At 36.8% G+C, this 72,089-nt stretch overlaps 2 protein-coding genes, 1 long non-coding RNA gene and 1 other non-coding gene across 4 annotated transcripts; all 4 read right to left on the bottom strand.

Annotated features, from left to right (window-relative positions):
* Window positions 1–8,621: 8,621 nt before the first annotated feature.
* Window positions 8,622–8,701, bottom strand: TRNAL-UAG (transfer RNA leucine (anticodon UAG)). Its single transcript has one exon. It is a non-coding gene; the product is annotated as a tRNA-Leu (tRNA).
* Window positions 8,702–30,106: 21,405 nt separating this feature from the next.
* LOC142164260 (uncharacterized) lies at window positions 30,107–35,477 on the bottom strand. The gene is made up of 4 exons (XR_012694969.1): window positions 35,389–35,477; window positions 32,161–33,215; window positions 31,728–31,815; window positions 30,107–30,483 (listed from the first exon to the last, which is right to left on the bottom strand). It is a non-coding gene; the product is annotated as an uncharacterized LOC142164260 (long non-coding RNA).
* Window positions 35,478–36,249: 772 nt separating this feature from the next.
* LOC107811189 (succinate dehydrogenase subunit 6, mitochondrial-like) lies at window positions 36,250–39,807 on the bottom strand. The gene is made up of 3 exons (XM_016636074.2): window positions 39,566–39,807; window positions 37,863–37,965; window positions 36,250–36,716 (listed from the first exon to the last, which is right to left on the bottom strand). The coding sequence occupies exons 1-3, from the start codon at window positions 39,746–39,748 to the stop codon at window positions 36,562–36,564; spliced, it is 441 nt and encodes a 146-aa protein (XP_016491560.1). The 5' UTR covers window positions 39,749–39,807; the 3' UTR covers window positions 36,250–36,561.
* A 7,571-nt stretch (window positions 39,808–47,378) lies between these two features.
* LOC107811188 (protein STRICTOSIDINE SYNTHASE-LIKE 3-like) lies at window positions 47,379–54,462 on the bottom strand. Its single transcript, XM_016636073.2, has 4 exons — window positions 53,851–54,462; window positions 49,654–49,929; window positions 48,928–49,095; window positions 47,379–48,031 (listed from the first exon to the last, which is right to left on the bottom strand). The coding sequence occupies exons 1-4, from the start codon at window positions 54,177–54,179 to the stop codon at window positions 47,629–47,631; spliced, it is 1,176 nt and encodes a 391-aa protein (XP_016491559.1). The 5' UTR covers window positions 54,180–54,462; the 3' UTR covers window positions 47,379–47,628.
* Window positions 54,463–72,089: the final 17,627 nt, after the last annotated feature.

The raw sequence follows: 72,089 nt of genomic DNA, 5'->3' as shown, positions 1-72,089 counted from the left end.
GACATGTTACTTGCCACCTAACCAAAGATAACTAATAGTCATGTTCTCAAGAAGTGGCTTGCTGCCATTTTTTTTTTTTGAGGGGGGGGGGAGGGGAGGTGTTTTAATCTTTATCTTATAATTTATTAATTAACTAAGTAATGTCCCGTTACCCGATAATTAACTAATTACCCGCATAATTAAGAATTATCTCACATTACTTAAAGTTTTACTCATTTTTAATATACCTTATACATCATACTATCACGGTCACTTGGTACCTTGTATGGTACTAGTCCATAAATATCGAGTATTATAGCTCGGATCGTATTTTATCCCCAAATCGGCAACCTTTAACGAAACTCGTTTTCTTTAATTCGTGTCTCCTTTACCCTTCATGGCACTTACGTATCGCTTGTTATAAATAGCATAAATACGTTAACATCAAGATAATCTCATCCCCGAGTCTACGTCGATTAACTGAAGGCGAAACTTTAACATACGAAAATGCGAGATGTAACATTATCTAAAATTGATATTGTGGGATCGGGTTGCACGCCGCAACATATTGATTAAAATAATATTTGTTTGTGACTGTTAGATTGGCCTCGGTAATCTAGAAGAGCTTATATGACTGGTTATTCTGGACTCTCTGTTAGTTGGATTTGAGTTTGTTGTTATGGATTAACTGCTTATTATTATTATTATTATTATTATTATTATTATTATTATTATTATTATTATTATTATTATTATTATTATTATTATTATTATTATTATTATTGTTGTTGTTGTTGTTGTTGTTGTTGTTGTTGTTGTTGTTGTTGTTGTTGTTGTTGTTGTTGTTGTTGTTGTTGTTGTCGAGGTTAGGCTCGACACTTACAAAGTACATGGGAGTCGGTTGTACTCATACTACACTCTTCACTTCTTGTAAAGATACCAGAGTTGGTCCCAGCGGCGTACAGTAGACTTGCTCGGATCCAGCTATTTAGAGGAGACTTGAGGTATACCTGCACGGCGTCCGCGACCCTAAAATCCCCCTTCTACTTCTTTTAGCTGTTTATTTTGATTCAGACAGTTATGTTTAATTTAGACTATTATCTGTAGTATATTAGACCGATTTGATCACGCCCAACTATGCCTTATAAAAAGGACTAAGCGGTCGTTGCAAATATAATCCAGTTTACAAGTCCGGAGTCGAATCCCACAGAGAACTAAGACTTAGCTACAACTGTTCAATATTGCTAAGAAATACAAGTCCAAATAATTTTTTAATTATAGAGATTATGATATTTATTTATAACTAATTAACTAACACTATTATAAATCAGTAAAATTATCAACTAACAAGGATGAAATTTGAGACAAGACTAAGGAGGTCTAGAGTTATGATTTCCTCAATTGTCGGAATCCTTCCCGCTATGCCTTCTATAATTTCGCCTAAGTTTTCTCTACCGATCATGAGCGCTCTGAGTGTCGTAACTCTCTCTCGAGTAATTACCACAATTTACTAGATATATTCTCCCGAATTACGCTAGCTGGCATTAAGTACGACTCACTCGGATCGCACCAAGGTTTCGTTATCCCTAATCCCACCTTTAAACCCTCTGTATTGATCCCTCATATACGTTAGGAGTGATGTTGTTCAACAACTACCTAAATATGAACTCTCTCCCGAGTAATACATACTAAATAGGCACAGTCGATTGAGAGCTCTTCAACCAACCACAATATAAACGTAGTTGAACAAATAGAGAAATCCAACGGCTCAATTATATAAAACCATAACAAGAATTTATCCTACAAAAGGTTCTATTAAAATTCTAGATAACAAATTAGCTATTCATAATAGTATGCATAACTACAATACTAGAATTCATAACCAATAATGTAAATACGAAGAAGGAAGTGAAAACCTCGTAGAAGAATTCTCCGCCTTGCTCCTAGTGTATTCTTGTCTCCTTAGGTCGAATCTCCGGTCTAATGTCGATCTAAAAAATGGTGTTTAATGACTATTTATATGTGTAGGGAAAAGTTCTAGACGAAATAACCCAGTCCAAAACCAAAAAGGAGACAAAATAGGCTTTAAAATCCGAAACACATCTCGCCTAGTGAGCTCAAACGCGAGCTCCACCTCGATTTATCCCTGGCGTCGCGAGCTCTAACGCGAGGAGATAATCTCGCGTCGCCTGCTTCTCTGCTTCAATTCAAATTATGATTTCTTCTGCCTAACTTTCCAATTCTCATTCTTGTTTTCTTCTTTTTCCTTTGCAATTATTTCTTTGTCTCTCTAATCATTGTCTACTTATGTCAGTATAATATTTCCAATCAATAAATGATCATGAACTATTCTTGTAGAGTATAAAATATACATAAACTTATTAGTTCGCTCCCAATTTTATTTTTAAAGTATCTACACATAAAATAAATCCAATTAAACACAAATACAATATAGTTTAGCATTAAAGCACAAAATTTGTCACGACCCAAAATCCCAACCTATCGTGATAGTGCCTATCTCGATACTAGGCAAGCCGATAATCTCGATAAACTACAATTTCTCTTAAGTTTGAAAATACAATAATGTAATACAATACAAAATCTCACAAATACTGACATGAACACTCCCCAAAACATGGTGTCACTGAGTACATGAGCATCTAATATGAATACAAGTTTGGAAAATATGGTCTATAATAGTCTGAGACCAAATACAATAAATAAGGAGATAGAGAAGGAGAGATAAGGTCTGTGAAACACGGCAACTACCTCAAAATCTCCCGAAAATCAAATGCGCAAAATAATCAGCACCCGCTATATCCGGGAACACCTGAATCTGCACACGAAATGAAGGGTGTAGTATGAGTACAACCAAATTAGCAAGTAACAATAATAACTAAGGAACTGAAGATAATGACGAGCTACACAGTTATAGTTCTCTTTCAGTAATTCCAGCAAAGAATAGACATGCTTTCAAATCCGGCAGTTTAAGTCAAATCAATTTTTATACAGTTTAAATTTATGTAATCCGGATATAAAATCTTTCAGAGATTTCACAACAATGACAGATAACAACCAAGTGCAATAACAAATGCAAAGCAAGTACAACCTCTCAGGCAACATTCACTCAACTCATCACCACAACTCTACCACTCGGCTCGCATCCCTCAGCACTCACACTCAATGGGTACCCGTGCTCACTGGGGGTGTACAGACTCCGGAGGGGCTCCTACAGCCCAAGCGCCATAATCCGCACGGACAACTCACGTGCTGCATGGACAACTCACGTGCTATAATATCCTGACCTCACCGACAGGCCTTACTCAGTCTTCAACCTCTCTAGTCTCTCCGGCTCTCAGAAATCACAAAGATCAGCCCAAACAAAGATAACATAGTGTATCAACAAATATCAAGAAAGACTGAGGTATAATACACAAGAAAAATCATGACTGAGTACAAGACAGCAATTAGCAAATAATTCAACAAGTACATGACCTCTGCGGGTCCCAACAGTACTATAACATAGCCTAAGCATGATTTCTAACATGATTTAGAGTCAAATTTCTTCAACACATAGAGAGCATATAGCTAACAATAAATTATTTAACTATACAGTTTTCACGGGACGGACCAAGTCACAATCCCCTCAGTGCATGCCCACACGCCCGTCACCTAGCATGTGCGTCACCTCCAAAATAATCATATGACACAAAATTCCGGGGTTTCATACCCTCAGGACCAGATTTATAACTGTTACTTACCTCAAGCCGTGAAATTCTTATTCTGCAATGTCCTTTCCTCGTGAATTGGCCTCCAAACGCCTCGAATCTAGCCATAAATAATTCGTTTCAGTCAATAAAATTCATTGGATTTACACCTCAACTTAACCCTCAAATCTACAAATTTTATTTTCAAATTTCTAAGTTCCAATATCCGATTTACACCTCAAAATCATGTAATCTAGTCGAATTATTCAATGATAATTCAATATTATGGAGTAGAAATGATCACAAGGGACTTACCTCAAGTTTTCCTTGAAAATCTATCAAACATTGCCTCTCCTCAAGCTCCAATTCGTCAAACATGGCGAATGGGACGAAGTCCCTATTTTATAATTATGCCCAGACAGCCTTGGTTTTGCCTCGATCTTGGCCTTCGATCGAGGTACTCGATCCTGGGTCTCGATTCTGGGCCTCGATCCTGTCCCTCGATCCTGGCCCTCGATCATGTCTTCAATCCTGATCTTCGACCCTGTCTTCGATCGTGGCCCTCGACCCTGGCCCTCGATCATGTCTTCGACCCTGCCTTCGATCGTGGCTCTCGACCCTGGGCTCGATCGTGGCTTGATTCTGGGTTCGATTTTTGGGCTCGAATCTGGGCTCGATTTCTGGGCTTGAATCTGGCAGAAGAAATTTCCAACGGAAGGAAATTACAGCAGCTATTGTAGTTCAATTTTTGATCCGTTAACCATCCGAAACTCACCCGAGGCCCTCGGGACCTCAACCAAATATATAAACAAGTCCTAAAATATCATACAAACTTAGTCGAATCCTCAAATCACCTCAAACAACACTAAAACCATGAATTACGCCCCAATTCAAGCCTATTGAACTTTGAAACTTTTTATTTCTACAAATAACGCCGAAACCTATCAAATCACGTCTGATTGACCTTAAATTTTGCACACAAGTCATAAATGATATAACAGACCTATTAAAATTTTCAGAATCGGATTTCGACCCCGATATCAAAAAGTCAACCCTCCGGTCAAACTTCCCAAAAATTCAACTTTCGGCATTTCAAGCCTAATTCCTCTACGGACCTCCAAAAAAATTTTCGGACACGCTCCTAAGTCCAAAATCACCATACGGAACTATTGAAATTATTAAAATTCAAATCCGAGGTCGTTTACATATAGGTCCATATCCGGTCCACTTTTCTAACTTAATTTTTCAATTATGAGACTAAGAATCTCATTTCACTCTGAATTCCTTCCGGACCCGAACCAACTAGCCCGATAAGTCATAAATCAATTGCAAGGAATAAATTCAGCAGTAAATGGGGGAACGATGTTATAATATTCAAAACGACCGGCCGGGTCCTTACAAAAATATAAGGTAAGTAATGCACTAAAAATATATAATTATAGCCAAACATCACTCATGTATTCGTGACACCAGTTCCGGAATTTGTATTAGAATTTCATCACTTATTAGCTTATTTACTTATTGCAGACTATTCGGTTTCATTCTTGTCATTTAATTGAAAATTATTAAAAATGGTTAATAGATATAGCTAACGTTGGCTTGCCTGGCAAGTAAAATATTATGCGCCATCACAGTCCCGAATGTGGGAATTCCGGATCGTAACAATTAATCGGAACAAAACTTACCAAAACTTAGGATTAGATATATCTCATATAATAGGTGAGACTATAATCCCACGGGATAATATTGTCTATCCCGGTATTGAACCAAGCGACTCCTAAGGGGTCGTTTGGTTTAGTTCCAGGATACCCCCATAAGACTATAATTTTGGGATATCACATGATATTATCTATATCATCTACTATATGGGATATCTAATACACTATTTTGGTATAAAATTTATATTGGTATTAGCTAATACTCATAATCGAATATGGGAGAACTATAATTTTTAATTTTATAACAAAATTAATATCCTTATCTTGGTAAACAAACGATCCCTAAGGGTATAATTGATTCCAAGTATTAAAGTAAATAACTCATGTATAGAAATAGGTACTGGGTTATACAAAGTTTGATTGTTATTTTAAATTTGGAAAAACTAATACTAGTATATTTTTATACACCAATTGATACATTATATTTTATCACACCACCAACATGAAACAACTTATTCAAATTTGGTATAACTAATAATTAATATATTTTTTTATAATAATATATCAGTCTAAGCATGTAATATGATGCATGCTTTCTCAATAAACAAGCCCAATGTATGTGAAAGTGTATCCAAAACATATATCTAATGATATGCATCAATTGGCATTTATATGGAATGCACAAAAGTCAACAAATGCATATGCATGATACTTTATCATACCACTAATATGGAATAACTTATTCCTTTTAACTTAGAAAGGAATAAAGCATCCACAATGAAAAATAAACCTTTTGTGCTTTACGTAGAAGCCTACAAAGATCAAGCAATCAAAGGTATAATTGCAAACTCATTATTTTTTTAAGTTTAAAAATTGATAAATAATTTAAACGATATCTTATATATTCAATTTTAGTGCAATAAATCAAACATCCAATAAAAATAATCTTTACGTTACTAATCCATCATTGCATTATGATTCCAGTATAACTTGTCTTTGAACCAAATATCAGCTAAGAGTTTTAGGACAAGGAAAGTAAGATTAAATATATGGGTTGCAAGTTTAGCTAGGAAGAATAATACAGTGACGAGATTAAGACGAAATTCTTATGCCAACATAAAAACAATTCAGATATCTAGGATGGATTTCAAGAAAATTGTACAATGATGAACAGTTAGACCTAAATTTTCAATAGGATGCTTGGAAGGAGAAACATGCTATCATAAACGGCTCAACGGATCTTATGGCATAATGTGACACCATATTGAGAGACCCTTATATTTTATACAATTTGTACAAGGTGAAAATTATTTTGATACCCCAACTTTGCCTTAAAAATTAAGCTCCTCCTTCAATATTAAATAATAGACATTTTGCTCCTCTTATTATGTGCATTGTTTATTTTACCCTTGATATTTTCAATTCATCCTCGATGCATTTTTTTAATATATTATATAAGATATATTTTATCTTTAGTTAAGCATTTTACCAATTTAATTATCTTACTATAAATTTTATAATTAAAGCTCAGTAAAGTATAACTAGAATAGTACTTCTATGAATTTGTAACAAAATTTATTCTTACTCTTTTTTATTATTAATTTAAATATTAATATATATATATATATATATATATATATATATATATATATATATATATCATTAAATTTTTTTTTATATTACTGCACTAACTTTTATTTGATTGATATTAATAAGATATTTTATTCTTATATATTTAATTTTACCCATTTCTTTCAGTATTCAATTTCAATAAATTATATATGATTGATTATCACTTTTCACTTTTTTTCTTAATTTGTTTTTAAAAAAATACTTTCACTATAGATAAATACATAACATAGATTAAAAATTATATTTGACACGCTGATAAGATCGATATGTATTTTAAAAATATAATTAAATTTGAAGGAGCAGATTGTCTATTGCTTAATGTTGGACGAGGAGTTTGATTTTTAAGTTGAATGGTTTTCACCCAATTTGTATACTAACAAAGAGATTTGCTTTCTAAGCAGCAAATTAATCATTTAAGACAAAAATAGCCAATTTAAAAAGAAAAATACAGAAGAAGAGCACAAAGAGTAAAGTGGTGAATTATCGGATGTTGAGGTCCGGAACACAAAGTAAAAATTTTAATTTGGCTATCATCATAACAAGTGAATGTACATAACATAATAGCTTAAGAGTTTTCATGAGCATTGACAGTGTCAAAAATATTTACACCTTCTGATCAATTTAAACGATAATTTTAGTTCATCTGCTAAGCAACACTCATTGATGAATATTTAAAATAAATTATAAATAACCTAATATAATACGTTGAATTACACTAAAAGGAAACTGGTAGCATGTGCATTAATGTTTTTGCGTTCATTCAGTTTCAGAAGAAATTCATTATATTGTCGACAGATATAACTTAATATAAAAGGAATAAAATTAAAATTGAAGAGTGAAACAAATATACTAATTAATGAGTGAAGACAATTATCATGATTTATGAACTTATTGGTATAAAATAACCTCAATCAACTACTGTAGCACTTTTATTTATGATAATTATTTACATAAATTATATTGTATATAATAGTAATAATAAGTAAATTTGGGGCCTTCAAATTTTAGGGGCCTAAGGCAACCGCCTCACTGGCCTAGCCTTAGAGTCGCCCCTGTATGCATGATAGAAGGATACCTACCAAAGTGAAAGACAAGTTCTATAGAACAGTTATAAAGCCGACAATATTATATGTGTGTGCTGGCCTTATAACGTCCAACATATCCATATGACGGGTGTAATAGAGATGTGAATGCTAAAATAGATGTACATTCATACAATATTAGACCAAAATAAAAATACCATATTTGAAGGTGCTTGTAGTACACATAAAAGATAAAATGAGAGAATGACGCTTAAGATGGTTTGGACATGTCCTACGTCGACCTCTAAGTGTATCGATCCAAAGGTGTGCAACCATGGTGAATGTAATTGTCATTCAAGAAAAAAGACAAAATAGACCTAAAATCACATGAAAAAAAATGTCCTGCTAATCAATAAAGACATTGTTAAAGCAGAGTAGAATGAAAGAAAATACAATCTACGTAGTACGATTCACTTTAAGATCAACTTTTGGTACTGAGTCTTTTATTATTAAAAATAGAGAACCTCTGCCGCTAAGAAATATAATAATAATAATAATAATAATTTGTACCTCTAAATTAGAAATTCACAAGCTTTCTTGCAAACTGGAGGAAAAACTCAATTTGACGGCTGTGGGATTTGAACCCACGCCCTTTCGGACCAGAGCCTAAATCTGGCGCCTTAGACCACTCGGCCAAACCGTCGAATTGTTAGTTGTGTGCTGCTTTTTTTCTAAGGTACGAAGGTGTCATTAGTATTAAGAAATCACAAAGAAACATCAAGTAAGTATATTATACCTTGTCCGATATTGCACAAGGTTGATAAAGTCGAAATAATTTGGTGTGAATTATTCTCCAAGTGGTTTATGTCAATAAAATGTACTCCAGACTCAAAGTACGAAAAGATATCTACAACTTCTGCCATAAGACAGAACCCCAACTTAAAGTAGCTAGATAGGCAACTTTGAAGCATAACGAACCTACATGATAGGTCTCATTCTATCATTCCTAGTGAATTGTATTTGTCACGACCCAAAATTCAAAAAAAAGTTGTGATGGTTTCGGACAACACTGTCAGACAAGCCAACTATAATCAATTAACTTAATTACCCATTTTAGTATTTTTGAAATAAAAATTTCTTTAATAAAATTATAGAGATAAAACTCATAGAGTAAATGATAAATATTTTTGCAGCTAAATTTCTAAATAATTCACAACCATTCTCAAAACCCGGTGTCATAAGTGCATGAGTATTTACTAGGGAATTAAAATAAAATACAGCATCTATCGAGAATACAAATTAGACAGAAAAATATAATAACTCTCAAGGGGATTCCGTTAGCTGCGAATCGTAATATAGAATGCAGCTCACCTATGTCCCCACAATTATTAACCATACCTCTGCGCCCACAAGGCCGCTATACATATATGTACCTGCACAATAAAATGTGCTGCAAATGCAATATAAGTACGAAAATAACGTGTACCCAGTAAGTACCAAGCCTAATCCCGAAGAGGTAGAGACGAGATGGCCGACTATGACACTCACTATGGGTCAATAATATTAAATAATCATGAAAATAGAAATATTTATATCAACGTGATTCACATAATTAACAATAATTTATTGAACCAGCAGAAGTAATTAAATTCCTTCAATTCCAATAATTCTCAATATATTAATTAAATTCCTTCCATTCAAATAATTTCTAATCTATTAATTAAATCCTTCAATTTTAATAAAAATTCCAGTTTATCAAATAGCTTTACAAGCTGTAATAAACTGTCCAAGTATCGTGTAATTATTATTATTATTATTAAGCACGATTTCTGTTGAGGTCGTACGGCCCGATCTAGAGTTTCGTGTACACTGCCGAGGGACGTGCGGCACGATCCATAGATGCATCTATCCTGCCGAGGCGTTCGGCCCGCTCCACAAGAAAGGAGTACATTTTCTTATGTGCCTCCGAAAGGAGAGTATATTTATTATAAGATGTATTCGAGAGGAAGAAAAAAAAATTTAACAAATAATTAATTTAAACAGAAAATCAAGCATATGAGGTTTCCATCCTTTGATATCGTTATCTGAAAATTTACAATATATATATATACATATGAAAATTTTATATTTTTCTACTTTTCATAACAATTCACAATATATACATCAATTATTTTAATTAATAAAGAATACAATTCACACAAGTAATTCATGTTTTGAGTCTTAAACTACCCGGACTTTAGCATTAATAGTAGCTACGCACGGACTCTCGTCACCTCGTGCGTACGTAGCCCTCGCAATTAGCAATAATTATTTAATTTAATCATCTATGGGGTAAATTTCTCCTTCACAAGATTAGACAAGAGACTTACCTCGTCTTGCTCCAATTTAATCCACTATAAGGCCTTTTCCACGATTATCCAACTCTGTCTCGCTCGAATCTAGCCAAAATAATTTAATACAATCATTAAAAATTATAGGAATTAATTCTATAAGAAAATACTATATTTTTAATAAAAATCCCGAAATTAATTATAAATTCGTCTGTGGGGCCAACATCTCGGAATCCAGCGAAAGTTATGAAATCCGATAACCCATTCAATTATGAGTCCAACCATACTAGTTTCACTCAAATCCGACTATGAATCGATACCGAAATCTAAAAAATTTGTTTCTATGAGATTTCTAAAATTTTCCAAATCTCAATCTCAAAACCCTAATTAAATGGTGAAAACAATGATATATTTATGTTTATAGATTAAATCCAAGTTAGAATCACTTACTCCAATGTCTTTTCCTTTAAAATCTATCAAAAATTGCCTCTGCTCAAACTCCAATTTGTTAAAAATGACGAATGGGACGAATGCTCTCTTTTATAATTCTGCCCAGGCAGCCCTCGATCCACAGCCTCGATCCTCAGCCTCGATCCACAGCCTCGATCTTCACCCTCGATCCTCAGCCTCGATCTTGGAAGCTCGATTTTGGGCCTCGATTTTGGGCCAGACTTTCCACCAGAAAGGAAAAAAAATTACAGCAGCTGTTTTAAGTCCAGCTTTTGATCCGTTAACCATCCGAAACTCACCCGAGGCCCTCGGGACCTCAACCAAATATACCAATAAGTTCTAAAATATCATACGAACTTATTTGAAACCTCAAATCACATAAAACAACGCTAAAATCACGAATTATGCCCCAATTCAAGCTTAATGAAACTAAGAATTTTTAACTTCTACATTCGATGTCGAAACCTATCAAATCAACTCCGATTAACCTCAAATTTTACACACAAGTCATAAATAACATAACGGAGCTATAAAAATTTTCGGAATTGGATTCCGACTTCGGTAGTAAAAAGTCAACTCCTCGGTCAAACTTCCAAACTTAAATTCTTGTTTTTAGCCATTTCAAGCCTAATTTAACTACGGACTTCCAAATAAAATTTCGAACATGCTCCTAAATCCAAAATCACCATACAGAATTGTTGGAATCATCAAAATTCTATTCTGGGGTCATTTTCACATAATTAGACATTCGGTCACTATTTAAACTTAAACATTTTAATTTTTCATCAAAATTTCATATCTCGGGCTAGGGATCTCGGAATTTGATTTCGGGCATACGCCAAAGTCCTAAATCATGATACGGACCCACTGAAACTATCAAAATACTGATCCGAGTCTGTTTGCTCAAAGTGTTGACCAAAGTTAAACTTGGCCTTTTAAAGCTAACTTAAGGAACCAAGTGTTCCGATTTCAACCCAAACACTTCCAAATCCCGAACCAACCATCTCCACAAGTCATAAATCATTTAAAGCACATACGTAAAGTTTTATTTAGGGTAACGGGATTCTAAAAGTCAAAACGACCGATTGGGTCGTTACAGTATTGACCCATGATAGGTCTCATTCTTCTATAATCTTCCATAATTTAACAGCTATATATAGTTATTACTTTGACGATAAAGAATATTTCGAATTAGTACTTTATTTACATCCTAAGTGGTTGACGATAATAAATAGCTATATTACTTTGATGATAAAGAATATTTCGAGTTAGTGCTTTATTTACACCCTAAGTGGTCCTAATGCAACATCAAAATTCAAAAGGTTATTAATGTTTCTATAACCGTATACTTTTGTTTGCAAATACTACATCCATATATTCACTTTAATATGTCATCAACAAACCAACCTTATCTCAAATTCTATTTCTAACCATGCTTAGCCATGCTTTTAGTTCGTACTAGTTTTCATGAACGTGATTTGCACGTTATCAATTGTACGTACATATTCGGTCTAGAAAAGTCTTGCATTAGTTATTCGTGTAGAAAAATAAATTAAATTTATGAAAATATTGTTTATATAAATGTAACAATTAATGTGGAAGAAAATACAATAATGAAAAAATGTTATTACATTCAAATATATATACTTGAAATCAAAATGACGTGACATCGTATGAACCTATAAATATTATTAAGTTATGTTAGATATTATATGTACTTATTCGTCTCTTTATTACCTAATAAGTACTTCTTTGTAAATAAATTTTTTCGTGTATGTTCCCTTATGACGCTTGATTGTTCCATTATGACGAAACACTTATGTCAGTTGTAGGAGATGGTGTACCAGATATTAGCATTCATAGAGAAGAAACACACAAGAAAATATAATGAAGTAATTTGGTAATGAAATACGAATATAAAATTAGGTAAGAATTTATTTTATTGAATATTTACACCAAACAAATAAATACATGACTCGTAAAAGGATTATAATTAAATAGAAAAAGGAAAGAAATTGTGTATTTTAAATTCCACCACAAAAAGTTTACTTTAGAGCTTAGTAGTTTTAGTTACTCGTTGCTTAAGTTAGCCCCTACAAAAATAAAATTTGACTTCTGAACTTTAAGTTTTAATTAGAGGTTACATAACGGAAGGAAATCAGTCCCAACAGAAATATTGCTTTGAAACTTTAAGTGTTACTATTTTTGGTTACTTAAGTTAAAGAATTGAGTCCCATCTTGAATGGGTTTTCTTTGGAACTCCCAAAATTGATTGTAATTACAATGTTATTCAAAAGAAAAAAATCTTCATTTAATAGTAACAGGTGGTAAAATCAAATACGTATATTTCGACTTCATCCGAGTTACTATTATTAAAAAATTGATACGTTTAATTGAAAGTTGAACCCAACAATTGATCTCGAATCAATCGTGATCTCCCGCATCAAAATATCAATTGCACAAATCGTGATAAAACAACTAGTGAACGATGATATCAAGTTTTAAGTATATGCATTTTTAATTGTGTGAAAGTCTTTTGGTAGAAGTCTTGTAAACCTACAATTCAGAAACCTAAAATATTTACGGCATGAGATTACTATAGTGATAGTTCAATATTAAAAGGTCATGAATAAAATATAATCGCATTTATTATTATTTTTGAGTACATTTTGTCGCTCAATATTTTGCTTCTGACTATGATTGCTATACCAGCACAAGTTGTCTATTGTTATGGATGAACGTTAAGTTTGGTATCTAAATCTGCCGCACAAGTTCTCCATTGAACTTACAATCAAATTAAATTAAATTGACTATTCATATATTCTCTCTCTTGAAAAAAAATAACAAGGCTAATACCCTAGGTATTTTATCTTCATCAAAATTACAATTAAATATTATAAAAACTTTAATTTATTTCCTCTGTCATGTCTTCTCTCCCTCGAAAGTGAATAGGACGGCTAATATCCTAGGTTTTTTATCTTCTTGAAATTAAATTAGACATTATTAGAACGTTAATAAAATTCCTCTGTTCTACATTTTCTCCCTTGTCCGCTTATATAGTCGGTATTTTATACCCTTTGTATGGACGATTCAAACACTACATAAACTAAAAGATGAAAAAGTTAATTTGGAATCATAAACTAATTTGAATAGAATTCCTAGCTACGCTCTTTCTCCTAAACCAAACTAAATACAAAACAAAAAGGAAAATAACAATATTACTATTATATCCAATAGTATAGATATATTTTAGGGCTATTTTGGTCTTCCAATATTGTATTTATGTCTGAACCGCCCCTATCTTCTTTGGATCCACCTTAATCCCCTCACTGGACACCACGTGCCCCAAGAACGCTACTGAACTAAGTCAAAACTCACACTTGGAGAACTTGGCATAAAGCTTTTTCTCCCTCAACCTCTGCAGTACAACCCTCAAGTGATGTGCATGCTCCTCCTGGCTACGTGAGTACACCAGGATATCATCAATGAATACTATGGCAAATGAATAAAGATATGGCTGAAATACACAGTTCATCAGATGCATGAATGTTGATGGGGCGTTGGTCAGCCCAAAAGACATCACAAGAAACTAATAGTGACCATATCGGGTCCTGAATGACGTCTTTAGAATATCCGAGTCCCGGAGGAGAATCCGAGAAAGAGATAAAAAGAAAAGGACTGACATAGAAAATTTTATATACAAGGTATTGCATTTTCTTCAATTTCACCCTAGCTTTTGTTTTGATTTGAAAAAAATATTGTATCCATCTCGAATTTTTCCATCGATTTTTGTCAAAGTATGCGTTGTACGTTAATAATGACGCGTGATGATTTAAATATTTATGAAGGAACAATAAAATTTAATTAATGAAAGAAATATTATGTATAACAATCATCTAAATGCCGAAAAATATTATTATATTAACATAATACATGAATTTAAAATAAAAGGACATCATCAAAACTTATACAAATGATCAATTTTGCCATGTTAGTTAGATAATTATGTATTATAGTTTAAAAGTATTTAATGTGATGGTATCTTAACGGATATTTCTTTGTGGACAATATTTTTTGTGTATGTTTCCTCCTAATGCTTTGATTGCTTTGCCTTAACCAGAACTCTTGTTGTCGATCTTGATATTCCTCTTGAAGGTGCAACACACACTTGTTCGGACAAAAAAATATATTGCGGTAAATATAGTCCAATATTTAGGATGTTTGTCCTTGTGCTTTATTTATTATATTTGCAAAGCATAAACATACTAAAAATTATTTTCACACAAATTTAAAAGGATATTCCTTAGTTTCGGAACACGAAAGTTGAATTCAATCACAAAAATTATTTTCAATAAAATTATGAAGCAATTGACATTAACACTATTTAGGATGTTGAAAATTAGTGCAAATACATTATTCATAAAATGATTGCATGTCGCTTGAACCGACACAGTTGATCAATTTAATGTCACGACCCCAAATCCACTAGTCGTGATAGCACCTAACCCAACCCGCTAGGTAAGCCAACTAGTAACTATCCAATTTAAATGATATTAACAAGACAAATAAACGATAGTAATTTACTGAATTTTATACATTTTCCAAGGACTGGTAATACAAATCATGAGCTTCTAAGAATAGAATTTACAAAGCTGAAATAAAATAAATACATCGTCTGTTTGAAAAGTACATAAACAGAGTTTTATAGATCTAAAGCTACTACGAACTAGGGGCAGCTACAACCGGGACGCAGGTACATCTTCAATCCAACTCCCATCGAATACAGCAACATCAGCGACCAACATCTACACGCAAGGTGCAGAAGTATTGTATGAGTACAACCGATCACATGTACTCAGTAAGTAACAAACCTAACCTTAGGTTGAAAGTAGTGACGAGCTAACATAAGGTCGGGTCCAATACCAATATCCCACAACAGTTCATAACAACATAATACAAGTAATAAGATATGTATCTCAGAAGTAAAATGCTAAGCTCGTTCACAGTTTCAAAAAATAGTCATGCTTTTCAAGTATCTTAGTGAAAACCCAAATCTTTTACCGAAAATGCCAAAAATACGAGTAAGTTTGAAAACTGTAATTTTTTCAAATATCCTTTCCACAATAAATAAAATATTTCATTTTTTTTCCAGATAGAAAGTGTGAAATACCTCTCTATGCCCACATATCAATGTGTATAAATGGTCATGAATGACGTGATACCGTACAGCATGAGGAAAAATGCATCTCTATGCCTGTATGTCATGTGTGCATGCCAATGCCATGTATGTCAGAGATGAATCATGTACTCACACTCTCAAAGTACTCAATCTTATTGTCTCACACTTTTTACTCATCATGCTCAACCACTCGGTACTGTATATGGCCCAGGGGGCCCAGGAAAGATCCATCCCGAAATATATACATCACTGACCATAAGTCACTCAGTACCGAGGATGGCCAATCTGGCCCCATGGAGAAGATCCATCTCTAGGTATATAAATGCTTCGGTCAAGATCCATGTCCAGGGAAGATCCATCCCTCAATATAATCAACCACGCTCACTGGGCGTGCTGCACGGACAGCTCACGTTCCATAATATCAATATCTGGATCTGCATGGACAACTCACATGCTGCACGGACAACTCACGTGCTATAGTATCAATATCCTCACAAACAGGCCCCCGGCCTCACTCAGTCATCAATCTCTCCAGTCTCACTCACGGGCTCACAATGTCATGAAACTAGCCCGACAACAATGATATGATGTATCAATAAATAACAATTGAGACTGAGATATGATATGAATGCATGAATATGACTGAGTACGACATATCAATGAAATCATTGAAATGACAGCAGGAAACGACCACTATGGGTACCAATAGTATCGGCATAATGCCTAAACATGATATCTAGCATGATTGACAGCTCATTTACTTTATCGCATGGTGAAAACACGAATATTAACAAATAGAACTACTATATAGTGCCATGAAAACAACAGAGTCCCAATTCACTTGGTGCACGCCCACACACCCGTTACCTAGCATGTGCGTCACCTCAATACCAATCATATAACACATATTTCGGGGTTTCATACCTTCAGCACTAAGTTTAGAAGAGTTACTTACCTCGAACAAGCCAATACCAATGCCGAGCAAGCCAAGCGATGCTCCAAAAATGTCATCCCACGCGTTCCGACCTCCGAACGGCTCGAAACTAACCAAAAACAACCCAAATACATCAAATAAAGCCCAAGGAAACAATTCCAAATGAAAAAGGTCGAATCTTTAATCAAAAGCTCAAAATCGGCCAAAACGTCCAACCTGGGCCCGCACCTCAGAACCCAACAAAACTCACAAAATCTGACAACCCATTTAATTACGAGTCCAGCCATACTAGTTTCACTCAAATCTGACTTCGAATTGATGATCAAAACTCAAAATTCACATTATAAAACTTTAGGCCAAAACCCCAAATTACCTCTTTGAAAATCACAATCCAATTACCAAAAACGAAGATAGATTCATAAAATATAACCAAACCCGAGTAGAGAACACTTACCCCAATTCATATGGTGAAAATTGTATCAAGAATCGCCTCAATCCAAGCTCCATAGCTCCCAAAGTGTAAAAATGGCCGAAACCCTCGAAATAGAGTACTTTATACTTCTGCCCAGGCATCCTCTTACGTGAACGCGGTAGAAGCCTCGCATTCGCAAAGCACAAAACCACACTGCCTCACTTTGCACTACACATTCGCGGCAAAACCCTTATGAATGCGATGAAACACACTATCAGACTTCCGCGATCGCGGACAACTCATTGCGAACGCGATGAAGAATCCATATAGACTGACCAACTCCCGCTCAACACTACGCGAACACATAGCCATGGACGCGGACGCAAATACTACAATCTTCAATCCAGTGCGAATGCGACCTCAGAAGCGCGAACGTGAAGAACAAATAGCTCCACTGACCAAACACCTTTCGCGATCGTGGCCAAGCCTTCGTGATCGCGAAGAACGTCAGAAGCAATAGGTAACAACAGAAAAATCAGCAATGCAAACAAACCATTTGAAATGATCTGAGCTACGTCGGAATATTCCAACAAGCTTTATAACACGATACGAACCTACTCAAGGCCTCAAAACACACATAACAATATCAAAACGACGAATCACACCTCAAATCGAAATCTATGAACTTTGAAACTTCAAACTTCCACAACTGATGCTTAAACCTATCAAATCACGTCCGATTGACCTCAAATTTTTCACACAAGTCACATTTGACATTACAGACCTGCTCCAACTTCCGGAATCGGAATCCGACCCCGATATCAAAAAGTCCACTCCCGGTCAACCTTTCCAAAATTTCAACTTTCGCCATTTCGAGCCAAATTCAACCACGGACCTCCAAATCACAATCCGGACGTGCTCCTAAGTCCAAAATCACCCAGCAGAGCTAATAGAACCATTAAAATTCCAAATCCGAGGTCAAATACTAAAAGTCAAACTTAGTCAACTCTTTCAAATTTAAAGCTCCCTAGTTGAGAATCATTCTTCCAAATCGGTCCCGAATAACCTGAAAACCCAACCGACGATTCACACAAGTCAAAATACATCATATGTGGCTACTCATGCCCGTAAACTACCGAGCAAAGTACAAATGCTCAAAACGACCGATCGGGTCGTTACATCCTCCCCCACTTAAACATATATTCGTCCTCGAACGTGTCCAGAGTTGCTCTCAAAGCCATCAAACCGCCGTATAACCTTGCCATACATATACCCGAGGGCGATCTCATGTCACCCTATCCCATATAGGCCCGACAACACAACATAACTGTAGTTCTTAATTCAACCTAGCCCATAAACCTTAGAATCCAATTTCCAACATCCACAATTCTATAAGATCAGAATCTTGCATGTACACACTGTATAAGTCTGAACAAGCTGTATCAAGCCATATCTATAACCCAAGATGTAATCACATGATGTACCATATAATTCAAATACTCATAGCGAAAATTTCAAAGCACAATAGCTGCTCAAAACAACCCAATACCGGTAATAGACCTCATATCAAACAAAGCCTCGCTCTAAAACCTTTGTACACTGCCGATGATGAAAGAAACATGCAGAATTCATAACCATTCGTCAGATCAACAGGTCATGGATCTCTCCCTCCTTCTACAAGAACTATAGCCAATTTCTAAGCCGACTTCCGATATTATCCTTCCAAATATACCACAATCAAATCTGAAAGCATCCATTCTAGGTCCAATGACCTTATCTCATCCAACACGACCACTCTAGTGACATGACACATCAATACAATCTAAAGCCACAACCAAATACTGGTCCATATGAAATATCTCAGCCACCATGCTCAAAATCAATAACCACGCGCTATCCGACATCAAGTACTCAAAGTGCATTGCCATAACCGCGGAGAAGCCAATAACACAGTGCCACCCAAAACTCGAAAGGACATAACCAATACACAATCAATCATGCAATACCTAACTACTCATCTCACTCAAATTCTGCTATAAGACCACAACAGAACCGCAGCACATGTGCCTGAACCCAACGAATCACAACCCCCTTGTAGCATAGAAAAGTAACTCACTGAACATATCGGAACATGAATAATCTCAACAACAACCGAATGGCACATCCCTCAATAATAGCAGTATGGAGCCAACCACTCCGACTCGGTGTAGAATACACACCCTAATTGGGCCTACCAATGGACCCCCAAATCAACTCCGGGAACCCACACAAAGATAAATAACCCTCCAAAAATCCATAATGACTTAATCATAACACATACTATCATCTGGCTAGCTTCGGCCACAACCTCACAGTCCACAACCATGAAACAATCTGCTCCTGAGAACTCCCAGCCTCCAAATCCATAAAACACACTAATCACCATATCTGATTCCATCTCCACCACCAGAATGTGTAACACATCTCTCATACATGATCACCCCACGAGAAATACTTCTAAAATTCTTTCGTGCCACATAGCAAAATTTGAATATCACCAATCGATCAACCAGAAGAGTGTCGCAGTACCAGTGAAGTATCCATACATCAAAACACATTGCCCCTCCTGAAATATATACTCTCATCAAGCCATACCAAATAGTAATATCATTTACTTAGTCATATGAAACCGTCCATGCTTCCAAACAGAACTTTGATCCCTGCTCACATAAATCTCAATCCCACACAACACACCGCATATACCATGCCATCGTATGAAAAATACGAGAACTTTATAGTCCGCTCTGAGTCACAAGCAACTACATACTCAATTAGCCAAGGACCTTCCATTTGATTTCATCCAGGAGAAATTCATTATACACCACATGCTCCTCACGCCAGCAAGAAATATACCTCTCGAACCTTAGTAAAAAACAATTGAGAACTCTTTGAGACCCATTTGCACATAACCAAGCTATCTGAACTGAATCTCTCTAACTCAACCCAGCCACGCAGGTTGCCAAGACCCAAGAGCATTGCCACGAAACACCTGTAGAGACTAGCCACGTCATAAGTACCCAAAGAACAGATCATACCCAATACTGTGCTTACCCAACCTACTACCACGCTGTCCTATTTCTCCAAGTCCCTTCCAAATTGCCTTCAAATTGATACTTCTCCTTACTGGAGCACCACGATCCTTAACCAAAATTCACCACACAAGAGGCCTTAGTATAAAACCACCACGCCCTAAGGCCCATAAGCCCCTAACTTCCCTCTTAAGAACCCCAAAGCATCACGACCGAGATACCCACTCTAAAGAGACCTTATGTAAACCTAAAACCGTTTCATTCACCTTCTTGATACTGAAATGCATAATCCACAATGATATAAAAATGTCACAAGTCTCGACACCATCCCATGCAAATATCAGATCCTAGCCATATACCAATCTGAAATCCTCAATTTTTACTTATAGTTCTTGAATCCATTAGAACCATTCTCGAGAGTCATCCACTCTACTCAAATCTTAATTGAGCCGACCAAACGGACCGAAAGACCTGTGTCCCATTAGTACACTAACACCCAAGGGAGTAGTCCACACTCCTAAGCAATCGAGCAAATTCCTACTCCAAGTACCCTACATCCTTCGCGAATAACCACTCAATTATTTTATGATTCCCATATACCCATAGAGCGTAATACAACATGTATCCAGAAATTCCTTTACCCGAGTCATCCTCGATCTCGACCTCTGCAAGTCATAACTGATTCACCAGTATATGCCGAACCGAAACCAGTACGACACATAACCGTACAAATAACTCATCGATAGCAGACTCTCACACTTGGCTCAAAGACATAGAACAAAATAGTCGATAACATCACGATACCCATACTCTATTACTGCCAGAATCCTGCACTGAAATTCAACTAAATCCTTCGCAAGCCATATAATACCTCAAATTGTCTGCAAATCTCGCATTCACCCTTGTAATAGTAAAGCCAACTTCCACAAGCGATCCAAACTCAAATTGCAATGGTAAAAGAGAACTCTCTACAAAACATCATAAGGACCACACAACCTCAGGACACCTCGTAGGAGATAACCCGCCTGCTCTGCCTCAAACCGACATCTCTCTATACCCTTCCACAGTCACGACTACTACGCAATCACTTAATCTTCTTGATTCTGAACTCATCAACAAGACATGAGAATTTACTTCACTCCACAACTAAACAACATGAGAGATCCCTCAACACACCCATAACTTGAGACCATACGCCAAATCAAGACAGAAATCAAATACCCCATAGTCCTTGCTACATCTCAAATAAACTCTTCTCGTCACATTCGAACAATTTGAACATATTTCGCAGTCTCATCATACTCACCCCATAGTCATCCAATCATAAATTCCTCTAACAGAGACACCACCGGATATATAAGTCCCAAAAACACGTGCTCACACAATTGAAACCTCCGTGCTCAAGCCACTATCAAAACCTGGCCTCAAGTCCTCCATACTGGCCCATCATCAGCATGCCAAAATCACATCTCGTACCTCAACCATGGAATCATAAGCCGTCGGTGCACAACCGATACTAAACGTCGCTCACATGCGCATACGAATGCGTTGAAGGAATTCAAAGAGTTACGCTTCAAGCTGAATCAATGCCGCACGATAAGGAAAGAAAGATAGGAACTATATCCTAAATGTCTTGTAGCCTCTCGAAGATAGGTACAGACGTCATCATACCGATTCGCAAGACTCTACTAGACACTTACTCATGACTTGTAGAACCTATAAACCTAGAGCTCTGATACCAACTTGTCATGACCCAAAATCCGACTAGTCGTGATGGCACCTAACCCAAACCGCTAGGTAAGCCAATTATCAAATATCCAATTTCAATAACAATTATTAAAGCAATTTAAGTAAAGAAAAATATTAATCTTATACATTCCCCAAGAACTAGTAGTACAAATCATGAGCTTCTAAGAATAAAGTTTACAAAGCGGAAATGAAATAAATACATAGTCTATTTGAATAGTACATAAATAGAGTTTTACAGATCTAAAGCTACCATGAACAAGAGGCAGCTATAGCCGGAACGCAGGTACATCCTCAATTCAGCTCCCATCGAGCACATCAACATCAGCAGCCAACATCTGCACGTAAGGTGCATATGTGTAGTATGAGTACAACCGACCCCATATACTCAATAAGTAACAAACATAACCTTAGGTTGAGAGTAGTGACGAGCTAACACGAAGGTCGGGTCTAACACTAATATTCCACAATAGTTCATAACAGCATAGTACAAGTAATAAAAGAGGTATCTCAGAAATAAAATACTCAGTTCGTTCACAGTTCCAGAAAAATAGATATTTCTTTTCAAGTATCTTAGTGAAAACCCAAATCTTTTACCGATAATACTAAAATACGAGTAAGTTTGAAAACTGTGATTTTTTCCCAAAACTTCTTTCAATAATAAGTAAGATGTTTCATTTTCAGATAGCATGAGGAAAGTACGTCTCTATGCCTACATGTCAAGATACAGGTAAAATCATAAATGTCACCAACATCGGGTAGCAGAAGAAAATGCATCTCTATGTATGTATCTCAAGTACGCATGTCAAATGCAATGCATCTAAATGATGAGCTCATGTACTCACACTCTCAGAGTTTTCAATCTCACCGTCTCGCATTCTCTCTCACTATGCTAAATGCTCAGCACACTCAATCACTCGGCGTTGTACAATGCTTGTTGTGGCGTGCAGCCCGATCCAATAATATATATATATATATATATATATATATATATATATATATATATATATATGTATATGTATATAGCCCGAAGGCTCGTTGCGGCGTGCAACCCGATCCATATAAAATATAATCAATATAATATGCTGCGGCGTGCAGTCCGATCCCAAAATATCACTCTCACTCAGGCCCTCGACCTCACTCAGTCATCAATCTCGCTAGTCTCACTCACGGGCTCACAATGTCATGAAACTAACCCGACAATAATGATATGATGTATCAATAAATTATATCTGAGACTGAAATATAGTATGAATGTATGAATATGACTGAGTACGAAATATCAATGGAATCAGTGAGATGACAGAAAGAAACGGCCACTATGGGTCCAAACAATATCGGCATAAAGCCTAAACATGATATCTAGCATGATTGACAGCTCAATTACTTTATCACATGGTGAAAACACGGATATCAACAAAATAGGGCCATTATTCAGTGCCATGGAAACAACAGAGTCCCAATTCACATGGTTCACACCCACACGCCCGTCACCTAGCATGTGCGTCACCTCAACACAAATTACATAACACGTATTTCGGGGTTTCATACCCTTAGCACTAAGATTAGAAGAGTTACTTACCTCGAACAAGCCAATTCCAACACCGAGCAAGCCAAGCGATGCTCCAAAATGCCATCCCGCACGTTCCGACCTCCGAACGGTTCAAAAACTAACCAAAAACAACTCAAATACATCAAACAATGCTAAAGGAACCAATCCCAATCGAAAAGATCAAATCTTGAATCAATAGCCCAAAATCGGCCAAAAGCCCATCCCGGGCCCACACCTCGGAACCAGACAAAGTTTACAAAATCCAACAACCCATATACTCACGAGTCTAACCATACCAAATTTATCAAAATCCGACACCATTTGGTCATCCAAATCTCCAAAATCCGCTCTCCAATTCTTAAGCCCTAAACCCCCAAATTTTACTTCAAAATCTCACTAATTAGGTGGGGAAGTCAGTGGGGAAACGAGTTTTATGATCCAAAACGAGTACAAGAAGCTTACCTCAATAATCACCTCGAAAATATTCTCCAAAATCGCCTTAAGTCCTAGTCCAAAATGTTGAAATAAGACTAAAATCGCGAACCCTTGCTTATAAACCTTCTGCCCAGACTTTTTGCATCTGCGGGCCTATTGTCGCACCTACGACGCCTCATCTGTGGTGAAAATGCCACTTCTGCGGAAGTCACTTTCACCTCCAGGGCCCGCACCTGCACTCCAGGTTCCGCACCTGCTAACACGCATCTGCGGCCCTGGACTCGCTTCTGCGGAGTCAATCTCTCCTAGCTACCCCCGCACCTGCGTCCACCAGTCAGCATCTGCGCTACCGCAGGTGCAGGAATTTCTTCGCACCTGCGACCCCTGTCCTCCATGGCCTGCTATGCTTCTGCGGCCAATTGTCCGCATCTGTGGACTCGCATCTGCGCACACTCTTCCGTAGATGCGAAAACACCAAAACCAGAAATCTTAGCAAAAATCCAAAAATGCTATGAGATAATCTGAACCTCGTCTGAAACTCACCCGAGCCTCTCAGGACCCCGTCTGAATATACCAACAAGTTCCATAACACGATACGGACCTACTCGAGGCCTCAAAAGACACATAACAACATCAAAACGATGAATCACACCTCAAATCAAAATTTATGAACTTTGAAACTTCAAACTTCCACAACCGATGACGAAACCTATCAAATTACGTCCGATTGACCTCAAAGTTTGCACACAAGTCACATTTGACATTACGGACCTGCTCCAACTTTCGGAATTGGAATCCGACCCCGATATCAAAATGTCCACTCCCGGTCAACCTTTCCAAAATTTCAACTTTCGCCATTTCGAGCCAAATTCAACCACGGACCTCCAAATCACAATCCGAACGCGCTCCTAAGTCCAAAATCACCCAACGGAGCTAACGGAACCATCAAAATTCCAAATCCGAGGTCAAATACTAAAAGTCAAACTTGGTCAACTCTTTCAAATTTAAAGCTCCCTAGTTGAGAGTCATTCTTCCAAATTAGTCCCGAATAACCTGAAAACCTAACCGTCGATTCACACAAGTCAAAATACATCATACGGGGCTACTCATGCCCGTAAACTACCGAGCGAAGTGCAAATGCTCAAAAATGACCGGTTGGGTCGTTACAACGCGAACGTATAGCCATGGACGCAGATGCGAAGACTACAATCTTTAATACAGTGCGAACGCGACCTCAGAAGCGCGAATGCAAACAACAAATAGCTCCACTGACCAAACACCTTTCGCGATCGCTGCCAAGCCTTCGCGATCGCGAAGAATGTCAAAAGCAACAGGTAACAGCAGAAAAACCAGCAATGCAAAAAACCATTTGAAATGATTTGAACTACGTCCCAAACTCACCCGAGCCCCTCAAGACCCCGTCCAAATGTACCAACAAGTCCCATCACATAATACAGACCTACTCGAGGCCTCAAATCACACATAACAACATCAAAACGATGAATCGCACCTCAAATCAAAATCTATGAACTTTGAAACTTCAAGCTTCAACAACCGATGCCAAAACCTATCAAATCACGTCCGACTGACCTCAAATTTTGCACATAAGTCATATTTGACATTACGGACCTGCTCCAACTTCCGGAATCGGCACCCGACCCTGATATCAAAAATTCCACTCCCGGACAAACTTTCTAAAATTTCAACTTTCGCTATTTCGAGCCAAATTCAACCACGGACCTCCAAATCACAATCCGGACGCGCTCCTAAGTCCGAAATCACCCAATAGAGCTAACAGATCCATCAAAATTCCAATCTGGGGTCAAATGCTAAAAAGTCAAACTTGGTCAACTCTTTCAAATTTAAAGCTCCCTTGTTGAGAATCATTCTTCCAAATCAGTCCCGAATAACCTGAAAATCAAAACCGACGATTCACATAAGTCATAGTACATCATACGGAGCTACTCATGCCCGTAAACTACCGAACAAAGTGCAAATGCTCAAAATGACCGGTTGGGTCGTTACATTCTCCCCTACTTAAATATACGTTCGTCCTCGAACGTGCTAAGAGTTGTTTCCAAAACCATCAAGCTATCGTGTAACCTTGCCATGCACATACTCGGGGGTGATCGCACGTCACCCTGTCCCATATAGGTCTGATAACACAACATAACCGAGATTTCCTTAATTCAACCTAGCCCATAAGACTTAGAATCCAATTTCCAACATCTGAAATTTCTATAAGATCAAAATCTCGCATCTACATACTGTATAAGTTTGAACAAGCTGTATCAAGCCATATCCATAACCCCAGATGTAATCACATGATATACCGCATAACTCAAATACTCATAGCAATAATTTCTAATCACATCAGTTGCCCAAAACAACCCAATTCCGGTAATAAACCTCATGTCAAACCAAACCTTGTCCTAAAATCTTTGTACACTGCCGATTATGAAAGAAACACGCAGAACTCATAACCATTCATCGGATCAACCAGTCATGAAACTCCCTCTCCTTCGACAAGAACTATAGCAAATTTCTAAACCGACTTTCGCTATTATCCTTCCAACCATGCTGTAATCAATTCCAATAGTGTCCATTCTAGGTCCAATGACCTCATCTCATCCAAAACGACCACTCTAGTGACATGATACATCAATACAATCTAAAGCCACAACCCGTGCAATCCGTGCACCGATAAGCAACAATCCAAATGTACTCAATCACGAAAATGATTCAAATAAGAGAACCGTCCCGCAAGCTCAACGGGTACCACCACAACGCAATGCTAAGAACCTATCACACACCGTAGAACCAAAACATATGAATCTAACACAAGGGACCATATCTCAACATAACTCTGCTGCAATGCGTGACCCCATCCAAAACACGGATCCATATGAAATACCTCAGCCATCATGCTCAAAATCAATAACCACGCGCAATCCGACATCAAGTATTCAAAGTGCATTACCATAACCACGGAGAGGCAGATGACACAATGCCACACAAAACCCGAAAGAACATAACTCATACGCCATCAACCATGCAATACCCAATTACTCATCTCGCTCAAATTCCGCTATAAAACCCAAATAGAACCGCACCAAGTGTGCTTATAACAAACGAATCACAACTCCTCGTAGCATAGAAGAGTAACTCACAGATCATTTCAGAACACGAATAAGCTCAACAACAACCGAATGGCACATCCCTCAATAATAGCAGTATGGAGCCAACCAATCCGGCTCGGTGTAGAATACACATCCTAATTTAGCCTACCAATGGACCCCCAAATCAACTACGGGCACCCACGAATAGACAAATAACCCTCCGAAAGCCCACAATGAATGAATCATAACACATACTATCACCTGGCTAGCTTCGGCCATGACTTCATAGTCCACAACCATGAAACAATCTGCTCTTGAGAACTCCCAGTCTCCAAATCCATAGAACACACGAATCACCATATCTGATCCCAACTCTACCGCCAGAATATCTAACACATCTCTCACACACGAGCATCCCATGAGGAATACTTCTAAAATTCCTCCGTGCCACATAGCAAAATTTGAATATTAGCAGTCGATCAACCAGGAGAGTGTCGCGGTACCAGTGAAGTATCCATAAATCAAAACACATTGCCCTTTCTGAAATGTATACTCTCATAAAGCCATACCAAATAGTAATATCATTTACCTAGTCATTTGAAATCGTCCATGCTGCCTAAGAATTTTATGACCTTCCCTTCCAAAACAGAACTGTTATCCCGTTCACGTAAATCTCAATCCCACACAACACACCGCATATACCATGCCATCCTAAGAAAAGTACGAGAACTTCATGGTCCACTCCGAGTCACAAGAATAATACATACTCGTTCAGTCAGAAACCTTCCATTTGATCTCACCCAGGAGAAAATCACTATACACCACATGCTCCTCACGCCAGTAGGAAATATACCCCTCGAACCTTGGTAAAAACCATTGAGAACTCTTCGAACCTATTTGCACATAACCAAGCTATCAGAACCGAATCTCTCTAACTCAACCCAGCCATGCATGTTGCCAAAACCCAAGAGCATTGCCACGAAACACCTGTAGAGACTAGCCACGTCATAAGATCCAAATGACTGATCATACCCATTACTGTGCTGATCCCACATACTACTAAGTTGTCCTATTTCTCCAAGTCCTTTTTAAATTGACTTCAAATTGATACTTCTCCTTGCTAGGACACCACGATCCTTAACCAAAATTTACCACACAAGAGACTCTAGTATAAAACCACAACGCCCTAAGGCCCATAAGCCGCTGACTTCCCTCTTAAACACCCCAAAGCACCACAACCGAGACACCCACTCTAAAGAGACCTTATGTGAACCTAAAACTGTTTTCTTCACCTTCTTGATACTGAAATGCATAATCCCCAACGATATAAAAATGCCACAAGTCTCGACACCGTCCAATGCAACTCTTAGTTTCTAGCTGTATACCAATCTTAAAAATTCCAAATCGCTACATTTAAATCTTAAATCCATTAGAACCATTCTCAAGAGTCATCCACTCTTCTCAAATATCAATTAAACTGACCAAACAGACCGAACGACCTGTGCCCCATTAGCACACCAACACCCAAGGGAGTAACCCACACTCCTAATCATCCGAGAAAATTCCTACTCCATGTACACTACATCCTTCGCGATTAACCACTCAATCATTACATGATTCCCATATACCCATAGAGTGTAGTACAACCCGTATCCAGAAATTCCCTTACTCGAGTCATCCTCAATCTCAACCCCTGCAGCCATAACTGATTCACTAGTATATCTCAAACCGAAACCAATACAACGTATAATCATGCAATCAACTCGTCGATAGCAAACTCCACCACTTGGCTCATAACCATAGGATAAAACACTCGATAACATCACGATACCCATACTCTATTACTGCCAGAATCCCGCACTAAAATTCAACTAAATCCTTCGTAAGCTCATGTAACACAAACCATATAATACCTTAAATCATCTGCAAATCTCGCATTCATCCTCGTAATAGTCAGGTCAACTGTTACAACCGATCCAAACTCAAATCGCATAAATATACCCCATTGATAGAAAAGAAAGCCCCCACACAACGTTATAAAAACCACACATCCGTAGATTACCTCGCAGGTTATAACCCACATGCTTAGCCTCAAACTGACATCTCTCTATACCTTTTCACAGCCACAACTACTAAGCAATCACTTAATCTCCCTGAGTCCGATCCCGACAATAAGACATGAGAACCTATTTCGTTCCAGCATTAAGCAACAGAAAGAATCCTTCAATGCACTCATACTCGAGACTGTACGTCACATCAAAACGAAAATCAAGCACCCAATGGCCCCTCCTTTACATTTCAAGGAAATATCTCGTTGGATTCAAATCATCTTAACACATCCTGCAGTCACATCATATTCATCATAAAGCCATCCAATCACATTTTCCACTAATAGGGACACCAACGGACATATAAGTCCCAAAAATACATGCTCACACAATTGAAATCTCCGTGCTCAGGCTACCGTCAAAACCCGGCCTCAAGTCCTCCAGACTGGCCCATCATCAGCATGCCAAAATCACATCTCGCACCTCAACCATGGAATCACAAGCCGTCGATGCACAGCTGATACCGAGCGCGCATGTGCGCATATGAATGCGTGGAAGGAATTCAAAGAGTTACGCTTCAAACGGAATCAATGCCGCATGATAAGGAAAGAAAGATGGGAAGTATATCCTGAATGCCCTATAACCTCTCGAAGATAGGTATGGACGTTATCATACCGATCCACAAGACTCTATTAGACACTTGCTCATAACTTGTAGAACCTATGAACTTAGAGCTCTGATACCAACTTGTCACGACCCCAAAACCACTAGTCGTGATGGCACATAACCCAACGCGCTAGGCAAGCCAACTAGTAACTATCCAATTTAAATTATATTAACAAGACAAATAAACGATAGTAATTTACTGAATTTTATACATTTTCCAAGGACTGGTAGTACAAATCATGAGCTTCTAAGAATAGAATTTACAAAGTTGAAATGAAATAAATACATCATCTGTTTGAAAAGTACATAAACAAAGTTTTATAGATCTAAAGCTACCACGAACAAGGGGAAGCTACAACCGGGACACAGGTACATCTTCAATCTAGCTCCCATCGAACACAGTAACATCAACAACCAACATATGCACGCAAGGTGCAGAAGTGTAGTATGAGTATAACCGATCCTATATACTCAGTAAGTAACAAACCTAACCTTAGGTTGAAAGTAGTGACGAGCTAACACAAGGTCGGGTCCAATACCAATATCCTACAGCAGTTCATAACAGCATAATACAAGTAATAAGAGATGTATCTCAGAAGTAAAATGCTCAGCTCGTTCACAGTTTCAGAAAATAGTCATGCTTTTCAAGTATCTTGGTGAAAACCCAAATCTTTTACCGAAAATGCCAAAAATACGAGTAAGTTTGAAAACTGTAATTTTTTCAAATATCCTTTCCACAATAAATAAGATGTTTCATTTTCTTTCCAGATAGCAAGGGTGAAATACCTCTCTATGCCCACATATCAATATGTGTAAAAGGTCATGAATGACGTGATACCATACAGCATGAGAAAAAATGCATCTTTATGCATGTATGTCATGGGTGCATGCCAATGCCATGTATGTCAGAGATGAATCATGTACTCACACTCTCAAAGTACTCAATCTTATTGTCTCACACTTTTCACTCATCATGCTCAATTACTCGGTACTGTATATGGCCCCCGCGGCCCAGGGAAGATCTATCCCGGAATATATACATCACTGACCATCAGTCACTCAGTACCGAGGAAGGCCAATCCGGCCCCATGGAGAAAATCCATCTCCAGGTATATAAATGCTTCGGACAAGATCCATGTCTAGGGAAGATCAATCCCTCAATATAATCAACCACGCTCACTGGGATGTACAGACTCCGGAGGGGCTCCTACATCCCAAGCGTTATAATTAGCACGGACAACTCACGTGCTATAATATCAATATCTGGATTCGCACGGACAACTCACGTGCTGCACGGACAACTCACGTGCTATAGTATCAATATCCTCACAAACATGCCCTCGGCCTCACTCAGTCATCAATCTCTCCAGTCTTACTCACGAGCTTACAATGTCATGAAACTAGCCCGACAACACGGATATGATGTATCAATAAATAATAGCTGAGACTGAGATATGATATGAATGCATGAATATGACTGAGTATGAAATATCAATATAATCAGTGAAATGACAGCAAGAAACGACCACTATGGGTCCCAATAATATCGGCGTAATGCCTAAACATTATATCTAGCATGAAGGACAGCTCATTTACTTTATCGCATGGTGAAAAAATGAATATTAACAAATAGGACTTCTATACAGTGCCATGAAAACAACAGAGTCCCAATTCACTTGGTGCACGCCCACACGCCCGTCACCTAGCATGTGTGTCACCTCAATACTAATCACATAACACGTATTTCGGGGTTTCATACCCTCAGCACTAAGTTTAGAAGAGTTACTTACCTCAAACAAGCCAATACCAATGGCGAGCAAGCCAAGCGATGCTCCAAAAATGTCATCCCACGTGTTCCGACCTCCGAACGGCTCGAAACTAACCAAAAACAACCCAAGTACATCAAATAAAGCCCAAGGAAACAATTCCAAATGAAAAAGATCGAATCTTTAATCAAAAGCCTAAAGTCGGCCAAAACGTCCAATCCGGGCCCGCACCTCGGAACCCGACAAAACTCACAAAATCCGATAACTCATTAAATTACGAGTCCAACCATACTAGTTTCACTCAAATCCGACTTCGAATCGATATTCAAAACTCAAAATTCATATTATGAAACTTTAGGCCAAAACCCCTAATTACCTCTTTGAAAATCACAATCCAATTACCAAAAACGAAGATAGATTCATGAAATATAACCAAGTGCGAGTAGAGAACACTTACCCCAATTCATATGGTGAAAATTGCTTCAAGAATCGTCTCAATCCGAGTTCCAAAGCTCCCAAAATGTAAAAATGGTCGAAACCCTCGAAATAGAGTACTTTATACTTCTGCCCAGGCATCCTCTTATGCGAATGCGGTAGAAGCCTCGCGTTCGCGAAGCAGAAACCCACACTGCCTCATTTTTCACTATGCGTTCGCGGCAAAACTCTTGCGAACGCGATGAAACACACTATCAGACTTCCGCGATCGCGGACAACTCACTGCGAACGCGATGAAGAATCCATATAAACTGACCAACCCCCGCTCAACATTACGCAAACGCATAGCCATGGACGCGGACACGAAGACTACAATCTTGAATCCATTGCGAACGTGACTTCAGAAGCACGAACGCGAAGAACAAATAGCTTCACTTACCAAACACCTTTCGCAATCGCGGCCAAGCCTTCGCGATCACGAAGAACGTCAGAAGCAACAGGTAACAGCAGAAAAATCAGCAATGCAAAAAAACCATTTGAAATGATCCGAACTACGTCCGAAACTCACCCAAGCCCCTCGGGACCCCGTCCAAATGTACGAACAAGTCTCATAATATAATACGGACCTACTCGAGGTCTCCAATCACACATAACAACATCAAAACGATGAATCGCACCTCAAATCAAAATCTATGAACTTTGAAACTTCAAACTTCCACAACCGATGTCGAAACCTATCAAATCATATCCGATCGACCTCAAATTTTGCACACAAGTCATATTTGACATTACAGACCTGTTCCAACTTCTGGAATCAAAATCTGATCCTGATATCAAAAGTTCACTCCCGGACAAACTTTTCAAAATTTTAACTTTCGCCATTTCGATCCAAATTCAACCACGGACCTCCAAATCACAATCTGGACGCGCTCCTAAGGCTAAAATTATACAACGGAGCTAACAGAACCATCAAAATTTCAATCCGAGGTCAAATGCTAAAAAGTCAAACTTGGTCAACTCTTTCAAATTTAAAGGTCCCTAGTTGAGAATCATTCTTCCAAATCAGTCCCGAAGAACCTGAAAACCAAAAACGATGATTCACATAAGTCATAATATATCATACGGAGCTACTCATACCCGTAAACTACCGAGCGAAGTGCAAATACTCAAAACGACCGATTGAGTCGTTACATTTAATTCAGTTAGTTAGATTTTATTTTGGGTAATTCTGGCTTTAGTTCAAACACGTATTAGAAAAGTATTACAATTTTATCAGACAGAATTTATTGAACAAATAATCAGGAATTGATATAGCTCTCGATCTTCAAGCTTTCTATTTGCAAGTTGCTCTGTGCTTCATATTAAACAAATTCATCTCAATTATCAAAATCAATGTTCACATAGCATTGTCCTTACAAAGCAGGCTATCTAGCATGGTCAAATAACGTTTGTGGCGGCGGTGATTTACTAAAATCCAATAGAAAAAAAATTTAGTTGATATAAAGTCTCAATTATTAGGTTAAGCCCTAATATGCACCATGATATAGGAAACTATATTACTAATCATAATTGATGAAAGATATAAAAATCATCTTTTATGTATGCAAGATATAAGGTGACATAACAAATTTTCATGAACCACTTCTTCTACCTCTACCGTGCAACCATGTAGCTAATTACAAGAAATATGTATGCTGAGTAATTTTATTTACCATAATAATTACTAATCAAGTATATCATTAAAAGAAAAAAATTCACTAAAAAGTAAAGCCAAAACAAACATAACTGAAATTTTTTAGCATTAAGAAATACAAGAATAAAGAAAAGGCAAAATCAAACCATGTTAGGAAAATTATCATTAGTTGTCAAATAAAAAAACGTTATTGGGATGCACCTTTACGAGAAGAAGCTTTGGACATGCTTATAGCATAGTAATAGGAATGCATTCAAATATGAAGTTTACTATATCGGCTTTACGTGATCTGAAGAGATACGCGGCAAATAGGCATGCTATAACCCTTTTTATATTGGTAAAAAGGTATTTTTATATATGTGGGATTGGTATAGCTTTAGAACTTCAATAATGAGTAGGACACTTAATTCGTATAAGAATTCCATGTGAATTCGTATTAGGATAAGTAATTTGGTGTGACAGTTTTATCCAAAACCCAATTATCTTTTCCAAAATATATTTTAACTTTTAAAGGGTATAAAATTAATATTTCAGGGATATATTTGTCGCTCAACATTTTGCGTAGAACATTCGTATTTTTATAATAAATCTATGTACGTGCTTTGCATGTAGATTTTAAGTCCATTATTTATACGAAGGAAGAAAAAAAGTTAAATTAATAAATGGTCATTAATTTTCTTTATTTTTTATTTGATTTTTCAACTCAATAAGTTTTTTGGACGTAAATCCATCCATAGGTTGAAAAGAAAAACAATTCATAGTAAGATTGATATATTCTGTAGATATGAATTTGAGCATAAATAAAGGGAAAAGTTTGCAACAAAAATTATAAATAAAATCGCTGAGCGAAATTTACTTGAATAAAAAATTTAGTACTAAGAACATATTATTCATCTGTTACGGCCTTATAATACTTTTTTTCTTCGATGACAGAACATATTTATGCATATGATGATATATAATCTCTTGTCGCTTCTCACACAGCAATTAAGCCGAACTTATACCCTTGTGCATAATTTAGTCTAGTTTCTTTCTCTTTATACCCTTCTCTCCAACTTGCATATCTCTTGTCGTTTCTCACACAGCAATTAAGCCGAACTTAAAGATGTAAACCATACTATAAATTAATAATGTATAACAGTAGTTAGAATGATTTTCTAAGATAAATTACTTTGAATAGAAGAAAATGACCTATAAAGATTTTCGATGACTTCTTGTGTTATATGTTAATGATATTGAGTGAGAAGGTTTTATACTACTAAAGTCACATTTATAATAGGTCATAATACGCATTTTCACAAAATACATGTGAAAACTGTAACATGAAGACTAAACCTTAGACATAAATGTAAATTCAGTCTGCCAATCACTAAAAGAGTAACTTATCTCCAATAACACATAGGAAAAATCATAAACTTAGCTAACACTTTGTCAAGCAATTACTTGCAAAAAAAAAATGCTATCTTTACGTGAAAGATGTAACTTTTATTTTCCATTGAAGAATTCCTTGAAAAAAGAAAAAAAATCAAGACAATAAAATCCTATATAATGTATTACCTATTTGGTTTTCGGTTGATCTTCATAACTGCATTCAACTCCGGTAAGACTTTCCCATATTGCAAACCATCCATGAATGTAATTTCCACCTTATCATAAAAAAAAAATCAACATCAGTCCAAGCGACTCAATTATGCACAGGGAATTTTCAAAATTATCAAAGTTATATTTCAAAGTTGAGAGTTGCAACTATATACGAGAAAACATATATATAATACAAAGAAACTATAATATTGGTATCCATTGGCCTCGTGATGATGAACGTACTAAAGTTTAATTTTCACAATCTCTGTATAGCAATGACAATAAAAAATAATAATCCAATTGTCACAAACTAAAAAGAAACATCCATTCAAATCTAGTTCTCATATAGCAAAATTTACATCCTTGTGAAGAATGGACGTTTGGTAGATAATATGATTTATGTTTGTTTTCAAATAGATACTCCAATCCAATTACATGTCTTTTTAACATAAAGGACTCCTAAATTTACTTGACTTCTAAGATAAATCTATTTAAAGCAGTAAACTAAAATAAAGGACGTATTTGACTTGGATTCAACAACTAATGGAATACTTTTACGTTTTTGTACATTAATATTATAAAGATATCTAATTAAGAAAGGGTATATATTTTGGTCTACCAACATTTAGCATGAAACATTCGTGCTTTTATAATAACTAGTATCTATAAACGTGCGTTGCACGTTGATAATGGCTATAATACTACAACAATCATCTAAATACCAAAAAATATTGTTGCATTAGCATATTACATGAATTCAAAATGAAAGACACAACATTAGGAATCATGAGGTTTGAATATTCAGATCTCAAGTGAACCACATTATACAGTTCAGTAAGAACTAAAAATTCAACTATTCACCATATCATCAACTATTTTTAAAACAACGCCAAACTGCAAACTTATTGAAGAGCTGGTGATTTCCCACCTTTTATCTTAAGGAAAACTGCCAGAAATTGCACTACCATCATAGCCACTCAGTAGGTAAACAAACAGCCAAGCTCATGGTCAAAAACCACCCGAAAATTCTAAGTCGGCAGGATATAATTTGGACACAGCCGCAGATTTTTATTGCTGATAACAAATGTTCGATGGCACTAACAGCAAAGCAAAACTTGTATTTCGTCAATCTTTTAATTGAAGCCAAAATTAAGACTGTCCTTCAAACTTGTTCTGCCACCATTCCATGAATTTAACCTGTGAAGCCATGGTATCGAGCCTGTATAGCTGCAGCCAGTGGTTGGCAACTTCCTGTCCAAATGTCCAGCCAAAGACAGCACCGGCTCCAAAAGACAATGCAGTACCTAACAAATGCAACGACATTAAGCAACCAAAATCAACTACCTCAACGTTCAAGGCTCCTGCCAAATTCTTGGTTCAAGGCAAAAATTTAACATGCTATACCCCTTTCTCTTTGCCATTCTCAAATTAGATTGGGGAAAAATAACAGGACAGACATCTTCATACATGATTAATTGAGATACCACTGAATCTGGTTTTTGTATTCTGAACAAGAATGTAGTTGAACAAGGCATTGGACCAGAACCTAAATTAGCTTAGGGAGCCAGACTATACAAGACAATGCAGGAGTGAAGCATTTTAAGGAGTTCCGCTCTAACCAAAAGATCTATTGACTGCTGAAAAGGGAAAATGGGAGGTCATCCAATACTGAAGCACTTCATACTTAGTTTAGCTATATGACCATAGGCACCAAATAACTAACTAGACAAAGGATGAAACTTCTGCGCACATAGAATTCTATGAACGAGAAGGAGTGAATAATTCTTGTTCGTAACAGGAGATAATTTCATGTCTCTTAGAAGCAAGGAGGATTTTCTATTTCAGATTAAGAAAGAGAAGCGTGAAAATGAATATGTAAGATAATTTATAGAAATACACATCTGTAAGGAGGTGCAACTATTGATCATTAAGGTCAGTTTGGAGTATAATATAAGACTGCTTGTAAGTATTAAAATTGATGCATACTGTAGATAGGTCTGCTAACATGTGGATATCTGACTTTCCAAAGATTTGATGTTGTCCAGGTTATAACCACCCCCCCCCTTCCATTTGTATCACATAATATGACTTTAACAAGCAAATACGGCAGTCATTAAAATTGATCAAAATACAACATTTATATCCTAAAGAATGAACTATTTAACAGTCAGTCAATTTAAGATCTGCTGATATACTTTCAATTCTGATCCTGTGGCACAAATATGTGTATATAAACAATAACGGACGTCCAATCTTTCAGAGTCCAAATAATCCGAGCATGGAAATAGATGAGACAAAATCAGTTAACAAAGTAAGTGGATGTTTCAACAGTGTATTCAGCTGTAGTGTTCTCAAGGTGTAAATTGGAAAAGTGCAGCAGTACCCCTTTTTTCTTGGGGAGGGGAGGAGAGGAGTGGAAGGAGAGGACCATCGTCAAAAACCTAACATACCATGCAGACTCCTTGAGTACTTCCAAGCAACGCCTGCAGTTGAAACAGCTCCAATTAGGCCTCCTACAGCACCAAATTTTGCTGCTTCCCTAGCAGTCTTCAGCTGGAAAGTATTAAAATCTCATCAGCTCCACATCACAAAAAGGAAAAATTAGGGGAACATTATGGTTTTAGGGTAAAACTGAAAGGAAAATAAAGCACCGGTGGAATTTCTTAGCATTTGAAGTAACTCCTTCAAGCAATCAATAAAACAATTATGCAAGTCCTCGTGTGCAATCAAGCGAACAGACAAAATAGATGCTCAGCATGCTCAAATAGAGTTAGCAACCAAAATAGTTAAATTTTCATTCTAGAATTTAGCAAAACAAGTAGATGGCAGAATGAAAACAATGCACCATTAACTATGAAAAGAAATCTTAGCTTGGAAGGAACAAGGATGACACACATAAGCTGATGTTTTGGATAAATGTTATTGTTTTCCTTTGGCTGGAGGCAGGGTATAAGTAAAACTTGAGGGAATCCTCATAAATATGGTGACAGCCATCACGAAACATCCTTTCTTCTATCTACTTAGTTATTTTGATAGAGCAAAAGGGACATCTTTCTTCGAAGTGGTAATTGGCCTTCTATTTTATTAATTATTTTGATAAAGCAAAAGAAAACAAAGTTTGCATAGTGAATTTTCGGAGATTGAGAATGTAGCAGAGCCAAGTTAATCTCCAAGGAAACTACTCGATTCTAGAACAGTCATGAAAACATTACTTCATCACAGGAAAAATACATTTCAAAGGTTCAAGAAATACGCATTAAGTACAAATTTCCAAATAATGAACAAAAAACAATTCCAGAGAATGGAAAAGAAATACTTCTGCTACTGAAGTAATTAAGCGAAAATTCAAGTAAACACCAAAGACCCAACCTAACAGAATCCAATAACTAAGCACCCAACGAAGCAGCTAACAGTAACAGAGGCACCTATGCAAGAGAGCATCCAAACACGATTTTCACTTTTTCAAAATGACATTACAGCCCTCAGTTTCTCTCCTAAAATTTAGCTAAACAGACAAACAGTTCAAAGGATCAATGACCACAGAACTCCATTTTCACCAAAACTTACCTCCTCTCCCCAAAAAAAGATATTAATAACAATAGCAGACAGACAGAAATAGAGAATCATATTGCCATATACCCAATAGTCGTACACAAAGAATGGATTCACATCCAAAATCTGTTGGGATAAGTCAGCCCAAAGATACTCTTAAAATGTTGGGCTAAGTCAGCCTAAACATACTCTTAAAATGGTGTGTTGTTGTCTGTTTTGAGCCGTGGCTACACGATTTTCCCAAAAGGTTCTTCCCAACACCTTATATGTAACTTCATTTTCTTTTTAGCTAACAATGTGGTAAAAAAAATGTGGGACTTTGTTCATATACCCAACAGAATCAAACAGCATCTACCAATCAAGACCAACCAAATATAACCCAAATCAAAAATCCACACACATACACACACACACACAAAAAGCTAAAAAGCCGTAAAGAAACGTATAGATCCACATACACACAGAGCTAAAAATGCGTAAAATAACGTATAGATCAAATAAATGAAAACCCAGATAAAGAAAATGCCGAAATAACTGCGGATGCACATATAAGTACCGAAAAATCAACGGGCAACTGGGAAAAGAAGAGGGGAATACATACAGTGGGTCCATGAAGAGGGTCAGAAGCAATGAATTCGTCGACATCAGCTGGAGACCAAGAAGGAAGTGGCTTGTCGCGCTTGATGAAGGGCGAGTAGTTGTCCAAGAAGGAGAACCTCTCTCCCCAGAACTCCTTGTATCCTTCCCAGTGTCTCCTCACGAATGACGATTCTTCTTCAGCCATTGATTGTTTGTTCGAATTTGCCTAAATTGGGGAGTTTATAGTGATTGTTTGTGTTAGAGCCCGTTTGGCCTAGGCGATAAAAAAATATTTTTAACTGCTGAAATTAATTTTAAAAATAAGTTATTATGCGTTTAGATAAAAAGTGTTGAAACTAATTATAAATACCTTAATTATTTGGCAAAAAATACTGATAAATATGTTTTTTTGTTAAAATGACTTAAATGCTCTTAAAATTATTTTTATTAATAAAAACATGACTTATACGAGTTTTTTGGATACCAAATTGATTCAAGTACAAAATAATTTATTTATCTTTTTATTTAATACAAATTTGATTAGATAAGACTATTTTTTATAAATTTAGATTAGTTTATGATAAGCTATAATACACTCATAACTTATAAGCTATAATATAAAAACTAATAATTTGACTACTACATTATATATGGCACTTTGCTAAAAATGTATACATCAAGCACATAAGTTCTTTTCTAAAAACGTGTATATCCACCACGTTCGTCTTTCATAACACAGTGCACACAAATTTTATAAAGTAAAGAAGATGGACGAATTAAGAGTTTCTAGACAACAAAGTGATATTCTAATACAGGGATTAGAGAAATCCGAGGTTCGAATATAGTCTCTAGGAGCTGAAATAGAGACAGCTCGAAGGTCGACTCTGGTGAAGAAGAACAGAGAAAGAGAGAAGAGAGAAGAGAGGAAAAAGAAGATTGTTATTGAAAGAACTGTAATTGTTATTCATACAAAGAATGTGATACAATCCTTATATGTAATAGTTGAGCTGTAATGAGATTCTCTTAACTTCTCAACTAACTCAACTAACTTCTAACTAACTTTTGGCTTCTACTAACTAACTTCCGGAACTAACCCCTAACCACCCTAACTGTCACATTCTTTATTAAAATCAGTCCACTTATACTAATTGTATCACTAATTACAATTTGTATAATAGTACATCCCCCCAAAAGAGATCCTTGTCCTCAAGGATCAAAGTGAGGAAATCGAATTTTAAGCTCAGTGTAGTATTCCCCACGTAGCATCATCAGCTGGTATTCCTTGCCATTTAACAAGCACTTGAGCCACTGCCTTATTTCCCCTTTTCACCATTCTTCTTTGCAAGACCAACTCTGGTTCTGGGCATTGAGGGTCAGCAATGTCGACTACTGGTGGATAAGAAATATGATCAGGAATAACATGATATTTTTTCAACAAGGAGACATGGACTGTTGGATGAATTTTGACTGATGCTGGAAGCAAGAGTGTGTAGGCTACAGAACATATCCTCTTGGTCACTTGAAAAGGTCCATAGAACTTAGAAGCTAGCTTGTGATATGGCTGAGAAGATATGTTTGTCTGTTTATAAGGCTGCACTTTCAAATACACCCAATCTCCAACTTGGAAGGATCTGTCACTCCTGTGTTTGTCAGCCTGATTCTTCCTCCTTAGCTGGGCTCTAGACAAATGATGCTTGAGAAGTTGAAGTTTGAATTCTCTAGTAGTGAGAATGTTATCCACTTCACTTGTAGCGGATTCACCAGGAATGTATGGTAGGTAAATAAGAGGATGTCTGCCATATAAAGCTTCAAATGGAGTGGTATGGATGGCTGAATGATAATTGGTATTGTACCAATACTCAGCCATAGGAAGACAAGCTAACCAACCAGTAGGATCTTCTGCACAAAAGCATCTAAGATAAGTTTCAAGACATTTGTTCACCACTTCTGTTTGGCCATCAGATTGTGGGTGGTAAGCTGAGGATATATTGAGTTGCACTCCTTGTAGAGCAAAGATCTCATGCCAAAAATTGCTCAAGAATACAGTATCTCTGTCATTGGTTATAGCCTCAGGAAAATCATGTAACTTCACAATATTTTCTAAGAAAGCTTGTGCCATTGTTTGTGTAGTATAAGGGTGTTTAAGAGCAAGGAAGTGGGCATACTTGCTCAATCTATCTACCACCACCATGGTAACTTCATACCCTTTAACCTTTGGTAATCCATCAATAAAATCCATGATAATTTGAGACCGAACAGTGTAAGGTATAGGTAATAGTGATAATAGACCAGGAGAAGCTGCTAGATCAGCCTTGTTCTTCTGACACACATCACAGCCTAGTACATAAGCTTTGACATCATTTCTGAGGTCCTTCCAATAAAATAGTGTCTACAGTCTATTGAGAGTAGCTTCCACTCCTGAGTGACCTTCATGTAAGGTGTTGTGCCAGTAGGAAATGATGGTCTGTCTAATGGATCCTTTGCCTACCACAAGTTTACCTTTCCTTCTTAGCTGCATATGAGACCAAGTTTACTGAGGATGTTTGTTGGAGTCTGCCTGCAATTCCTCAATTAGCTTCTTCACCTCTGGATCATGATTCCAGCTATCAATAATGGACTCAACATTTCAGAAGTTTGAGGAAAGACTACCATGGCTAATAGTTCAACACCAGTGATTCTAGAAAGTGCATCAGCCACCTTGTTTTCATCTCCTTTCTTGTATTCTATGATGTAATCAAAAGGCATGAGTTTAGTTAGCCACCTCAATTGAGTATTAGTGTGAATTTTCTACTCCATCAGAAACTTCAAGGCTCTTTTATTAGTCCTAATAATGAATCTTTGGCCCAATAAGTATTGAGACTACTTCATTACTGCATGCCCAATGGCAAGGAGTTCTCTATCATAGACAGACATAAGACTTTTCTTGTGAGATAAAGCCTTGCTAATGAAAGCAAGGGGATGACCCTGCTGCATCAGTACTGCTCCAATGCCATACCCCTAGCATCAGTCTCAGCCACAAAAGTTTTAGTGAAGTCAGGTAGAGCTAAAATAGGAGCTTGAGTTAATGCTTTCTTAAGCTCATTAAAAGCTTCAGTAGCTTCTGGTGACCATTTGAAGCCTTCTTTCTTTAGGAGATCAGTCAGTGGTCGGCTGATGATGCCAAAACTCTTAATGAACCTTCTGTAATAGCCCGCTAATCCCAAAAACCCTCTCAACTGTTTAAGGGTAGTTGGAATGGGCCAATTCTGTATAGCTATGATCTTCTGAGGGTCTGTAGAGACACCCTCAGCAGTAATGAAATGCTCCAGGTATTCAATCCTTTGAACTCCAAAAGAACACTTGCTTCTCTTAGAAAATAACTGATGCCTCCTCATTTCTTCAAATACCAACTGTAAATGTTGTAGATGATCTTGTATGCATTTCCTGTATATCACGATATCATCAAAAAAAACCAGAACAAACTTCCTCAAGAACTGATGGAATACAGAGTTCATAAGACCTTGGAAGGTAGTTAGTGCATTAGACAAGCCAAAGGGCATAACAAGGTACTCATAATGCCCTGAATGAGTCCTAAAAGCTGTTTTAGAAATTTCATCAACAACCATTCTTAGCTGATGATAACCTGATCTGAGATCTATTTTAGAAAAAACCACTGAACCTCCCAATTCATCCAACAAATCTTCCACAATAGGAATTGAAAATTTGTTCTTGATAGTGTGCTTGTTGAGATCCCTGTAGTCTACACACAACCTCAAAGTACCATCCTTCTTGCCTACCAAAACTACAGGAGAAGCAAATGGACTGCTACTAGGCTGAATTATGCCTTGGTCCAACATTTGTTTCACCAGACCTTCAATAATATCCTTTTTTACTGCAGGATATCTGTAAGGGAACGATCTCTCAGATGTAAATCTCAGCCAACCGCTTCTGTTCCATTTTGAAGGATAATTTGGTGATCAAATATCCCTCTAGATGGTGGTAATGCAGTAGGTTCATCAAACAAATCCTTATACTTTTCTAACAATGCTGTCAGATTAGGAATACTACTACTATTTTCACTACTAGTCTCCAAAGAATACCACTGCATACTCCTATATTCTACATATAGAATAACCTAAATCATTGCAAGTTGAGGTTGATTACCTCACAACTTAGCTATCTTCCCAGCATTGGCTGATTTGATTTGATTTCCAGCACCTATGAGCACATGTTTTCTTCCCTTGTAGAAGAATTCCATAGTAATCTTCTTGAAATTTATCTCGATATCTCCAAGAGTAACTAGATATTCCACATCTAATACCACATCATAGTTTGCCAGAGGTAATAGCATAAAATTGGCTTCAAACTCAGCATCCTGCAATAGCCAAGACAATCTGCAAGCCTTATCCACCTTCATGCCAGTACCATTTGCAGCAGCCACTACCTGAGAGCAGGTAGTTGTCACAGGACACCTTAGCTGTTGCACCAATTCAGAATTGATGAAGTCATGCCGGTACCATGTTTTCTATGAGAATTTGCATAGGTTTCTTGGTATTATAGCCAGTAACCCTCAAGCATTTGAACCTCATAGACCCATTCAATGCATGAACTGAAATCTCCATATGTTCTGTTTGTTCAGCCAATTCCACTATCTGTTCTGAATCCTCATAACTCTCAGCGTCTTCAGAGTTTTTAGTACTTGGCAGTTTATCAACTTCTAATGCATAAACCTGCTTAAGATTCTTGCATTTGTGGCCGAGTACATATTTCTCATTGCAGAAATAACACAATCATTTGGCCCTTTTTTCATTGGACTCCTCAACACTTAGCCTTCTTCTGTTAAATCCCCCACTAGAGTTTGGGGGTGGATCCTTCTTGGGAGCAGGTAAGGCCAGTAATGGCTTTTTCTGGAATCTTTGATCCACATTCCTTTTAAAATTAGTAGTTTGAGCTGGAGGTAATGATATCCTTTGCACGATCTCCTTCGATTGAGCATCTATGTAGGCTTCTTGCATCCTAGCTGCCTTGAATGCTTGAGCAAGTCATCTGGGATTAGTCATTTTCACAGCTATGTTAAGCTGCTCCTTCAGCCCTCCTATGAAACAACTGATTGCATTTTCCTGTGACAAGTTCACCCTTGTAAGACACCTTTTAAAAGCTGTATGATAATCCCTCACATTACCAGACTGGACAATCTTTTTCAATTCCTCCATAGGATCATTATATTTCTCTCCAAACTTTTCAGTCAAAGCCATGGCATACTCACTCCACTTAGGTGGCTGAGTGTAACTCCTATACTTCATAAAAGCTTGATGCCACTCCATAGCTTCACCTTCTAAGTGCAAAGAAGCTACCATCACTCTTTCTTCAGCTGGTACTCGATCGATTTGGAAAAACTGCTCTGCCTTGAACAACCATGATCTCAAATCATTTCCAAAAAATCTAGGAAATGAAATCTGAGTATATTTGGAATACTACCTACCATCTGTTTGATTTTCTTCCTCCTCAACATGATACTTATCAGAGGAATCCTTGCTGTTAGATCTAGATTTAGATCCACTAGGGTCAATTGCTTCATCTTCATTCCTTTTCGCGGAGTTCAACATTTGTTCTTTTAATTCACCTACTACCTGATCCAAGCCTTTCATGTGAGCAACTTCCCCAGCTAAAAAGCCTACTGTCGAAATCAATTGCCGCATCAATGCTCTGATATCACAAAGTTCGGCCACTGAATTTTTAACAGATTTATCCCCTTTCGTCATTTTTTGATATCCAAGAATCAACTGCTTTGATACCAATGATATTCTAATGCATGGATTAGATAAATCTGAGGTTCGAATATAGTCTCTAAGAGTTGAAACAGAGACAGCTCGAAGGTCGACTATGATGAAGAAGAACAGAGAAAGAGAGAAGAGAGAAGAGAGGAAGAAGAAGATTGTTATTGAAAGAACTGTAATTGTTATTCATACAAAGAATGTGATACAATCCTTATATGTAATAGTTTAGCTGTAATGAGATTCTCTTAACAACTTCTCAACTAACTTCTAACTAACTTTTGGCTCCTACTAACTAACTTCTGGAACTAACCCCTAACCACCATAACTGTCACATTCTTTATTAAAATCAGTCCACTTATACTAATTTTATCACTAATTATAATTTGTATAACACAAAGCTTTCACATGCTTCAGAACTTGATTGTTTCATGAGGATGGCCACAGAACTGTTGGTTTTGGAGAAAAGTCGTGAAAAAAGGGGAAAGAATGAAGGTAGGGAGAGGGTTAGGGTTTTATTTTAACAAAAATTACGAAATAATATTAGGGATATGATAGTAAAAACTTTGGTCAAATCTAAAATGCTTATAAGGTAAAAAATGATAAGTTGGAAGTGATGACTTATGACTTATCGCTTATTTTAGCTTATAAGCACTTTTAATTTTCCCAAACACGTAGATAAGCCGAAAATGGCTTATAAGCTGGTAAGCTTAGCCAAACACCCTCTTAGTCGCACCCACACCTCTTATAGCCTGTTTGCCCAAGTTTCTCCAAGTTCAAAAGCACTTTTTTTTTTTAAATACTTCTTCTTCTTTTTTTCAAATTTGAAGTGTTTGGCCAAGCTTTTAGGAGAAAAAAAGGTGCTTCTAAGGAGAAGCAGAAGCAGTTTTGGAGAAGCAGACACTTTTGAGAAAAATACACTTAGAAGCACTTATTAAAAACTTAGCCAAACACTAATTGCTGCTTAGAAGTACTTTTTAAATTAATTAGCCAAATACAAACTGATTCTCACCAAAAGTACTTTTGAAAAAAAAAACCTTCTCAAAAGCTGATTTTTCCAGCTTAGCCAAACGAGCTATAGTCATTGGACTAGTCTGCTGCAAGGGCCAAAATGGTACTAAGTACAATGTTTGATAGGAGGAATTAAAAGATTATACTTTGGATAACTAATATGCAAGTTAAGGAAGCTAAACTATATATGTACAATACAATTGCTATTTATTGATACAGGTCAAGGACATAAAAGTAATTTTGTATCAAGCAATTTTTTTGTAACTCTAATTTCAACTTGGATTATATAGGTCAGCTCCTGGCCATTACACATGTTGCATAGCGAAGACATGATTATCTGAAACCCGACTAAGAAGAGGGCAAACTTATATATCCCCTTTCCTCCTTGGACACCCATATTATGCGTTGAATGAAATTTATGAACTGAAGAGACATATAACAGGAGGGAAATGAGCCTTCATGCTATTTACAAGGTTGAAATTAAGACAGTTTTTGTGGTCCATTATAGTAGTTCTTTTTAGTTTTATGCCTAATCTTAGAGACTCTTATGATTACATCTGAGATATTTGAAAATAATACACGATATATTTACAGAGTTACTTTATTATATTCAAAAGACAAAAGGTTATGTTGAAGTTGAACAATGTCCTCAATTCTTTATTAACCAATCCATTATTTTTTTTTCCTTTTTTCTCCAAATTGACTAGTCCATTTCAAGAAGGCTCACTTTTCACAATGCATATACTGAAGTTTGGTAGAAAAATATACCATTTTGGGAATTTTCTCAGTTACAACTTCCCTTCTTTCCATAAGCCAATTGCACTAATAATCACCCAACATTTCTAAAAAGAAATAATTTACAACTATTTAAGTATTTGTTTTCAAATAACGAGTTTATCCACCTTAAGTTTCAGTAAATTGTTCAAGTTAAACTGCTAAGGTAGATAAGAAGTGCAATTATTTATACTTGAAAGTAATCAATAATTTGCTGCTTAGGAGTGAACTCAAAATACATTAACGTGAGATGAAGCAGCTTGCAATTAGAACGTTTTAATTTTTAAAATCTAAGAATTATGCAAAATGATTTGGCTTGATTTAAGAAAGCCTCCTCTAAGAATATTTCTCATAAAACAAGGGGTTACATGTATGTTCCTCAGATAGAGTTGCTTATAATAATGCTTATTTAAATAGAGTTCACACCTCTATTTACATACAACTCTAAGTAAAAATGAGTCTTTTGCAGTATTAGTCTTCTGGCAAACTAAATGAGAAGTGATTGATAATGAAAGTATGAAAGAAAGCAAAGCAAAAGCTCCTGAGTTCATTCTAGTTGGTAAACTGAGATGAAAGACATCAGAACACTCCCCATCCAAAGCTTCCCTTCCCTCTCCTCTACCTCGCTGACAGCTTTAACGACTTTTCCTTGTCGATCTTCCAATATCTGTAAAAGCTTGCCTTCTGGGCTGTACTTCACAACGACTGCATGGAGCCGGCCACCAATGTGCATGAGGTATTGGAGCTTTGCAGAGACGGGAAGCTTCAGCAAGAATTGACGGAGTGGTGGGTATATGGCATTTAAGTAACTATAAATGGTGCGCCGACAGTGGATTGCTACCCAGAACTCATTTCTTTCATTTGCTCTCACATTGTCAGGATACCCTGGGAGGATTGCTATTACTTCTGTGGTTCCGGCTTTCTCACCTTTCAGCCAGTATTTTCGTAATCTACAAAGAAATAAAATACTAATCAGCCACAGGCTTATTCCCCTCCAATAGTTCTTCTTACAGGTGGGAATACCAGCAAGTAATGATGCCATCGGAACTATCTATTGAATGTCAACGCCAATCATTTTAAGGGAGTTCCACATAATGGAGATGCCTCAATAAAAGGAATAGAGAAATAAAGTCAGATATGTCAGAATATGGATTATAAAAGCTGAAACTCCACACCACTTCTATGTCTATCACTGTCCATACAATGCATAGTATCTTTGTATGTATGTCTGATGCATATTGTAAATGCATAAGAGAGGGGTATCAAAGAATGAAAGGAATATCTTTGACCTGTCTCTTGTTCCCTGTAGGTCTATAGCATGCTAGGCTAGCTACAAAAGGTACTCTATCTTTCTCTTTTTGTAGTTCAGCTCGATAGAGTTGTTTAGAATCCTCTCATACATACACAACTAACAGCTTTTGAGGTGAACCATCACCGCTTTATCTCAAGAAAAACCCCCAAATAGGTGCGGAAAGCATATAACTAACAACTTTTGAGGTGAAGCATCAGCCTTTCACCCCAAGAATTTCCTCAAAATAGGTGGGAAAAGATATAGAAAAGTGGCATGTTTTTTACGAAGCAGTAAAAAAGTCAATCGCTTGAGAATATGGAAGCATTTCCATGGTGCATAATTGCTCTATACATAACATAAATATGTTCTGCATGTGTGAAATTTTTTACTAATCATATCAATAGAGAAACAACAATCACAGACAGGAAAAGGTAATCCAAGGAATTTCCCCCTATAGATCTCAAAAAGACAATCTTCTCACAATGTGTTAAATAATATGTAAAGTGCAAATATTAACACTGTAAACATCTTGATTGCAAAAGGCAAGAACCTCACCTGCCCTTGGAACCTTCACAAAATATAAAGAAGGAACCATCCTTGCTAAGTGAAAGACCATTTGGAAATTGAAGGTTGTGGATAAGAACAGTGGTTTCCTTTGTCCTAGGATTGTATTTGAGAACCCTCCCACTATCTTCTGCTGAGAAAACCAGCTGCATAAAGTTCCTGGAAAAGAAAAGGTGGGAGTTGTAAAATTTTAACCAAATGAAGCACAAATTCTTCATTTAACCAAGATCATATATAATCATGGTATATGGGTGAAACAGACATGCTTTGGAGCCAGGGAAAGAGCAGGAGGATTGTCAGTGATGTGGAATAGCTGGGCTCTACCTTTTCTGGTGGATATGCTGCTATGCTCTAACACAATCAGTGTCATGTAGATCATCGTGATCTAATATTTTGAGTCGACATTTCTAGAAAACTTTTAACACTCAATTCATTCATGTAGACATGTAGAGAGGAGAGAAAAAAGTGGCTGGGACCATGGGTAATTGTCGGAAGTTTTAATTTGAATTGACTCATCTCAGCGTAAAAATGACAATGTTAAAAGTTAGTCAATTCTAGGAAGTATTTTGCATATATTTTGTGTCCTTATTGTGTTACAAGATCACCACTTTGAATGCTACGGCCTCAAAATTCAGTTTATAAAAGCACATCAGGTTCGAAACGCATTCTAGTTAAGAAATCTTTGGCACTAAAAGAAAGGGCACATTCAAAATATACCTGCGTTGGTACGTCGTGCTGCTATCTGTAAAATAAACATTCCCTTCATCATCAACATCCAAGTCATTTGTGAATCCTAGACGCACTCCTTCAGCCTCGGTTGTCAAAGATTCTGCTAATCCACCTTCAGGGCCTACCTTCATTAACCCAAAATATGCATCTGCGATATATAAGTCACCTGTTCTTTTGTCAAACCGTAACCCCAAAGGCCTACCACAGATGTGCTCGTTCTTCAAATAGCTCATAGGAGATGGTTTTGGGTCACATAAGCCTGACCTGAAAATTCAGAAGTGAATATTCACATAGTCGACCCCAACATGTTTGGGACTGAGGCGTAGTTGTTGTTGTATGCAAAGCAAGTTGAAATTTGTACTGTACAGATTTGATTGTATAACGTATGAAATAATTTTACAAAAGAATATAGTTAACAAAAGATTGAGTAAAAAAAATCGAGGTTAAGGAAAATTTTAAGTATTCAATTGGGAAAAGGCACAAGTAACCCCAACCTATGACCGAAGTTCCAACTACACACCTTTCCTTTTCAGGGTTCCTATTAGCTCCTGAACTATTTCAAAACGGAATAAATTCACCCTTGGTTGATGACATGGAAGAGAGTGTGTGCTCACTCTCTTGAGGGAGTGTGAGATGCCAAAACTAAGTTAAAAATTGATTAATCTAAATACGTGTCCTCTTTTAATTGGCCATCTTACGATTAATTAAACTAATTCATTATCATTATAGCTTGAACCTTTATTCTTTTCTTTCTTTCTTTTCTCAAAAAAAGGGGAGCCTTGGCGTATCTGGTAAAGTTGCTGTCATGTGACCAGGAGGTCACGGGTTCGAGCCGTGGAAACAGCCTCTAGCACAAAACAGGGTAAGGTTGTGTACAATAAACCATTGTGGTCCGGACCTTCCCCGCACCTCGCATAGCGGGAGCTTAGTGCACCGGGCTGCTCTTTTTTCTTTCTTTTCTCAAAAATTCCATCAACGCCAACATCACTGCTGACAATCGCCAAGAAACTTCCTCCTTCCCTCATCAAGGTCCGTGTTACTGCATCCTGTTCCTGTGTGTTTGTGCACATCATATGCTTGCTCTTTACTTTTGATTGATATTAATATTTTTTAATTTTCGTTAGAGTTTCTATCAATTGTTCAAAGGGGTCGCTCACTGCCACTGCCATGGAGCTTTTCACAGATCTAACTTAATCATTTGATCCTATCAACTTCAAATCAGACAAATAAACAATCATATTCTTACACTGCCAGCCCTCTATCGAAACACAGATAAGAAAAAAGCGAAAAACAAAAAGGCTCCAAAGTCAGCCCCCGGAAAAAAAATGGTGTCTTGCAAGAAAATCAAATACGCCTCTGGTATTATCTTATTCAAATACAGAGAAAGAAAATCAAAGAAGCAGAAGAAAATGTGATTTCGTCTTCTTAGTCACATATAAGAGAAAGAACACATCATTATCATCATCATTATCATAATTTGAGGATGAAATATTCTCAATGTCGGAGCGGGAGGGAGAAATGAATCGATTTTCCTTCAAAGTAAAGTGAGTTTTCAGCAAAATTTTTGGTGACTCTTCAAAGAGAAAGAAAGCTGATTAAAAGTAAAGTGAAACGAAAGAGAGAAGAAGATGCTAAATTCACCGACAAATATGCCAGAATGCTCTTTGGTGAAATGTAAAAGTCCAAGAAGGCTAATGAAGATCAAAGAAGAAATTGAATTAGAAAGGAAGAAAACAGAAAAGGAATTAATAACAAAATTCATGTAAAAGCGCATGCAAAAGCTCACCTAATGCTCATTTGGTTATTTGTGCCATGTCAGCATTTAGGGTGGCAATAACTTCACTTGAAAAAAGTTTAGGGGGTAATAGGACCCCCGAAAAGGAAAGGTGTGTAGTTGGAACTTCGGTCACAGGTTAGGTGGGTACTTATGCCTTTTCCCTATTCAAATAAAAAAATGAAACGATAGCTAATGCACAAGTAAACTAATTAAAAACCAGTATGGCCTGGGTTAGGTCTATACACTAAATACCTACCGCAAGCAGGAAGTTAACATCTTTAATCTTTTGCTCTTCCTTATTTGAAAAAAAAAAATCATCTGTAACTTTCCTAAAGGACTTAAAAATAAAGAAGGAAAAATTATGTGACTTGTAGCTTTTCTTCCTAAATTTTTGAACATTGTATTTTACTGGAATCTGAAGACAATTCTTCAAATGTGCTTTAATATTGTGCCATAGAGAACCCAGGGTTTAATCCTAACATAACCACTGACATCCTAGTCCACATTGAACGGTTTAAGACTATTATTAATTAGGTAGGAAATAGGTATGAGCGTTAATCAGATAATGCAATTTTCCAAGGTGATGCTGGAGTTCCCCGCTGGTCGGCAGGTTTCAGTAATGAACCACATGTTTAGAGCTAACATAGTATTGTGGCCAAGGTTAGCATGTGAGTCCAATTGTTCTAGTAGCCAATATAATTCCGCTACCGCTTTGTTGACAAGACTTTTAGTTCTTTTCTGTCATATCTTGCGATTTGTTCTATGATAGAAATCAACCGAAAGAAGACAGATGGCTCAAAATCACTGTTGAATCAAAATTGAAATATTGCAATAACCATCAACAGGAAACGCTCTATAGGTTAATACAACTGATTCAAAACTTTTTCCTGTTGCTCCTCTTTTTTTCTAGACTATAGTTTGTCCTCCACTCCTCCCACTAAATGGCCTATCATTTTGAAGATATCAGATTCCTGAAACATGGTTAAAATCTCCCTCAGTTACTGCAAGGACAAAAAAAGAAGGCTTCAACTTCATATGCTTCTATGAGAAACCATTTGGTTGTTCCCATTCAGTAATAGCTTGGTACTGAATGTTATCAACAAAATTTCCTTTTACCTATCAAAGAGAAAAAAAGAAGAAGAAGAGAAACCCTTATTGATGACTAAATATTTCAACATCACCTCTCTCCAACCTTACAATTTCCCTCTGATACCACACCAAATGCTTAACGAGATCTATTGAATCGCTTACATTTCCTTTACATACACTAGCAATCTATGTCATCTTAGTTTACTAGTTTAAGGGTCAACCTCTTCAGGGTGAAAGAGTTGACTTTTTGATTGATTTCCTCTAACCCTCCACAATGACATTCAAGTTGTACAGTTGAACTAATGCTGTGATAACCACCAACAATGTGTTCAAAATATTGGAATTATGGCAACAGGAATTTGGTGCAACTTTGTTCGATCAATTATTAGAGAAGAAAAGAATGGTTATAGGCTATATCTAATTACATGAGATAGTTTGCATTAACATAGAAGGAAAGTGCACATTCTTTTATCTTGTTGGCTTCAGCTTTGGTAGCCTTTAACAAGCAGTTGCATGATCAAGCTCTCCCCAGTAAAAGAGCAAAACCAGCAAACTCAATTCCATTTCCATCTAATCTCTCCCGAACAAGAACTACCTAACTGCTGAAGTAAAGTCGATATGCACCTATAACTTTTCTCCTTATATCAGTTGAACAATCACAAGTTTTCTTGGAAAGAATATGCAAATCAACCAACAGTTAATAATTATTTCGCTCTTACCACAATCTTCAAAGCCAAACTACCGGACCAAACCAACATAAATTCAAGGTTTTCCGTCATAATTGACTCGACGCAGCATATGACATTTGATAAAGAAATAGCAACTAGTACAATATTTGTAACAAATAGTCTACTACTCACATGTCCCACTTTTACATGGAGCAATCAGTTTTGCCCCTTTTTGGTATTCCTAAAGTGACCATTTGAGAACATGATAAAAAGATGTACCTAATGCATACTCAATGCAGCATATGCATATTCTACAGTTCAAGTCTCATCATTTCTTAATTAAAAAAAGCATTTTATCTTCCACACATCATAATCCGGGGTGGAGGTAGGTGGGCGGAATGGGGTTCATCGCTGAACATTATACTGTATATAAGGTTAATTTTCTTTTCATGTGTATATATTAGGTGTTCATCCCCTTAGCGTGTTTATTTTTTATTTTTTATTTTTCTCAATCCACTTGGTGAAAATTCTGTTTCCGCAGCTGATCGTAATAATGAGAAGGCAACATAGCCAAATACAAAAAAATAGGCATAATCACAAGAAACAAGAAATATAAGCCAAGACTCATACCATAACCAAAAAAAAACTCACCTATTAGCTGATGTATAAGCAAAATCATTCCATTTCTCACCATCCCAAAACACAACTCTCCCATCAGCTATTCCTGTATAAGGCCCTCTACCCTGAGGGTCAAAGGCAATACTTTCTGGCCCCTGAATTTGGTTCAAGAACTTGATTTCAGATTTCTGAAGCAAATTTTGTGAGTCTTTTTCAACTGGGAATTCCGACCAAGCTGGCATCTCAACCTTAAAAGACTCAAACTCTGGGAACTCAGAAATTGCACTGTGCTTAAAAGGGTCTAATCCACAATACACTGCCAACACAAGGAACACTCCACCAAATACTGCAGCTGGTCTCATTGCATACAAAAATCAACTTTCTTGATTATGGGTTTGTGTAAAGGGAAAATCTTGAAATGGGGTTGAAAAATTGAAGTTTTAAAGTGTACCTATATGAGGGTTGTTAAAGAACGTTTGCTATCTAACAACCTTACTATAAGGAAATTTAATTTTGTTTGGTTTGGGGTTTTTTTTGTGAGTAAGGTGGTACTATTAGCTGAGCTAACTACCCACTCCTCAGCTGCCACTCGCCTAGAATTGAAAATGGAGGTACTTAAAAAGACACATCTCCCACACCTTGCATGATATAAATTGTTGTTTATATGAACCCGGATTCAATTTATGTGAATCCGTTAGACTGGCCACGAAATTTAAGAAAAGAGAGAATATTTTTGAATTTGTAGTGTAAAATGAGGCTCATATATTTTGTGTGGATATAAATCAGTAAATTATTTCCAAATAAGTAAAGGCGCCATTCTTTTTGGCACGGACTAAAAAGAAAATAGGTTCAAATAAATTGAAACGGATGGAGTATTTTTTTTGGGGTGGGAGGGTGGGAGTAGCAGAGGGGAGGTTTGAGGTAACGGGTCTGGTCAAATTAATTATTTCCTTTTATGAACTAAATATATTTTATTTCCTTTTTTAATTTAATGTTAAATCAAATTCAAACGTTTCCAATTGGTTTTTCTTGATTATCAACAAATTAAATTTTCATTATCTTCCACGCCTTAAATTTTATGAACCTTGCAAGAAGTAATTTCTCAATGCCTCAACCGTTGTTGACCTTTTCGGAGTTTCTTGCAATGTTTTAAGGGTTGCTATTACACATGCTTTGGTTTCTATGCGGATGAATTTTAATATCTTTTCTTTTTCTTTTTAGTTGAAAAGGCAACCAATTGAAACTGTAGGTATCACATAAAAATCTACATCAAGATTTCAAAATCTTTATAAGTGAATTTAATTGCTTCATTAATATTAGGAGATCAAAAACGGGGAGAAAGAGAACTTGGAATTAAGGAGGGTTTGAAGAAGATACCAAGTTAGGCGGAGGATTTGACGGAAAGAGACGGTGCAAGTAGAGTATAATTTTAGAAAGAAAAAGAGAAAACTTGAAAAGAAACCTGATGGTGCAAAACAATTATATACAACGCAAAAAACTTAAACTCAATATGAAAACATAATGACATTTTAATCATTAATCTCCAGTTCAATTAACTACCGGCGCCAATAAATAATTTTTTTAAAAGTTATATGCACAGGTATTACCAAAAAATTACAATATGAACTCACTTTTATTTAATGAGGCGTGTAATTACCTACCTTATTTTTAAGATAATAATTCATCTTTGTACGAAGAATTGCAAGTAGATATCTTTTGAGTGACCAAATAAGTTAAAGACTTTTTTACACTTAATGATATATATGACCAAATTCAAACAAAACTATTATCCCAAACAGAAATTACCCTATTGACGAACAAAACTGAAACGAAATAATAAGCGGTCATTTAATCAAAACCGATTTGAAAAAGTATTTCGAGCATAAAATATTAGATAAAATAATATATTATTCCGTAGAAGGAAAACTAATTCACGTATAACTAATTAATGCAAGGTTTAACAATAGAGTCATGAAAGTATTTAAAGGTGAAAATGGCCCTAAAATTAATATATTAAGAAATGTAGCTCAAAGTAATAATATAAAATAAGAAGATAAGTAATAGAATAGTAGAAGAAGAGATAACTTTCTTATTTCATCAAGTGTTCAAGTGTATTTTATATCATATTTCATGCCTCTATTTATACTATTACATCGAAGGATACAAAAGGATTGTCCTAAACATGACATTAACAATTGAGATAATGGGGGAAGATTGGGGGAGGGGTTATGGAGGTGTGAGAGTTACAATCATAATAGTGATGAGTAGTGGGAGATTATTTACATCATGGGTGAAAGTAGTGGGAGTAGTGGACATCCAACTTTTCCTTCGTTAGAGGTCTCTCCCCCTTGGAAGTCCAAAAATAGATAATATGCCTCGTTAAAACCTTACTAAGATTAAATCTTAAAAGAAAAAGAGTACACATATCTGTAATACACTTTATTTGCTGCCTCGTTAAAAACCTTACCAGGAAAACTTAGTTGGACAAAACTTAGGCTAAGGGAAAAAGAGTACAACGCGTATCTTACTCCCTTTCACGAAAATATCACTTTATTTCTCGAAGACGGCGCATTCCAATCTTCTGTCTCAACTTCTCAAACGTTGAAGTTAGTAATGCCTTAGTGAACAGATCAACCAAATTTTCACATGAACGAATCTGTTGAACATTAATTTCACCATTTTGTTGAAGATCATGTAAAAGAACTTTGATAAATGTGCTTTGTTCTGTCTCATTTGATGTATCCTCCTTTCTGTTGAGCAATGCAAGCATCATTGTCTTTATATAGTGTAGTTGGATTATCTTTTTTCATAAGAAAATCACACATTTCCTGAATATGCTTAGTCATTGATCTCAACCAAATACATTCCCGCCTAGTTTTATGAATGTCTATTATCTCATCATGATTTGAAGATGTGGCAACTATTGTTTGTTTCATTGAACGCCATGATATAACTGTACCTCCATATGTAAACAAATAGGAGGATACATCAAAGGAGATATTGGAATGGTGTTTAGACATTGGAATGGTAGGGAGGAGCCGAATCTTGCTAATAAACTTACTGCAAAAGCAATATCTGGTCGGGTATTCTTGGCAAGATACATCAGTGCCCCAACTACACTAAGATATGGAGTTTCATCACCAACGATCTCTTCATCATTTTCTTGAGGTCGAAATGGATCTTTATTTATGTCAAGCGATCTCACAACAATTGGGGTACTCAATGGATGTGCATTATCCATGTAATATTACTTTAAAACCTTTTCAATGTATGTTGATTGATGGACAAAAAATCCATTTGTTACATGCTCAATTTGTAGGCCAAGATAAAATTTTGTCTTACCAAGATCTTTTATTTCAAATTCTTTCTTCAAACACTCTACAGCCTTTGGAAGCTCTTTAAAAGTTCCAATGATATTCAAGTCATCAACATACATAGCTATGATGACAAATTCAGATCCAGATATCTTAATAAAGACACAAGGGCAAATATGGTCATTTTTGTACCCTTCCTTTAGCAAATACTCGCTAAGGCGATTGTACCACATCCTCCCTGATTGTTTCAATCCGTATAAGGAGGCTTTATTGAACAAGTTTCCCTTGAACTTTTATGTGCTTCGGGAACTTTAATTTCTTTAGGAATTTTCATAAAAATTCCACTGTCCAATGAGCCATATAAGTAGGCTGTGATAACATCCATCAACCACATATCAAGTTTTTCATGAACTGCCAGATTTATTAGATACCTGAAGGTAATTGCATCTACCACAGGAGAATATGTCTCCATATAATCAATGTCAGGTCTTTGCGAAAAACCCTTGTGCCACAAGTCGTGCTTTATATCTTACGATTTCACCTTTCTCATTTTGTTTTCGCATAAAAATCCATTTGTACCCTACTGGCTTGACACCTTCAGGCATTCGGACTATTGGTCCGAAAACTTGAATTTTTTCGAGTGAAGCCAATTCTGCTTGAATTGCGTTTTTTTATTTTGGCCAGTAATTTATCTGTCTACATTCATTAACAGATTTTGGCTCAAGATCCTCATCTTATTACATTACTTCAACTGCAATATTATATGCAAAACTGTTGTCAACAACAACATTATTTCGGTTCCACCTTTTTTTCGTAGAGACATAACTTATTGAGATATCTTCATTTTCATTATTTTCAGGTACTTGAACCTCTCGTGAGGTCTTATCAATTGTTATGTCTTTATGCTCTTCTTGAGCAATTGCCTCCACGTTATGATCAACTTGATCATTTGCTCATTTCTTTTTTCGGGGATTTTTATCCTTGGAACCTATTGGTCTACCACGTTTAAGGCGTGGCCTAGACTCATTTGCATTATCATACTGTCCAACTAGGACATCAACTCGAATTTGAGCATTTACAGCTGGAATATGCGATTTAGTAACCCGTGGAAAGTTAGTAAATGCATCTGGCAATTGATTTTTCATATTTTGCATATAAATGATCTTTTGAACTTCTTGTTCACATTGATTTGTATGAGGATCCAAATGAGATTGAGATAATACATTCCAATCTATCTCTTTTCCCATATGTTTATTTTCTCCCCCTAATGTTGGAAAAATAGATTCATCAAAATGACAATCAACAAATCTGGCTGTAAACAAATCTCATGTAATAGGCTCCAGATATTTAATAATAGAAGAAGATTCATAACCAACATATACTCCCAACCTTATTTGGGGACCTATCTTTGTGCGTTGTGGTGGAGCAATCAGAACATATACCGCACATCCAAAAATTCTTAGATGGGAAATATTTGGCTCCTGACCAAACGCCAACTGTAATGGCGAAACTTCATGATAACTGGTTGGCCTTATGCGCACAAGTGCTGCTGCATGCAAAATAGCATATCCCAACACTGAAAGGGAAGTTTTGTCCTCATTAGCAATGGTCTAGCTATTAATTGGATGCGTTTAATCAATGATTTTGCTAGACCATTTTGAGTATGAAAATGAGCAACCAGATGCTCAACTTTTATTCCAGTGGCCATACAATAATCAGTAAAGGCATGAGATATAAATTCACCAGCATTATCTAGACGAATTGTCTTAATTGCATAATTTGGAAATTATACTCTTAACCTTATTATTTGGGCCAACAATATCGCAAATGCCATATTACGAGTTGACAATAAGCACACATATGACCATCTTGTAGATGCATTTATCAAGATCATAAAATACTTGAATTGTCCATATGGAGGGTGTATAGGCCCACATATATCACCATGTATACGTTTCAAAAATGCAGGGGATTCAATCCCAACTTTAGCTGATGATGGTTTAATAACCAATTTTCTTTGAGAACAAGCAACACAAGAGAATTGCTTAAATTGAAGAATCTTCTTGTTCTTCAATGTGTGTCCATTTGAATTCTCTATTATTCTGCGCATCATGTTAGAACTGGGATGGCCTAATCGGGCATGCCAAATGATAAAATCATTAGAAGTAGTAAACCTTTTGTTTACTATAGCATGTGATTCAACCACACCAATGTTTGTGTGGTACAACCCAGAAAAAAATACGGGTAATTTTTTATGCACACATTTTTTCCCCACTTTTATTGTAATAATATAAAGGTATTCAACCTTTCCTTCGTTAGAAGTCTCAACATGGTAGTCATTTTGGCGAATAGCTTTGAAACTCAACAAATTTCTTTGAGACTTACTACAATACAATGTATTATTAATAGTTAATATCGTTCCTCCAGGTAGTAATAAGGCCGCTCTACTAGAGCCCTCATTAATTTTGTATTACCGGATATTGTATTAACACATGCCTTTTTCATAACCAAAATAAGAGAATTTTTTTTTTCTCTTAATATTATGTCAGTTGTAGCACTATCCAAAAGACATAAATCTTCATTACTCATCTTGGATCTAGTTGAAGACTGAGAAATTTTATTTTCTTCATAAAAATAAAAGTACACTATAAGAAATACGGAAAAACTAACAACAACATAAGACAACTTAAGTACTACTTGAAAATAGAAACAAACTTTAGAACGAGACAAAAAACAATACTGAAAATAAAAATAACAACATAATTGCATTCCCTAGTAAAATGATCAAACTTTAATTTTGATCCCCAAAGAAGTCTTCAACTTCCAAATGAGTAAGATCAATTAGGCCTTCAAAATCATCATCATTCAAAGCAAGATTTGCTTCAGCATTATCATCTTTTTTGTTTGAAGGCCCTGCCTCAAAATCATTTTCAAATGTCAAGTGAGACTCTACTGGGGCATTAGTAGAAGATGCTCTAACATTATTTGCCTTTCTTTTGATAGAATTTTGATAAAGCCTGATAAAATGCTCAGGTGCACGACATTTAATTTTTCAGTGACCTTTCATGCCACAGTGGTGGCAGTTACCGCTTTTGCTTCTTGAAGGATTGTTTTGAGAACTCATATTACTCTCTCATTTGCCATGACTAACACGATACGATTATTATATCATCTTTTGCCATTGCCATTCCCACGTACATTCATATGGCCATGATAATTATTCTGTTTTTTTCAGATTTATCACGTCTCGCTACCATATTCGCTTCAGGAATCGGAGCTGACCATGTGGGACAGGCTTCATGATTTTTCATCAAAAGGGTATTATGTTGCTCAGCCACCAGAAGGCATGAGATCAATTCAGAATACTTTTTAAAACTCCTTTCACGGTATTGCTACTGTAATACCATATTTGAGGCATGAAAAGTTGTAAGAGTCTTTTTCAACAAATCCTCACCATTCATAACATCCCCACATAATTTTAATTAGGAAGTTATTCGAAATACAGCAGAGTTATACTCATTTACGATCTTAAAATCTTGCAACCGTAAGTGCATCCACTCATATCGAGCCCTTGGCAATACAGTAGCCTTAAGGTGATCATACGATTCCTTCAGGCTAGTCCACAATTCAAGTGGATCTTTCACTGTCAAATATTCAACCTTAAAACCTTCATCCAAATGATAACGAAGGAAAATCATGGCCTTCGCTTTGTCCTGGCTTGATGCCTCATTACCCTGAGTAATGGTGTCACTAAGACCTTTAGCGGCTAAGTGAATCTCGGCATCGAGAACCCATGATAGGTAATTCTTTCCAGAAATGTCAAGTGCCACAAACTCAAGCTTTGACAAATTCGACATAGTAAAAACTTGCAAGTGGAATTCAATCTTGAAGTTAGAGACTTTGTGCTGATAACGTGTTAAGAAATGTAGCTCAAAGTAACAAATATAAAACAAGAAGATAAGTAATAGAATAAGAGAAGAAGAGATAACTTTCTTATTTCATCAAGTGTTCAAGTGTGTCACATATCACATTTCATGCCTCTATTTATACTATTACATAGAATGTTACAAAATGAATGTCTTAAACATGACATTATAATTGAGATCACGAAAGAAGATCATGGGGAGGGGTTATGGAGGTGTGGAACTTACAATCATAATAGTGATAAGTAGTGGAATGTCATTTACATTATGGGTGAAAGTAGTGGGAGTAGTAGACATCCACATTTACTAATAGTTTTACAACAAAATAATATTAATGGTTTTATACTTTATTATCATCCGATAACAGTTTTTATACTATTATCCTATCATAATGAGTTGTTTATTACATAGATATAATTATTGCATCACAATACCCAGTACCCACCATATGTGATTCTGTGAACCAAAGAACTCGTACGGATTGAATGTTGATATATTCTTGCCTCCAATAGATAGATTATTAGTCAGAGCACGTACAAAAGGATTATATTTTCTTGTCGAATAGAGTAGAAAAAAAGGTACATATAATTGTCGAAAGATAAATCCATTTAATCATACATGGCTGAAATAATATTAATATTCTTTCTAACTTGAACTTCTAAGGAGTAAAATGAGTTGGGGTTACAAACGAAAATTGTGGCAGTGGTGGTAAGTACTTATTTATTTTTAACTAATTTTTTTTATATAGTTGTCGTTATTAAGTGCAGCATTAATTTATCTTCAACATGAATTTTTTTGCACGAATTTTGTATGGGGTGAAATTGGTTGATAACAGGTGGTCAAATGGCGAGGTAACACGTGGAACCGAAGACAGACAAAAGATGAGTCAGCAAATAATTGGCACAAGGTACGAAGTGTGTAACCGGTACAGATTAGATCCCGAAGAAAACATAGCCGATAAAAAAGATTCAAAGGTTTGACATCAAATAATATTTAATGAGCAGCCATTGCAAGGAATATCTGCATTCAAAGCCAGCCGTTATGTACCTATCAATGACATTTTTATTCTCATTTAAGAGGAGCTTGATTTTAGGATCTTGTCTCCTTGAGTACAACTACAAATAGCAAAATTAACAACCATTATAGGACATGAAATACTCTGCACACAAAAGCTATAGCCTATTATCTTGTTACGTTCGATTTAAACAGTTTAACAATTGCTTTTACTTCTGTCCTCGGAAAGACTGAGCTTTAAGTTAGGCATGTCATCTCCTCTAATTTCAGTCATTAATCATATTTCTGTTCCTATATATTTATTATTTTTTGGATCAAGTCGATTCTTTTGTCTATAAATTACACTATAAATTCAACTATACCGTTTTACGGGTAAACAGTTTGCCACCCACAGTGGGGCATAGACAGTTGTGCAATTGATTTGATCCATTCGTTTGTTACTAACAAAGTTTTGACTCTTTTCTTAGTTAAGATCAGATGTGGCAGCTAATGATGTCAACAACGCTTACAACATCGGAGCACATAATGAATGGGAAGAGGCATCCAGCGTGATGACTCAATCAGCGAGACCCGCAATGAAGGGGATGAAACAAACCCGAATCATGAAGGTCAATACCCTCGGCGCGTGCAGGGCCCAAATCCTGATAATACGGAGGATGAGCACGTTGAGACGGTCAAACTCTTGAGAGAACATCAAAGAGCAATCATGGATCACCTCTCAAGGCAAGATTGGGTGATGACGAAATTAAAACAAGTGTTGTCGGCTGCTTCCAATAATTCCAATGGAAGAACTCTGATTCCTCCCAGCGTTCCCGCAAATCAGACATCTCAAAGAATCGATACCAACACTCCAAGGAATAAAGTCAGTTTTGATGAAGCCGGGGGGGACCAGAAGCGGATCTGGGAATAACAACTTGAATGATCCTTTCAAAACCGAGCTCATAAGATTCATGAGAGAGATGAATGAAAGAATGGACCAAAACACAAAAGATTTTCATGCACTGATGGATCAGATTCCAGGCGCGCCGCCGGTGTTAAAGGGTCTAGATTCAAAAAAGTATACGCAATTTCCGTTTAAACCAAGTGCGACACCAGAGTTGATCGCAAAGAGGTTCAAAATGCCGGATATACCAAAGTATAATGGGACGTCAGATCCGCAGGAGCACATTATGGCCTACATCACGACAGTGAAGGGAAACAACATGGCTCAGCACAAGATCGAATCGGTTTTGTTGAAGAAGTTTGGCGAAACCCTTACGAAGGGGCCTTGACATGGTATTCCCTCTTACCAGAAACTCAATCGATTTTTTTGAAATGTTTGCAGATTCTTTCATCAAAGTCCATGTTGGAGCAAGAAAGGTCTAGGCCAGAAAGACAGATATATTTAAAATTTTGCAAGGAGAATCCAACCTACTACGATAATTCGTAATCCAGTTCCAAAAGGAAAGAATGTTGCTACCAGCGATTCCGGATGAGTGGGAAGCAGAGGCATTCACGAAGGGTCTAAATCCGCTAAGTTCCGATGCCTCCCAAAAACTGAAGGAGAGCTTGTTCGAATTCCAGGCAACCACATACGCAGATGTCCATAATAGCTACGAGTCGAATATAAGGATAGATGGTGACCAGCTTGGTTCTTCGGTATCATCCAAGGGACATGGTCGCGATAAAAATTAGGATAAGTTTAAAAATGACTTTGATACGGATTGAAGGTCCTCTAGGGGCCGTTTTCTACCATACGTGGACAGATGAGCGTAGTAGTAAATGATTTCAATCATTAGATAGGTTTGCTTCTGATAGAAGGACGGATCATGGCCGGAATAATAGATCGTTGCAAGAAAAGGAGATATCAGGATCCTGAGATCCCGCATATGCCACGTTATCTGATTACAACTTTAACATTAGCCGGGTAAAATTACTGTCAACGATGAGGAATATCAAAGAAGCACAGTTTCCGAAATCAATCTATTCGGACCCTAGCCAAAGGGATCCTAATTTGTGGTGTGAATTTTATGGGATTCACGGCCATAGAACTGGGGACTGCTGACATCTTCACGAGGAGGTGGCGAAGCTGCTGAAGTATGGCCATCTTAGAGAGTTCTTAAGTGACCGCACCAAAAATAATTATGGTAGAAGTCGGGACAATGCATCACCATAAAAAACAACAGCGGGGTCACCTCGGATGATAATCAACATGATATTCGGAGGGAGCAAGGTCAATGGGGTGACATTTTTGGCAGCAAAAAAAGACGAAAATATCAGTGACTCATGGCAAAAGGATTCGGAAAGTTTCGGAATATGACATTACTTTCACGGAAGAAGATGCTGATGGACTTATCCTACCGCACAATGACACCCTGGTAATTTCACTTAATATCTTAGATTTCAAAATTAAGCGTGTTTTCGTCGATCAAAAAAGTTCAACCAATATCATACAATTGAGGGTCCTGGAACAAGCGAAGTTTACCGGGAACATTATTTCAGCGATAAAACTTCTAGCCAGCTTCAACCTTACTAGGGTCAAAACTCGAGGAGAAATCTTGCTGCCCACGCACACCGAAGGGGTAACGAAAACCACTTTGTTCGAGGTGGTATATGGCGACATGGGCTATAATGTGATCCTCGGAAGGCCGTGGATACACGAGATGAAGGTTGTGCCCTCGACCTATCATCAATTGTTAAAATTTCCGGCACCGGAAGGGATCAAGCAGATAAGAGAAGACCAACTGACGATAAAGGAAATGAACGTTGTAACCATTTCCAGCAGAAAGGACATATAATTCGAGAAATTGCAATTAGAGGAACTGATGCCCTCTCCCATCCCAAACGAAGATGACCAAAAGGAGGAGGTGTCAGAATTATATCAGGTACCAAGATCTTTTTAGGTAGCGGAGGAGACAAATGCGACCAAATCAACCGCGGAAGAGCTCTAGTAAGTAGCCATGTTTGAGGAATTTTTGCAAAGAAAATTTTATTTGGGAACGGGGTTAAATCCCGAGCTCAGGTTAGAATATATAAATTTTCTTAAAGCTAACGTTTACTGCTTTGTGTGGTCGCACTCTAATATGACTGGTATTCCATTGGAGGTAGCGGTCCACAAACTAAGTCTGGATCCAAACTTCCAACCGATAAGGCAAAACAAACGCCCGATAGCAGAGGTCACGAACAAGTTTGTTAAGGAAAAGGTAACCCGACTACTTAACATCGATTCGATTCAAGAGGTAAAGTACCCAGAATAGTTAGCTAACATAGTTGTAGTACCTAAAAAGAATAACAAATTTAGGATACATGTGGATTATGGATTTAAATAAGGCGTGCCCTCTGTTGCCGAACATTGATCAAATGATTGATGCTATGGTCGGGCACGAGTTAATGAGTTTCCTTGATGCTTATTCCGGGTATAATCAGATAAGGATGAACCCGGGAGATCAAGAAAAAACTTCTTTCATCCAAACTTTGGCACATATTGCTATAATGTGATGCCTTTTGGGCTCAAAAATGCCAAAGCCACGTATTAGAGGCTCGTTAATAAGATGTTTGAAAAACAGATAGGTAAAACAATGGAGGTATATATTGATGTTATTTTGGTTAAGTCTTTAAATGCAGGAGATCATATGAGACATCTCCAAGAGACGCTCAACATTTTGAGGAAGTACAACATAAAGCTCAACCCGGAGAAGTGTGCCTTCGGGATTGGCTCTGGCAAAGTTTTGGATTTTCTGGTCTCCCAAAGAGGGATCGAGGTAAACCCTAACAAAATCAAAGTCATCGAGGAAATCCCGAACCAATTAACAAGCGTGAAGGAAGTACAGAGACTGACCGGTAGGTTGGCCGCTCTCAGCAGATTCAACTCAAGGTCCTCGGAAAAATGTCACCACTTCTTCTCACTTTTGAAAAAGAAGAACGACTTCGTGTGGACTCCGGAATGCTAGCATGTACTGAGGGCCTAAAAAGGTACCTATACAGCCCTCTATTATTGTCAAAATTGGGGGAAGGTGAACAATTGCTAATTTATTTAGCGGTATCAGAAGTAGCGGTAAGTGCTGTTTTGGTCCGAGAAGAAGAAGGTACACATTTTTCTATTTATTACATTAGTAAAATATTATCAGAAGCGGAGACTCATTATCCGCAACTGGAAAAGCTGGCCTTAGCCCTCGTAGTTGCCTCTTAAAAGCGTAGGCCTTATTTTCAGTGTCACTCAATAACCGTTGAGATAACCTTTCCCTTAAGGAATATCCTTCATAAGCCTAAGTTCGATATTAAATATAAACCGAGGACTGCAATTAAGTCACAAGTTTTGGCCAATTTCGTGGACGATTTCAGTCCAGGATTAATGCCTTTGGCTGCTAAGGAAGTAGTGCTGGTGTCGGGAATGACATCGGGAGTTTGGACTATACCTGTTAATCGGGCCGGGTTGACCCGTTTACAACCCGGTTCAGCCCGGTACTGTAGCGTGGGGGCGGGCTGGGACGGGTTGGGCGGGGAGCGAGTTTCAAACGAATAATTTTTTGATACCGGTGCGCCGGAACCCGCTAAGCCCGTTAACCCGTTAACGGGATTTTAACGGGCTACATCCTTGTTCAGCCCGATTTTTAACGGTTTTTTTTTACCGTTGCCAACGGTCAAATTCAAATATGACCGTTGGCCAACGACCCTTTTTTGCAGAAATGGCCATTTCGGCCTACCCCCTTAAGAAAATAGCCCCCACACCCCTAGTATTTGATAAATTATAATTTTAACCTTTTAAAAACTATAAATAGTCCCCCTTCTTCTTCATTTTTCCTCACAATTCACTCTCTTACTACTCTAATTCTCTCTTGATATTATTGATTATTGTTCTTAAATTCTCAATTACTTATTATTTCAAGTTTCATCAAATATTTAGTTTAGCCATTACAAAATTATTATTATCAAATATCAAGTATTCAAGTGAAGTGTGGTATCAACTATCAAGTATCGATCTATCAATTGAAGTTTGATTTTTGATATCAAATTTAGTGCGGCATCCGGAATCCCGGTACACTCGTTTCATATCTTTCTCTTCTTTGGTGTACATTTATTTTATTATTTAGAATTATTAATTTAATTTATATAATGGATATATTTAGAGCAGCCAAAAAAACGTGCACTAGTAGAGGTGGTAGTAAGAAAACTTCCAAAAGATCAAGAGGTGGTGCTTGTTCTTCTAGTAGCTTTACACATATTTCTGAAAGTTCACCTGAAAATTTAAATGTAGATTATGAGCGACTTCAAGAAAATTATGGTATAGATGATGATTTAGATGATAATTTAGATGATATTCCATCACCTGATAATCTTGAAACACCACCAGCTACACCTAGTAATGCTAGTCAAACTCAAAATATTAGGGGTGAAAGTCATGGTAATACAAGTAGGCCTCCCCTCCCTATTAAGAAGAATCAAAAATTAAGAAGTAAGTGTTGGAATTTTTTTGACAGACTAGAAGATGATAAAAATTATGTAAGATGTAGAATTTGTAAGGATATTTATAAACATGAGACCGGTAAGGGAGGGGGAACGGGTCAACTTCGTAGGCATATGGTAGACAACCACCCTCTTGATTGGGGAGTAGATGAGGAAGATGGGCAACAAAAATTTAACCCGGGTACTGGAGGGTTAATGGGTAAATACGATATTAAGAAAGATCGGGAAGAATTAGCTAAAATGATTGTTCTAGGTTGTTTACCTTTTAGTTTTGCTGCTTCACCATATCTTGTTACTTATATTCAAAGAATTTATAACCCTTTGTTTAAAGGTATTCCTAGAAGTATTTGTAGAGCTGATATCTTTAGGCTTTTTAGACAATATCAGACATATATACGTTATTTGTTCGCCAGTCTTTCTTGTAGAATTTTTCTTACTTCTGATATTGGTCGTGCTGTAAATGGTAATGATTATTTGACTGTTACATGCCATTGGATAGATGATAATTTTTGTATGCAAAAACGTATTATTGCTTTTAAATATGATGAAGATCAAAGTCATACTGGTGCATTCATAAGTAATACTATCCATGAAGTTGCTATATTTTATAATCTTGCAGAAAAAGTTTTGTGTGTGTCATTTGATAATGCTTCTAACAGCAATGCTGCTATTATAATATTAAAATTGCATCTACACCCACCACTTCCTGAAATATTTCATGTTAGATGTGCATGCCATATTTATAATTTAATTGTGAAGAGTGGCCTTGAATTATTTAGAGATGATATCACTTTAGTTAGAAGAGATGTTGGTGTAATTCAAGGAAATAATAGAAGTGCTAGATTAAATGCATTTAAAGAAAAATGTGTACACTATGGACTAAAACCAAGACTCATCCCTGAAGAAATAGTTACTCGATGGAATTATACTTATTTATTCTTAAAATGTTGTTATAAATATAGAATGCCTATAACTGAAGTTGCTAATTCTCATTGTACCGATCCTAGCCGTTTGTTAACATCTAGAACTTGGGATGTCATTGAAGATATTGTAAAGTTTTTACAAAACTTTTATGTGGCTACACTTGAGTTTTCTGGAGCTTATTATCCTAATATTACAAATGGTTTAGTTCATATTGCTGAAATTTCTCTTTTACTACATAATTTGAAGAAGAAAGAAGGATATACTTCTGTTGTTGAATCTTTGCCAGATAGGTTTAAAAAATATTTCTACCAAATTCCCCCTATTTACTTAATTGGTGCTATTTTAAACCCTTCTATCAAAATGGCCACTTGTCGCCAATTAATCACTGCTTTATATTCTTATATGGATATTGGACCAACTAAAACTCCTGATATTGACACTTGTATTTCTGATCTACACAAACATTTAGAAACATTATATAATTATTATGCTAACATTGTTGATGCTTCTTCTACTGTATATGCAAATATTCCTTCAAGTTCAGTTTCAACATCTGGGACCAGTGCTTTGGATGATAATCATGGTGTTGAAGATTATTTGATTTGGTCTACACTAGGGGAGCATCAACAAACCAGTAGCAGGAATATTGATGAACTTCAATTCTACTTGCAAAAGTCAGCAGAGCCCCGCACAAAGGAATTTCTACCACTGAGTTGGTGGAGGAGCAACTCAAATCAATTTCCTGTTCTTTCGGCCATGGCTCGAGACGTGCTAAATGTGCCGATTTCAACAGTTGCATCAGAGAGTGCATTTAGCCAAGCAAGGCAGCAACTAGGAGATACCCGTCATTCATTGTGTCACGACCCAATTTCACCTGTAGGTCGTGATGGCGCCCAATACTACAGCTAGGCAAGCCAACTAATAAATTAAGCATACATTGATAAAATTTAAAACCAAGAGAATATAAACACAAACTCTACCAATGTGTGTGCCAAGACCTGGTGTCACAAGTGAATGAGCATCTAGTAGATTATACAAAACTCCAATTAATGTCTGAAATGAAATAGATAGAATGTAAATATAAGAAGAGACACTGGTAGCTGCAGAATGGCTCAGAAAGGCAGCTCACCACTATGCCTCGGGATGACGTGGGTATGTGATGATAGGTCCTCCACTAGTACCTGTCTCAGATCCTGCACAAAAAGTGCAGCAAGTGTAGTATGAGTACGTAAACAACGTATACCCAGTAAGTATCAAGCCTAATCTCGAAGTGGTAGAGACGAGATGGCTGACTTTGACACTCACTATGGGTTAATAATAATAACTACAATAAAACTAGGATATTTAAATCAGCATGATTTACAGAATTTACAATAATTTATTTAATCAGCAAAAATAATCAAATTCCTTCAAATGTAACAATTCTCAATATATTAATTAAATCCCTTCAATTCAAATAATTTCTAATTTATCAATTAAACCTCATTTACAGGAGTAACAATTAATTCCTTAACAAGCAAGAATAATAATTCATTAAATTTCAAAGATTTTTCAATTTATTAATTAGTTTCACGAGCTGAAATAAATTATTAAAGTATCGTGTAATTATTATTATTAAGCACCATTTTTGCCGAGGACGTACGGCCCGATCAAGAGTGTCGTGTACACTGCCAAGGGACGTGCGGCGCGATCCATAGATGCATCTATCCTGCCGAGACGTTCGGCCCCCTCCACAAGAAAGGATGACATTTTTCTTATGTGCCTCCATAAGGAGAGTATATTTATTATAAGATAAATTCGGGAGGAGAATAATTTCTTTTAACAATTAATTGATTTAAACAGAAATCAAGCCTATGAGATTTCCATCCTTTAATATCTTTATCTAAAAATTCACAATATATTCATATATATCAATTAATATTAATTAATCAAAGAATAATATTTACACAAGTAATGCATGCTTTGAGTTCTAAACTACCCGGACTTTAGCATTAATAGTAGCTACGCACGGACTCTCGTCACCTCGTGCGTACGTAGCCCCCCACAATTAGCAACAATTATTTAATTTTAATCACCTATGTGGTAATTTCCCCCTCACAAGATTAGACAAGAGACTTACCTCGTCTTGCTCCAATTTAATCCACTATAAGGCCTTTTCCACGATTATCCAACTCTGTTTGGCTCGAATCTATCCAAAATAATTCGATACAATCACTAAAAATTATAGGAATCAATTCTATAAGAAAATACTACATTTTAAATAAAAATCCCGAAATTAATTAAAAATTCGTCTGTGGAGCCCACGTCTTAGAATCTGGCAAAAGTTACGAAATCCGACAACCCATTCAATTACGAGTCCAACCATACCAGTTTCACTCAAATCCGACTCTGAATCGATACCGAAATCTCAAAAATTCGTTACTATGAGATTTCTAAAACTTTCCCAAATTTAAATCTCTAAACACTAATTTATGGTGAAAACAATGATATACTTGTATATGTAGACCAAATCTGAGTTAGAATCACTTACCCCAATGTTTTTCTCTTGAAAAACTGCCAAAAGTCGCCTCTGCTCAAGCTCAAGTTCGTCAAAAATGGCAAATGGGACGAATGTCCTCTGTTTTTATAACTTACAGCTCTGTCCAATTCGATCAAGGAGCTCGATCTCGGGAGCTCGATTTTGGGAGCTCGATCATGGGAGCTCGATCTTGGGAGCTGGTCATGGCCTCGATCATGCCTCGAGCCTGGGACATGGTCATGGCCTCGATCAAGTTCGATCTTGGGTCTTGATCCTGGCCCTCGAGCCTTGCCTTCGATCATGGCCCTCGAGCCTTGCCTTCGATCGTGGCTTCGATACTGAGCCTCGTCCCTGGCTTTGACTCATGCCTCGATCATGGGCTCGATATCTGGGTTCGATCTGGGGCTCGATCACAGCCCAGAATATACAGCAGAAGAGAAAATTGTAGCAGCTTTTTAAGTCCAACTTTTGATCCGTTAACCATCCGAAACTCACCCGAGGCCCTCGGGACCTCAACCAAATATACCAACAAGTCCTAAAACATCATACGAACTTAGTCGAACCTCTAAATCACATCAAACAATGCTAAAACCATGAATCATACCCCAATTCAAGCTTAATGAAACTAAGAGTTTTCAACTTCTACATTCGATGTCGGAACCTATCAAATCAACTCCGATTGACCTCAAATTTTACACACAAGTCATAAATTACATAACAGGGCTATGAAAATTTTCAGAACTGGATTCCGACTCCAGTATCAAAAAATCAACTCATCGGTCAAACTTCCAAACTTAAATTCTTATTTTTAGCCATTTCAAGCCTAATTTAACTACGAACTTCCAAATAAAATTTCGAACACTCTCCTAATTCCAAAATCACCATACAGAGCTGTTGGAATTATCAAAATTCTATTCGGGGGTCGTTTTCTCAAAATATTGACCGAAGTCAAATCCGGTTTCACCCCAAACACTTCCAAATCCCGAACCAATCATCCCCGCAAGTCATAAATCATTACAAGCACATACGAGAAGTTTTATTTTAAGGAACGGGGTTCTAAAAGTTAAAATGACCGGTTGGGTCATTATATTCTCCACCTCTTAAATAAGCGTTCGTCCTCGAACGGGTTTAGAATTA

The sequence above is a fragment of the Nicotiana tabacum genome, chromosome 9, assembly GCF_000715075.1.
Source record: "Nicotiana tabacum cultivar K326 chromosome 9, ASM71507v2, whole genome shotgun sequence".
In the NCBI taxonomy this organism is placed as follows: Eukaryota; Viridiplantae; Streptophyta; class Magnoliopsida; order Solanales; family Solanaceae; genus Nicotiana; species Nicotiana tabacum.
This window is presented reverse-complemented; position numbering and strand designations above follow the sequence as displayed.

Coding starts and splice junctions, on each gene's coding strand:
- LOC107811189 (XM_016636074.2), bottom strand. CDS start 39,748: ATGGCTGAAGAAGAATCGTCATTCGTGAGGAGACACTGGGAAGGATAC. Junction 37,966..39,565: donor ACCCTCTTCATGGACCCACT/GTATGTATTCCC, acceptor AATACTTTCCAG/CTGAAGACTGCTAGGGAAGC. Junction 36,717..37,862: donor GTACTCAAGGAGTCTGCATG/GTATGTTAGGTT, acceptor TGCATTTGTTAG/GTACTGCATTGTCTTTTGGA.
- LOC107811188 (XM_016636073.2), bottom strand. CDS start 54,179: ATGAGACCAGCTGCAGTATTTGGTGGAGTGTTCCTTGTGTTGGCAGTG. Junction 49,096..49,653: donor AGCACGACGTACCAACGCAG/GTATATTTTGAA, acceptor TTTCTTTTCCAG/GAACTTTATGCAGCTGGTTT. Junction 48,032..48,927: donor TGTGAAGGTTCCAAGGGCAG/GTGAGGTTCTTG, acceptor ATTTCTTTGTAG/ATTACGAAAATACTGGCTGA.